We start from the raw sequence: 69,569 nt of genomic DNA, 5'->3' as shown, positions 1-69,569 counted from the left end.
AGCCCATCGCGTCCTGAAAGGCATCCTCGAGTTCCAGCTAGGCAGCACATCGACGCACACTTCCTGGAAACTGCTGTATGCCCCCACATGCCCGTTGGCGAAAGTGGAACTTACGGGGAGCCCAGTGATCACCCTGCGGTTTCCCCGAACGAACGAGGGCCGCGGCATTAGTGCCCCCCCAAGGATTGCAAGCACCCAGTTCCTCTGTGGAAATGAGTCCTTTACTCCCAAGGCGTTGCTGCAGTGAAGAGACGCAGGGCCTTTTCAGGGTTTGGCCGAGAGCTCCGTGGTTGCGAGGATGCAGCTTTCCAAACGGTAAAAGACTGCTTTTCTAAACAGGGCCCCCTATGGTAGCTAACACGCAGCGTAAGTACCTGCAGTATTTGAGGGGCGAAGGCAGACAAACGCGACACACTGGGCCCTTCGCTGAATCCGTTTGAATGAGCGGGTGTCGAAGTGTGGCAAGCTCCCTAACCGAGTGAAGGCCTGAGGAAGGCCTTGCTGGCACTGCATCTCCCAGAGGCCTACCAGTGTAAAGTGGTGAATTGTGGTCTTCTTTGAGCAGGTTGGATGTCACGTCGAGTGCCTGCATGAGGTAGAGGCCCGGCAGGTGTGAGTTCCCAGAAGGAACGTGGAGCCGAGGGTGTCTCTTATGGCACGTCACTGCTCTGCACTGAGTCAAAGTTGCCCAGCCCATTAGACCGGCTAGGAATATGTTCCCGAGGTGTTCGTACGCTGTGTCAACCTGGTTCTCCAAGGAAGGGAGCCGTGTGTCGCCCTGGATTCTGCACGCCCAGAAGTGTTCCGAAGGGCCTACACGGCTGTCTGTCGATCAGCAGGCAGACAGGACACTTGGGGTACTCAGTGTATTTGCACGGGAAGCGGTGCCGACGCGAGAGCCCTAGGAGACCCGAAAGGCCTCCTCGCCTTCCTTTTAAGCGGAACAACGACCGAGACCTCATGGAAACTGCTGCACGCAGAGCTTGCCAGGGGGACAAGTGGGTCCTTACCATGAGACTAGTGGTCACCTTGTGGCTTCCCAGAACGCACGAGGGCTGTGGGATTAGCTCCCCCTAAGAATTGAGAGCACCTGACTTCTCTGGGCAAAGTACTCGTTCCCCTCACATGCGTGCCTTCAGTGAAAAGCAGCTGGGCAATTCCACACTTCTGCACACAGGTTCTAGGCCGCCAAGAATCCAGCTTTCGAAAAGGGAAAAAAGACTGCTTTGGTGCGCTGATGCTAGGGGTCACCTTGCGATTGCCCAGAACGAACGTGGGCCGCAGCTTAGCTCTCCTCTGAAAGGGCAGGCAACCCGTTTGTCTGGGGGACATACCGGTTTCCTCCCCAGCTGTGCCTGCAGTGAGTAGAAGCTGGACATAGTGAGCGTTTCAGAAACAGCTCCGAGGCTACCTGTATCCAGCTTTCCAAAGGGGGAAAACACTGGTTTTCTAAGCAGTGCCACCTACCCTCGTTAACACCCGCCAGAAGTACGTGCAGAACTGGAAGTGCAAAGGGAGACCGTCGCGACACACTGGGCCCTTGGCTAAATAGTTTTCACTGCGCAGGCGTCTGCGTGTGGCAAGCTCCCTAACCGAGTGAAGGCCTGAGGAAGACCTAGTTGGCACTGCGTCTTCCAAGGGCCTGCCAGTGTAAAGTGAGGAATTGTGCTCTTGGCTCAGGTTGGATCTCACGTCGACTTCCTGCTTGAGGCAGAGAGCGGGGAGGTATGAGTTCCAAGAAGGAATGAGGGGGAGAAGTTTCTCTCCGGGTAAGTCCCTTTTCCGCACTGAGTCCAAGTGGCCCAGACCAGGAGACCGTGTAGGACTGTGTTCCAGGGCTCTTTGCAAGCTGTGTCCACCTAGGTTTCTAAGGAAGAGAACGGTGTGTCGCCTTGGACTCTGCATGCCAAGGAGTGCTCCGAAGGGCCTACGCGGCTGTCTGTTGCTCAGCAGGCAGAGAGGAGGCCCGGCGGACTCAGTGTAGTTGCCCGGGAAACGGTGCGGACGCGAGAGCCCATCGCGTCCTGAAAGGCATCCTCGAGTTCCAGCTAGGCAGCACATCGACGCACACTTCCTGGAAACTGCTGTATGCCCCCACATGCCCGTTGGCGAAAGTGGAACTTACGGGGAGCCCAGTGATCACCCTGCGGTTTCCCCGAACGAACGAGGGCCGCGGCATTAGTGCCCCCCCAAGGATTGCAAGCACCCAGTTCCTCTGTGGAAATGAGTCCTTTACTCCCAAGGCGTTGCTGCAGTGAAGAGACGCAGGGCCTTTTCAGGGTTTGGCCGAGAGCTCCGTGGTTGCGAGGATGCAGCTTTCCAAACGGTAAAAGACTGCTTTTCTAAACAGGGCCCCCTATGGTAGCTAACACGCAGCGTAAGTACCTGCAGTATTTGAGGGGCGAAGGCAGACAAACGCGACACACTGGGCCCTTCGCTGAATCCGTTTGAATGAGCGGGTGTCGAAGTGTGGCAAGCTCCCTAACCGAGTGAAGGCCTGAGGAAGGCCTTGCTGGCACTGCATCTCCCAGAGGCCTACCAGTGTAAAGTGGTGAATTGTGGTCTTCTTTGAGCAGGTTGGATGTCACGTCGAGTGCCTGCATGAGGTAGAGGCCCGGCAGGTGTGAGTTCCCAGAAGGAACGTGGAGCCGAGGGTGTCTCTTATGGCACGTCACTGCTCTGCACTGAGTCAAAGTTGCCCAGCCCATTAGACCGGCTAGGAATATGTTCCCGAGGTGTTCGTACGCTGTGTCAACCTGGTTCTCCAAGGAAGGGAGCCGTGTGTCGCCCTGGATTCTGCACGCCCAGAAGTGTTCCGAAGGGCCTACACGGCTGTCTGTCGATCAGCAGGCAGACAGGACACTTGGGGTACTCAGTGTATTTGCACGGGAAGCGGTGCCGACGCGAGAGCCCTAGGAGACCCGAAAGGCCTCCTCGCCTTCCTTTTAAGCGGAACAACGACCGAGACCTCATGGAAACTGCTGCACGCAGAGCTTGCCAGGGGGACAAGTGGGTCCTTACCATGAGACTAGTGGTCACCTTGTGGCTTCCCAGAACGCACGAGGGCTGTGGGATTAGCTCCCCCTAAGAATTGAGAGCACCTGACTTCTCTGGGCAAAGTACTCGTTCCCCTCACAGGCGTGCCTGCAGTGAAAAGCAGCTGGGCAATTCCACACTTCTGCACACAGGTTCTAGGCCGCCAAGAATCCAGCTTTCGAAAAGGGAAAAAAGACTGCTTTGGTGCGCTGATGCTAGGGGTCACCTTGCGATTGCCCAGAACGAACGTGGGCCGCAGCTTAGCTCTCCTCTGAAAGGGCAGGCAACCCGTTTGTCTGGGGGACATACCGGTTTCCTCCCCAGCTGTGCCTGCAGTGAGTAGAAGCTGGACATAGTGAGCGTTTCAGAAACAGCTCGGAGGCTACCTGTATCCAGCTTTCCAAAGGGGGAAAACACTGGTTTTCTAAGCAGTGCCACCTACCCTCGTTAACACCCGCCAGAAGTACGTGCAGAACTGGAAGTGCAAAGGGAGACCGTCGCGACACACTGGGCCCTTGGCTAAATAGTTTTCACTGCGCAGGCGTCTGCGTGTGGCAAGCTCCCTAACCGAGTGAAGGCCTGAGGAAGACCTAGTTGGCACTGCGTCTTCCAAGGGCCTGCCAGTGTAAAGTGAGGAATTGTGCTCTTGGCTCAGGTTGGATCTCACCTCGACTTCCTGCTTGAGGCAGAGAGCGGGGAGGTATGAGTTCCAAGAAGGAACGCGGGGGAGACGTTTCTCTCCGGGTAAGTCCCTTTTCCGCACTGAGTCCAAGTGGCCCAGCGTAGGAGACCGTGTAGGACTGTGTTCCAGGGCTCTTTGCAAGCTGTGTCCACCTAGGTTTCTAAGGAAGAGAACGGTGTGTCGCCTTGGACTCTGCATGCCAAGGAGTGTTCCGAAGGGCCTACGCGGCTGTCTGTTGCTCAGCAGGCAGAGAGGAGGCCCGGCGGACTCAGTGTAGTTGCCCGGGAAACGGTGCGGACGCGAGAGCCCATCGCGTCCTGAAAGGCATCCTCGAGTTCCAGCTAGGCAGCACATCGACGCACACTTCCTGGAAACTGCTGTATGCCCCCACATGCCCGTTGGCGAAAGTGGAACTTACGGGGAGCCCAGTGATCACCCTGCGGTTTCCCCGAACGCACGAGGGCCGCGGCATTAGTGCCCCCCCAAGGATTGCAAGCACCCAGTTTCTCTGTGGAAATGAGTCCTTTACTCCCAAGGCGTTGCTGCAGTGAAGAGACGCAGGGCCTTTTCAGGGTTTGGCCGAGAGCTCCGTGGTTGCGAGGATGCAGCTTTCCAAACGGTAAAAGACTGCTTTTCTAAACAGGGCCCCCTATGGTAGCTAACACGCAGCGTAAGTACCTGCAGTATTTGAGGGGCGAAGGCAGACAAACGCGGCACACTGGGCCCTTCGCTGAATCCGTTTGAATGAGCGGGTGTCGAAGTGTGGCAAGCTCCCTAACCGAGTGAAGGCCTGAGGAACGCCTTGCTGGCCCTGCATCTCCCAGAGGCCTACCAGTGTAAAGTGGTGAATTGAGGTCTTCTTTGAGCAGGTTAGATGTCACGTCGAGTGCCTGCATGAGGTAGAGGCCCGGCAGGTGTGAGTTCCCAGAAGGAACGCGGAGCCGAGGGTGTCTCTTATGGCACGTCACTGCTCTGCACTGAGTCAAAGTTGCCCAGCCCATTAGACCGGCTAGGAATATGTTCCCGAGGTGTTCGTACGCTGTGTCAACCCGGTTCTCCAAGGAAGGGAGCCGTGTGTGGCCCTGGATTCTGCACGCCCAGAAGTGTTCCGAAGGGCCTACACGGCTGTCTGTCGATCAGCAGGCAGACAGGACACTTGGGGTACTCAGTGTATTTGCACGGGAAGCGGTGCCGACGCGAGAGCCCTAGGAGACCCGAAAGGCCTCCTCGCCTTCCTTTTAAGCGGAACAACGACCAAGACCTCATGGAAACTGCTGCACGCAGAGCTTGCCAGGGGGACAAGTGGGTCCTTACCATGAGACTAGTGGTCACCTTGTGGCTTCACAGAACGCACGAGGGCTGTGGGATTAGCTCCCCCTAAGAATTGAGAGCACCTGACTTCTCTGGGCAAAGTACTCGTTCCCCTCACAGGCTTGCCTGCAGTGAAAAGCAGCTGGGCAATTCCACACTTCTGCACACAGGTTCTAGGCCGCCAAGAATCCAGCTTTCGAAAAGGGAAAAAAGACTGCTTTGGTGCGCTGATGCTAGGGGTCACCTTGCGATTGCCCAGAACGAACGTGGGCCGCAGCTTAGCTCTCCTCTGAAAGGGCAGGCACCCCGTTTGTCTGGGGGACATACTGGTTTCCTCCCCAGCTGTGCCTGCAGTGAGTAGAAGCTGGACATAGTGAGCGTTTCAGAAACAGCTCCGAGGCTACCTGTATCCAGCTTTCCAAAGGGGGAAAACACTGGTTTTCTAAGCAGTGCCACCTACCCTCGTTAACACCCGACAGAAGTACGTGCAGAACTGGAAGTGCAAAGGGAGAGCGTCGCGACACACTGGGCCCTTGGCTAAATAGTTTTCACTGCGCAGGCGCCTGCGTGTGGCAAGCTCCCTAACCGAGTGAAGGCCTGAGGAAGACCTAGTTGGCACTGTGTCTTCCAAGGGCCTGCCAGTGTAAAGTGAGGAATTGTGCTCTTGGCTCAGGTTGGATCTCACCTCGACTTCCTGCTTGAGGCAGAGAGCGGGGAGGTATGAGTTCCAAGAAGGAACGCGGGGGAGACGTTTCTCTCCGGGTAAGTCCCTTTTCCGCACTGAGTCCAAGTGGCCCAGCGTAGGAGACCGTGTAGGACTGTGTTCCAGGGCTCTTTGCAAGCTGTGTCCACCTAGGTTTCTAAGGAAGAGAACGGTGTGTCGCCTTGGACTCTGCATGCCAAGGAGTGTTCCGAAGGGCCTACGCGGCTGTCTGTTGCTCAGCAGGCAGAGAGGAGGCCCGGCGGACTCAGTGTAGTTGCCCGGGAAACGGTGCGGACGCGAGAGCCCATCGCGTCCTGAAAGGCATCCTCGAGTTCCAGCTAGGCAGCACATCGACGCACACTTCCTGGAAACTGCTGTATGCCCCCACATGCCCGTTGGCGAAAGTGGAACTTACGGGGAGCCCAGTGATCACCCTGCGGTTTCCCCGAACGCACGAGGGCCGCGGCATTAGTGCCCCCCCAAGGATTGCAAGCACCCAGTTTCTCTGTGGAAATGAGTCCTTTACTCCCAAGGCGTTGCTGCAGTGAAGAGACGCAGGGCCTTTTCAGGGTTTGGCCGAGAGCTCCGTGGTTGCGAGGATGCAGCTTTCCAAACGGTAAAAGACTGCTTTTCTAAACAGGGACCCCTATGGTAGCTAACACGCAGCGTAAGTACCTGCAGTATTTGAGGGGCGAAGGCAGACAAACGCGGCACACTGGGCCCTTCGCTGAATCCGTTTGAATGAGCGGGTGTCGAAGTGTGGCAAGCTCCCTAACCGAGTGAAGGCCTGAGGAACGCCTTGCTGGCCCTGCATCTCCCAGAGGCCTACCAGTGTAAAGTGGTGAATTGAGGTCTTCTTTGAGCAGGTTAGATGTCACGTCGAGTGCCTGCATGAGGTAGAGGCCCGGCAGGTGTGAGTTCCCAGAAGGAACGCGGAGCCGAGGGTGTCTCTTATGGCACGTCACTGCTCTGCACTGAGTCAAAGTTGCCCAGCCCATTAGACCAGCTAGGAATATGTTCCCGAGGTGTTCGTACGCTGTGTCAACCCGGTTCTCCAAGGAAGGGAGCCGTGTGTGGCCCTGGATTCTGCACGCCCAGAAGTGTTCCGAAGGGCCTACACGGCTGTCTGTCGATCAGCAGGCAGACAGGACACTTGGGGTACTCAGTGTATTTGCACGGGAAGCGGTGCCGACGCGAGAGCCCTAGGAGACCCGAAAGGCCTCCTCGCCTTCCTTTTAAGCGGAACAACGACCAAGACCTCATGGAAACTGCTGCACGCAGAGCTTGCCAGGGGGACAAGTGGGTCCTTACCATGAGACTAGTGGTCACCTTGTGGCTTCCCAGAACGCACGAGGGCTGGGGGATTAGCTCCCCCTAAGAATTGAGAGCACTTGACTTCTCTGGGCAAAGTACTCGTTCCCCTCACAGGCTTGCCTGCAGTGAAAAGCAGCTGGGCAATTCCACACTTCTGCACAGAGGTTCTAGGCCGCCAAGAATCCAGCTTTCGAAAAGGGAAAAAAGACTGCTTTGGTGCGCTGATGCTAGGGGTCACCTTGCGATTGCCCAGAACGAACGTGGGCCGCAGCTTAGCTCTCCTCTGAAAGGGCAGGCACCCCGTTTGTCTGGGGGACATACTGGTTTCCTCCCCAGCTGTGCCTGCAGTGAGTAGAAGCTGGACATAGTGAGCGTTTCAGAAACAGCTCCGAGGCTACCTGTATCCAGCTTTCCAAAGGGGGAAAACACTGGTTTTCTAAGCAGTGCCACCTACCCTCGTTAACACCCGCCAGAAGTACGTGCAGAACTGGAAGTGCAAAGGGAGAGCGTCGCGACACACTGGGCCCTTGGCTAAATAGTTTTCACTGCGCAGGCGCCTGCGTGTGGCAAGCTCCCTAACCGAGTGAAGGCCTGAGGAAGACCTAGTTGGCACTGTGTCTTCCAAGGGCCTGCCAGTGTAAAGTGAGGAATTGTGCTCTTGGCTCAGGTTGGATCTCACCTCGACTTCCTGCTTGAGGCAGAGAGCGGGGAGGTATGAGTTCCAAGAAGGAACGCGGGGGAGACGTTTCTCTCCGGGTAAGTCCCTTTTCCGCACTGAGTCCAAGTGGCCCAGACCAGGAGACCGTGTAGGACTGTGTTCCAGGGCTCTTTGCAAGCTGTGTCCACCTAGGTTTCTAAGGAAGAGAACGGTGTGTCGCCTTGGACTCTGCATGCCAAGGAGTGCTCCGAAGGGCCTACGCGGCTGTCTGTTGCTCAGCAGGCAGAGAGGAGGCCCGGCGGACTCAGTGTAGTTGCCCGGGAAACGGTGCGGACGCGAGAGCCCATCGCGTCCTGAAAGGCATCCTCGAGTTCCAGCTAGGCAGCACATCGACGCACACTTCCTGGAAACTGCTGTATGCCCCCACATGCCCGTTGGCGAAAGTGGAACTTACGGGGAGCCCAGTGATCACCCTGCGGTTTCCCCGAACGAACGAGGGCCGCGGCATTAGTGCCCCCCCAAGGATTGCAAGCACCCAGTTCCTCTGTGGAAATGAGTCCTTTACTCCCAAGGCGTTGCTGCAGTGAAGAGACGCAGGGCCTTTTCAGGGTTTGGCCGAGAGCTCCGTGGTTGCGAGGATGCAGCTTTCCAAACGGTAAAAGACTGCTTTTCTAAACAGGGCCCCCTATGGTAGCTAACACGCAGCGTAAGTACCTGCAGTATTTGAGGGGCGAAGGCAGACAAACGCGACACACTGGGCCCTTCGCTGAATCCGTTTGAATGAGCGGGTGTCGAAGTGTGGCAAGCTCCCTAACCGAGTGAAGGCCTGAGGAAGGCCTTGCTGGCACTGCATCTCCCAGAGGCCTACCAGTGTAAAGTGGTGAATTGTGGTCTTCTTTGAGCAGGTTGGATGTCACGTCGAGTGCCTGCATGAGGTAGAGGCCCGGCAGGTGTGAGTTCCCAGAAGGAACGTGGAGCCGAGGGTGTCTCTTATGGCACGTCACTGCTCTGCACTGAGTCAAAGTTGCCCAGCCCATTAGACCGGCTAGGAATATGTTCCCGAGGTGTTCGTACGCTGTGTCAACCTGGTTCTCCAAGGAAGGGAGCCGTGTGTCGCCCTGGATTCTGCACGCCCAGAAGTGTTCCGAAGGGCCTACACGGCTGTCTGTCGATCAGCAGGCAGACAGGACACTTGGGGTACTCAGTGTATTTGCACGGGAAGCGGTGCCGACGCGAGAGCCCTAGGAGACCCGAAAGGCCTCCTCGCCTTCCTTTTAAGCGGAACAACGACCGAGACCTCATGGAAACTGCTGCACGCAGAGCTTGCCAGGGGGACAAGTGGGTCCTTACCATGAGACTAGTGGTCACCTTGTGGCTTCCCAGAACGCACGAGGGCTGTGGGATTAGCTCCCCCTAAGAATTGAGAGCACCTGACTTCTCTGGGCAAAGTACTCGTTCCCCTCACAGGCGTGCCTTCAGTGAAAAGCAGCTGGGCAATTCCACACTTCTGCACACAGGTTCTAGGCCGCCAAGAATCCAGCTTTCGAAAAGGGAAAAAAGACTGCTTTGGTGCGCTGATGCTAGGGGTCACCTTGCGATTGCCCAGAACGAACGTGGGCCGCAGCTTAGCTCTCCTCTGAAAGGGCAGGCAACCCGTTTGTCTGGGGGACATACCGGTTTCCTCCCCAGCTGTGCCTGCAGTGAGTAGAAGCTGGACATAGTGAGCGTTTCAGAAACAGCTCCGAGGCTACCTGTATCCAGCTTTCCAAAGGGGGAAAACACTGGTTTTCTAAGCAGTGCCACCTACCCTCGTTAACACCCGCCAGAAGTACGTGCAGAACTGGAAGTGCAAAGGGAGACCGTCGCGACACACTGGGCCCTTGGCTAAATAGTTTTCACTGCGCAGGCGTCTGCGTGTGGCAAGCTCCCTAACCGAGTGAAGGCCTGAGGAAGACCTAGTTGGCACTGCGTCTTCCAAGGGCCTGCCAGTGTAAAGTGAGGAATTGTGCTCTTGGCTCAGGTTGGATCTCACGTCGACTTCCTGCTTGAGGCAGAGAGCGGGGAGGTATGAGTTCCAAGAAGGAATGAGGGGGAGAAGTTTCTCTCCGGGTAAGTCCCTTTTCCGCACTGAGTCCAAGTGGCCCAGACCAGGAGACCGTGTAGGACTGTGTTCCAGGGCTCTTTGCAAGCTGTGTCCACCTAGGTTTCTAAGGAAGAGAACGGTGTGTCGCCTTGGACTCTGCATGCCAAGGAGTGCTCCGAAGGGCCTACGCGGCTGTCTGTTGCTCAGCAGGCAGAGAGGAGGCCCGGCGGACTCAGTGTAGTTGCCCGGGAAACGGTGCGGACGCGAGAGCCCATCGCGTCCTGAAAGGCATCCTCGAGTTCCAGCTAGGCAGCACATCGACGCACACTTCCTGGAAACTGCTGTATGCCCCCACATGCCCGTTGGCGAAAGTGGAACTTACGGGGAGCCCAGTGATCACCCTGCGGTTTCCCCGAACGAACGAGGGCCGCGGCATTAGTGCCCCCCCAAGGATTGCAAGCACCCAGTTCCTCTGTGGAAATGAGTCCTTTACTCCCAAGGCGTTGCTGCAGTGAAGAGACGCAGGGCCTTTTCAGGGTTTGGCCGAGAGCTCCGTGGTTGCGAGGATGCAGCTTTCCAAACGGTAAAAGACTGCTTTTCTAAACAGGGCCCCCTATGGTAGCTAACACGCAGCGTAAGTACCTGCAGTATTTGAGGGGCGAAGGCAGACAAACGCGACACACTGGGCCCTTCGCTGAATCCGTTTGAATGAGCGGGTGTCGAAGTGTGGCAAGCTCCCTAACCGAGTGAAGGCCTGAGGAAGGCCTTGCTGGCACTGCATCTCCCAGAGGCCTACCAGTGTAAAGTGGTGAATTGTGGTCTTCTTTGAGCAGGTTGGATGTCACGTCGAGTGCCTGCATGAGGTAGAGGCCCGGCAGGTGTGAGTTCCCAGAAGGAACGTGGAGCCGAGGGTGTCTCTTATGGCACGTCACTGCTCTGCACTGAGTCAAAGTTGCCCAGCCCATTAGACCGGCTAGGAATATGTTCCCGAGGTGTTCGTACGCTGTGTCAACCTGGTTCTCCAAGGAAGGGAGCCGTGTGTCGCCCTGGATTCTGCACGCCCAGAAGTGTTCCGAAGGGCCTACACGGCTGTCTGTCGATCAGCAGGCAGACAGGACACTTGGGGTACTCAGTGTATTTGCACGGGAAGCGGTGCCGACGCGAGAGCCCTAGGAGACCCGAAAGGCCTCCTCGCCTTCCTTTTAAGCGGAACAACGACCGAGACCTCATGGAAACTGCTGCACGCAGAGCTTGCCAGGGGGACAAGTGGGTCCTTACCATGAGACTAGTGGTCACCTTGTGGCTTCCCAGAACGCACGAGGGCTGTGGGATTAGCTCCCCCTAAGAATTGAGAGCACCTGACTTCTCTGGGCAAAGTACTCGTTCCCCTCACAGGCGTGCCTTCAGTGAAAAGCAGCTGGGCAATTCCACACTTCTGCACACAGGTTCTAGGCCGCCAAGAATCCAGCTTTCGAAAAGGGAAAAAAGACTGCTTTGGTGCGCTGATGCTAGGGGTCACCTTGCGATTGCCCAGAACGAACGTGGGCCGCAGCTTAGCTCTCCTCTGAAAGGGCAGGCAACCCGTTTGTCTGGGGGACATACCGGTTTCCTCCCCAGCTGTGCCTGCAGTGAGTAGAAGCTGGACATAGTGAGCGTTTCAGAAACAGCTCGGAGGCTACCTGTATCCAGCTTTCCAAAGGGGGAAAACACTGGTTTTCTAAGCAGTGCCACCTACCCTCGTTAACACCCGCCAGAAGTACGTGCAGAACTGGAAGTGCAAAGGGAGACCGTCGCGACACACTGGGCCCTTGGCTAAATAGTTTTCACTGCGCAGGCGTCTGCGTGTGGCAAGCTCCCTAACCGAGTGAAGGCCTGAGGAAGACCTAGTTGGCACTGCGTCTTCCAAGGGCCTGCCAGTGTAAAGTGAGGAATTGTGCTCTTGGCTCAGGTTGGATCTCACCTCGACTTCCTGCTTGAGGCAGAGAGCGGGGAGGTATGAGTTCCAAGAAGGAATGAGGGGGAGAAGTTTCTCTCCGGGTAAGTCCCTTTTCCACACTGAGTCCAAGTGGCCCAGCCCATGAGACCGTGTAGGACTGTGTTCCAGGGCTCTTTGCAAGCTGTGTCCACCTAGGTTTCTAAGGAAGAGAACGGTGTGTCGCCTTGGACTCTGCATGCCAAGGAGTGCTCCGAAGGGCCTACGCGGCTGTCTGTTGCTCAGCAGGCAGAGAGGAGGCCCGGCGGACTCAGTGTAGTTGCCCGGGAAACGGTGCAGACGCGAGAGCCCATCGCGTCCTGAAAGGCATCCTCGAGTTCCAGCTAGGCAGCACATCGACGCACACTTCCTGGAAACTGCTGTATGCCCCCACATGCCCGTTGGCGAAAGTGGAACTTACGGGGAGCCCAGTGATCACCCTGCGGTTTCCCCGAACGAACGAGGGCCGCGGCATTAGTGCCCCCCCAAGGATTGCAAGCACCCAGTTCCTCTGTGGAAATGAGTCCTTTACTCCCAAGGCGTTGCTGCAGTGAAGAGACGCAGGGCCTTTTCCGGGTTTGGCCGAGAGCTCCGTGGTTGCGAGGATGCAGCTTTCCAAACGGTAAAAGACTGCTTTTCTAAACAGGGCCCCCTATGGTAGCTAACACGCAGCGTAAGTACCTGCAGTATTTGAGGGGCGAAGGCAGACAAACGCGACACACTGGGCCCTTCGCTGAATCCGTTTGAATGAGCGGGTGTTGAAGTGTGGCAAGCTCCCTAACCGAGTGAAGGCCTGAGGAAGGCCTTGCTGGCACTGCATCTCCCAGAGGCCTACCAGTGTAAAGTGGTGAATTGTGGTCTTCTTTGAGCAGGTTGGATGTCACGTCGAGTGCCTGCATGAGGTAGAGGCCCGGCAGGTGTGAGTTCCCAGAAGGAACGTGGAGCCGAGGGTGTCTCTTATGGCACGTCACTGCTCTGCACTGAGTCAAAGTTGCCCAGCCCATTAGACCGGCTAGGAATATGTTCCCGAGGTGTTCGTACGCTGTGTCAACCTGGTTCTCCAAGGAAGGGAGCCGTGTGTCGCCCTGGATTCTGCACGCCCAGAAGTGTTCCGAAGGGCCTACACGGCTGTCTGTCGATCAGCAGGCAGACAGGACACTTGGGGTACTCAGTGTATTTGCACGGGAAGCGGTGCCGACGCGAGAGCCCTAGGAGACCCGAAAGGCCTCCTCGCCTTCCTTTTAAGCGGAACAACGACCGAGACCTCATGGAAACTGCTGCACGCAGAGCTTGCCAGGGGGACAAGTGGGTCCTTACCATGAGACTAGTGGTCACCTTGTGGCTTCCCAGAACGCACGAGGGCTGTGGGATTAGCTCCCCCTAAGAATTGAGAGCACCTGACTTCTCTGGGCAAAGTACTCGTTCCCCTCACAGGCGTGCCTGCAGTGAAAAGCAGCTGGGCAATTCCACACTTCTGCACACAGGTTCTAGGCCGCCAAGAATCCAGCTTTCGAAAAGGGAAAAAAGACTGCTTTGGTGCGCTGATGCTAGGGGTCACCTTGCGATTGCCCAGAACGAACGTGGGCCGCAGCTTAGCTCTCCTCTGAAAGGGCAGGCACCCCGTTTGTCTGGGGGACATACTGGTTTCCTCCCCAGCTGTGCCTGCAGTGAGTAGAAGCTGGACATAGTGAGCGTTTCAGAAACAGCTCGGAGGCTACCTGTATCCAGCTTTCCAAAGGGGGAAAACACTGGTTTTCTAAGCAGTGCCACCTACCCGCGTTAACACCCGCCAGAAGTACGTGCAGAACTGGAAGTGCAAAGGGAGAGCGTCGCGACACACTGGGCCCTTGGCTAAATAGTTTTCACTGCGCAGGCGCCTGCGTGTGGCAAGCTCCCTAACCGAGTGAAGGCCTGAGGAAGACCTAGTTGGCACTGTGTCTTCCAAGGGCCTGCCAGTGTAAAGTGAGGAATTGTGCTCTTGGCTCAGGTTGGATCTCACCTCGACTTCCTGCTTGAGGCAGAGAGCGGGGAGGTATGAGTTCCAAGAAGGAACGCGGGGGAGACGTTTCTCTCCGGGTAAGTCCCTTTTCCGCACTGAGTCCAAGTGGCCCAGCCCAGGAGACCGTGTAGGACTGTGTTCCAGGGCTCTTTGCAAGCTGTGTCCACCTAGGTTTCTAAGGAAGAGAACGGTGTGTCGCCTTGGACTCTGCATGCCAAGGAGTGTTCCGAAGGGCCTACGCGGCTGTCTGTTGCTCAGCAGGCAGAGAGGAGGCCCGGCGGACTCAGTGTAGTTGCCCGGGAAACGGTGCGGACGCGAGAGCCCATCGCGTCCTGAAAGGCATCCTCGAGTTCCAGCTAGGCAGCACATCGACGCACACTTCCTGGAAACTGCTGTATGCCCCCACATGCCCGTTGGCGAAAGTGGAACTTACGGGGAGCCCAGTGATCACCCTGCGGTTTCCCCGAACGAACGAGGGCCGCGGCATTAGTGCCCCCCCAAGGATTGCAAGCACCCAGTTCCTCTGTGGAAATGAGTCCTTTACTCCCAAGGCGTTGCTGCAGTGAAGAGACGCAGGGCCTTTTCAGGGTTTGGCCGAGAGCTCCGTGGTTGCGAGGATGCAGCTTTCCAAACGGTAAAAGACTGCTTTTCTAAACAGGGCCCCCTATGGTAGCTAACACGCAGCGTAAGTACCTGCAGTATTTGAGGGGCGAAGGCAGACAAACGCGACACACTGGGCCCTTCGCTGAATCCGTTTGAATGAGCGGGTGTCGAAGTGTGGCAAGCTCCCTAACCGAGTGAAGGCCTGAGGAAGGCCTTGCTGGCACTGCATCTCCCAGAGGCCTACCAGTGTAAAGTGGTGAATTGTGGTCTTCTTTGAGCAGGTTGGATGTCACGTCGAGTGCCTGCATGAGGTAGAGGCCCGGCAGGTGTGAGTTCCCAGAAGGAACGTGGAGCCGAGGGTGTCTCTTATGGCACGTCACTGCTCTGCACTGAGTCAAAGTTGCCCAGCCCATTAGACCGGCTAGGAATATGTTCCCGAGGTGTTCGTACGCTGTGTCAACCTGGTTCTCCAAGGAAGGGAGCCGTGTGTCGCCCTGGATTCTGCACGCCCAGAAGTGTTCCGAAGGGCCTACACGGCTGTCTGTCGATCAGCAGGCAGACAGGACACTTGGGGTACTCAGTGTATTTGCACGGGAAGCGGTGCCGACGCGAGAGCCCTAGGAGACCCGAAAGGCCTCCTCGCCTTCCTTTTAAGCGGAACAACGACCGAGACCTCATGGAAACTGCTGCACGCAGAGCTTGCCAGGGGGACAAGTGGGTCCTTACCATGAGACTAGTGGTCACCTTGTGGCTTCCCAGAACGCACGAGGGCTGTGGGATTAGCTCCCCCTAAGAATTGAGAGCACCTGACTTCTCTGGGCAAAGTACTCGTTCCCCTCACAGGCGTGCCTGCAGTGAAAAGCAGCTGGGCAATTCCACACTTCTGCACACAGGTTCTAGGCCGCCAAGAATCCAGCTTTCGAAAAGGGAAAAAAGACTGCTTTGGTGCGCTGATGCTAGGGGTCACCTTGCGATTGCCCAGAACGAACGTGGGCCGCAGCTTAGCTCTCCTCTGAAAGGGCAGGCAACCCGTTTGTCTGGGGGACATACCGGTTTCCTCCCCAGCTGTGCCTGCAGTGAGTAGAAGCTGGACATAGTGAGCGTTTCAGAAACAGCTCCGAGGCTACCTGTATCCAGCTTTCCAAAGGGGGAAAACACTGGTTTTCTAAGCAGTGCCACCTACCCTCGTTAACACCCGCCAGAAGTACGTGCAGAACTGGAAGTGCAAAGGGAGACCGTCGCGACACACTGGGCCCTTGGCTAAATAGTTTTCACTGCGCAGGCGTCTGCGTGTGGCAAGCTCCCTAACCGAGTGAAGGCCTGAGGAAGACCTAGTTGGCACTGCGTCTTCCAAGGGCCTGCCAGTGTAAAGTGAGGAATTGTGCTCTTGGCTCAGGTTGGATCTCACCTCGACTTCCTGCTTGAGGCAGAGAGCGCGGAGGTATGAGTTCCAAGAAGGAACGCGGGGGAGACGTTTCTCTCCGGGTAAGTCCCTTTTCCGCACTGAGTCCAAGTGGCCCAGCCCAGGAGACCGTGTAGGACTGTGTTCCAGGGCTCTTTGCAAGCTGTGTCCACCTAGGTTTCTAAGGAAGAGAACGGTGTGTCGCCTTGGACTCTGCATGCCAAGGAGTGCTCCGAAGGGCCTACGCGGCTGTCTGTTGCTCAGCAGGCAGAGAGGAGGCCCGGCGGACTCAGTGTAGTTGCCCGGGAAACGGTGCGGACGCGAGAGCCCATCGCGTCCTGAAAGGCATCCTCGAGTTCCAGCTAGGCAGCACATCGACGCACACTTCCTGGAAACTGCTGTATGCCCCCACATGCCCGTTGGCGAAAGTGGAACTTACGGGGAGCCCAGTGATCACCCTGCGGTTTCCCCGAACGAACGAGGGCCGCGGCATTAGTGCCCCCCCAAGGATTGCAAGCACCCAGTTCCTCTGTGGAAATGAGTCCTTTACTCCCAAGGCGTTGCTGCAGTGAAGAGACGCAGGGCCTTTTCCGGGTTTGGCCGAGAGCTCCGTGGTTGCGAGGATGCAGCTTTCCAAACGGTAAAAGACTGCTTTTCTAAACAGGGCCCCCTATGGTAGCTAACACGCAGCGTAAGTACCTGCAGTATTTGAGGGGCGAAGGCAGACAAACGCGACACACTGGGCCCTTCGCTGAATCCGTTTGAATGAGCGGGTGTCGAAGTGTGGCAAGCTCCCTAACCGAGTGAAGGCCTGAGGAAGGCCTTGCTGGCACTGCATCTCCCAGAGGCCTACCAGTGTAAAGTGGTGAATTGTGGTCTTCTTTGAGCAGGTTGGATGTCACGTCGAGTGCCTGCATGAGGTAGAGGCCCGGCAGGTGTGAGTTCCCAGAAGGAACGTGGAGCCGAGGGTGTCTCTTATGGCACGTCACTGCTCTGCACTGAGTCAAAGTTGCCCAGCCCATTAGACCGGCTAGGAATATGTTCCCGAGGTGTTCGTACGCTGTGTCAACCTGGTTCTCCAAGGAAGGGAGCCGTGTGTGGCCCTGGATTCTGCACGCCCAGAAGTGTTCCGAAGGGCCTACACGGCTGTCTGTCGATCAGCAGGCAGACAGGACACTTGGGGTACTCAGTGTATTTGCACGGGAAGCGGTGCCGACGCGAGAGCCCTAGGAGACCCGAAAGGCCTCCTCGCCTTCCTTTTAAGCGGAACAACGACCAAGACCTCATGGAAACTGCTGCACGCAGAGCTTGCCAGGGGGACAAGTGGGTCCTTACCATGAGACTAGTGGTCACCTTGTGGCTTCCCAGAACGCACGAGGGCTGTGGGATTAGCTCCCCCTAAGAATTGAGAGCACTTGACTTCTCTGGGCAAAGTACTCGTTCCCCTCACAGGCTTGCCTGCAGTGAAAAGCAGCTGGGCAATTCCACACTTCTGCACACAGGTTCTAGGCCGCCAAGAATCCAGCTTTCGAAAAGGGAAAAAAGACTGCTTTGGTGCGCTGATGCTAGGGGTCACCTTGCGATTGCCCAGAACGAACGTGGGCCGCAGCTTAGCTCTCCTCTGAAAGGGCAGGCACCCCGTTTGTCTGGGGGACATACTGGTTTCCTCCCCAGCTGTGCCTGCAGTGAGTAGAAGCTGGACATAGTGAGCGTTTCAGAAACAGCTCCGAGGCTACCTGTATCCAGCTTTCCAAAGGGGGAAAACACTGGTTTTCTAAGCAGTGCCACCTACCCTCGTTAACACCCGCCAGAAGTACGTGCAGAACTGGAAGTGCAAAGGGAGAGCGTCGCGACACACTGGGCCCTTGGCTAAATAGTTTTCACTGCGCAGGCGCCTGCGTGTGGCAAGCTCCCTAACCGAGTGAAGGCCTGAGGAAGACCTAGTTGGCACTGCGTCTTCCAAGGGCCTGCCAGTGTAAAGTGAGGAATTGTGCTCTTGGCTCAGGTTGGATCTCACCTCGACTTCCTGCTTGAGGCAGAGAGCGGGGAGGTATGTGTTCCAAGAAGGAACGCGGGGGAGAAGTTTCTCTCCGGGTAAGTCCCTTTTCCGCACTGAGTCCAAGTGGCCCAGCCCAGGAGACCGTGTAGGACTGTGTTCCAGGGCTCTTTGCAAGCTGTGTCCACCTAGGTTTCTAAGGAAGAGAACGGTGTGTCGCCTTGGACTCTGCATGCCAAGGAGTGTTCCAAAGGGCCTACGCGGCTGTCTGTTGCTCAGCAGGCAGAGAGGAGGCCCGGCGGACTCAGTGTAGTTGCCCGGGAAACGGTGCGGCCGCGAGAGCCCATCGCGTCCTGAAAGGCATCCTCGAGTTCCAGCTAGGCAGCACATCGACGCACACTTCCTGGAAACTGCTGTATGCCCCCACATGCCCGTTGGCGAAAGTGGAACTTACGGGGAGCCCAGTGATCACCCTGCGGTTTCCCCGAACGAACGAGGGCCGCGGCATTAGTGCCCCCCCAAGGATTGCAAGCACCCAGTTCCTCTGTGGAAATGAGTCCTTTACTCCCAAGGCGTTGCTGCAGTGAAGAGACGCAGGGCCTTTTCAGGGTTTGGCCGAGAGCTCCGTGGTTGCGAGGATGCAGCTTTCCAAACGGTAAAAGACTGCTTTTCTAAACAGGGCCCCCTATAGTAGCTAACACGCAGCGTAAGTACCTGCAGTATTTGAGGGGCGAAGGCAGACAAACGCGACACACTGGGCCCTTCGCTGAATCCGTTTGAATGAGCGGGTGTCGAAGTGTGGCAAGCTCCCTAACCGAGTGAAGGCCTGAGGAAGGCCTTGCTGGCACTGCATCTCCCAGAGGCCTACCAGTGTAAAGTGGTGAATTGTGGTCTTCTTTGAGCAGGTTGGATGTCACGTCGAGTGCCTGCATGAGGTAGAGGCCCGGCAGGTGTGAGTTCCCAGAAGGAACGTGGAGCCGAGGGTGTCTCTTATGGCACGTCACTGCTCTGCACTGAGTCAAAGTTGCCCAGCCCATTAGACCGGCTAGGAATATGTTCCCGAGGTGTTCGTACGCTGTGTCAACCTGGTGCTCCAAGGAAGGGAGCCGTGTGTCGCCCTGGATTCTGCACGCCCAGAAGTGTTCCGAAGGGCCTACACGGCTGTCTGTCGATCAGCAGGCAGACAGGACACTTGGGGTACTCAGTGTATTTGCACGGGAAGCGGTGCCGACGCGAGAGCCCTAGGAGACCCGAAAGGCCTCCTCGCCTTCCTTTTAAGCGGAACAACGACCGAGACCTCATGGAAACTGCTGCACGCAGAGCTTGCCAGGGGGACAACTGGGTCCTTACCATGAGACTAGTGGTCACCTTGTGGCTTCCCAGAACGCACGAGGGCTGTGGGATTAGCTCCCCCTAAGAATTGAGAGGACCTGACTTCTCTGGGCAAAGTACTCGTTCCCCTCACAGGCGTGCCTGCAGTGAAAAGCAGCTGGGCAATTCCACACTTCTGCACACAGGTTCTAGGCCGCCAAGAATCCAGCTTTCGAAAAGGGAAAAAAGACTGCTTTGGTGCGCTGATGCTAGGGGTCACCTTGCGATTGCCCAGAACGAACGTGGGCCGCAGCTTAGCTCTCCTCTGAAAGGGCAGGCACCCCGTTTGTCTGGGGGACATACTGGTTTCCTCCCCAGCTGTGCCTGCAGTGAGTAGAAGCTGGACATAGTGAGCGTTGCAGAAACAGCTCCGAGGCTACCTGTATCCAGCTTTCCAAAGGGGGAAAACACTGGTTTTCTAAGCAGTGCCACCTACCCTCATTAACACCCGCCAGAAGTACGTGCAGAACTGGAAGTGCAAAGGGAGAGCGTCGCGACACACTGGGCCCTTGGCTAAATAGTTTTCACTGCGCAGGCGTCTGCGTGTGGCAAGCTCCCTTACCGAGTGAAGGCCTGAGGAAGACCTAGTTGGCACTGCGTCTTCCAAGGTCCTGCCAGTGTAAAGTGAGAAATTGTGCTCTTGGCTCAGGTTGGATCTCACCTCGACTTCCTGCTTGAGGCAGAGAGCGGGGAGGTATGAGTTCCAAGAAGGAACGCGGGGGAGACGTTTCTCTCCGGGTAAGTCCCTTTTCCGCACTGAGTCCAAGTGGCCCAGCCCAGGAGACCGTGTAGGACTGTGTTCCAGGGCTCTTTGCAAGCTGTGTCCACCTAGGTTTCTAAGGAAGAGAACGGTGTGTCGCCTTGGACTCTGCATGCCAAGGAGTGTTCCGAAGGGCCTACGCGGCTGTCTCTTGCTCAGCAGGCAGAGAGGAGGCCCGGCGGACTCAGTGTAGTTGCCCGGGAAACGGTGCGGACGCGAGAGCCCATCGCGTCCTGAAAGGCATCCTCGAGTTCCAGCTAGGCAGCACATCGACGCACACTTCCTGGAAACTGCTGTATGCCCCCACATGCCCGTTGGCGAAAGTGGAACTTACGGGGAGCCCAGTGATCACCCTGCGGTTTCCCCGAACGAACGAGGGCCGCGGCATTAGTGCCCCCCCAAGGATTGCAAGCACCCAGTTCCTCTGTGGAAATGAGTCCTTTACTCCCAAGGCGTTGCTGCAGTGAAGAGACGCAGGGCCTTTTCAGGGTTTGGCCGAGAGCTCCGTGGTTGCGAGGATGCAGCTTTCCAAACGGTAAAAGACTGCTTTTCTAAACAGGGCCCCCTCTGGTAGCTAACACGCAGCATAAGTACCTGCAGTATTTGAGGGGCGAAGGCAGACAAACGCGACACACTGGGCCCTTCGCTGAATCCGTTTGAATGAGCGGGTGTCGAAGTGTGGCAAGCTCCCTAACCGAGTGAAGGCCTGAGGAAGGCCTTGCTGGCACTGCATCTCCCAGAGGCCTACCAGTGTAAAGTGGTGAATTGTGGTCTTCTTTGAGCAGGTTGGATGTCACGTCGAGTGCCTGCATGAGGTAGAGGCCCGGCAGGTGTGAGTTCCCAGAAGGAACGCGGAGCCGAGGGTGTCTCTTATGGCACGTCACTGCTCTGCACTGAGTCAAAGTTGCCCAGCCCATTAGACCGGCTAGGAATATGTTCCCGAGGTGTTCGTACGCTGTGTCAACCTGGTTCTCCAAGGAAGGGAGCCGTGTGTCGCCCTGGATTCTGCACGCCCAGAAGTGTTCCGAAGGGCCTACACGGCTGTCTGTCGATCAGCAGGCAGACAGGACACTTGGGGTACTCAGTGTATTTGCACGGGAAGCGGTGCCGACGCGAGAGCCCTAGGAGACCCGAAAGGCCTCCTCGCCTTCCTTTTAAGCGGAACAACGACCGAGACCTCATGGAAACTGCTGCACGCAGAGCTTGCCAGGGGGACAAGTGGGTCCTTACCATGAGACTAGTGGTCACCGTGTGGCTTCCCAGAACGCACGAGGGCTGTGGGATTAGCTCCGCCTAAGAATTGAGAGCACCTGACTTCTCTGGGCAAAGTACTCGTTCCCCTCACAGGCGTGCCTGCAGTGAAAAGCAGCTGGGCAATTCCACACTTCTGCACACAGGTTCTAGGCCGCCAAGAATCCAGCTTTCGAAAAGGGAAAAAAGACTGCTTTGGTGCGCTGATGCTAGGGCTCACCTTGCGATTGCCCAGAACGAACGTGGGCCGCAGCTTAGCTCTCCTCTGAAAGGGCAGGCACCCCGTTTGTCTGGGGGACATACTGGTTTCCTCCCCAGCTTTGCCTGCAGTGAGTAGGAGCTGGACATAGTGAGCGTTTCAGAAACAGCTCCGAGGCTACCTGTATCCAGCTTTCCAAAGGGGGAAAACACTGGTTTTCTAAGCAGTGCCACCTACCCTCGTTAACACCCACCCGAAGTACGTGCAGAACTGGACGTGCAAAGGGAGACCGTCGCGACACACTGGGCCCTTGGCTAAATAGTTTTCACTGCGCAGGCGTCTGCGTGTGGCAAGATCCCTAACCGAGTGAAGCCCTGAGGAAGACCTAGTTGGCACTGCACCTTCCAAGGGCCTGCCAGTGTAAAGTGAGGAATTGTGCTCTTGGCTCAGGTTGGATCTCACCTCGACTTCCTGCTTGAGGCAGAGAGCGGGGAGGTATGAGTTCCAAGAAGGAACGCGGGGGAGACTTTTCTCTCCGGGTAAGTCCCTTTTCCGCACTGAGTCCAAGTGGCCCAGCCCAGGAGACCGTGTAGGACTGTGTTCCAGGGCTCTTTGCAAGCTGTGTCCACCTAGGTTTCTAAGGAAGAGAACGGTGTGTCGCCTTGGACTCTGCATGCCAAGGAGTGTTCCGAAGGGCCTACGCGGCTGTCTGTTGCTCAGCAGGCAGAGAGGAGGCCCGGCGGACTCAGTGTAGTTGCCCGGGAAACGGTGCGGACGCGAGAGCCCATCGCGTCCTGAAAGGCATCCTCGAGTTCCAGCTAGGCAGCACATCGACGCACACTTCCTGGAAACTGCTGTATGCCCCCACATGCCCGTTGGCGAAAGTGGAACTTACGGGGAGCCCAGTGATCACCCTGCGGTTTCCCCGAACGCACGAGGGCCGCGGCATTAGTGCCCCCCCAAGGATTGCAAGCACCCAGTTCCTCTGTGGAAATGAGTCCTTTACTCCCAAGGCGTTGCTGCAGTGAAGAGACGCAGGGCCTTTTCAGGGTTTGGCCGAGAGCTCCGTGGTTGCGAGGATGCAGCTTTCCAAACGGTAAAAGACTGCTTTTCTGAACAGGGCCCCCTATGGTAGCTACCACGCAGCGTAAGTACCTGCAGTATTTGAGGGGCGAAGGCAGACAAACGCGGCACACTGGGCCCTTCGCTGAATCCGTTTGAATGAGCGGGTGTCGAAGTGTGGCAAGCTCCCTAACCGAGTGAAGGCCTGAGGAAGGCCTTGCTGGCACTGCATCTCCCAGAGGCCTACCAGTGTAAAGTGGTGAATTGTGGTCTTCTTTGAGCAGGTTGGATGTCACGTCGAGTGCCTGCATGAGGTAGAGGCCCGGCAGGTGTGAGTTCCCAGAAGGAACGTGGAGCCGAGGGTGTCTCTTATGGCACGTCACTGCTCTGCACTGAGTCAAAGTTGCCCAGCCCATTAGACCGGCTAGGAATATGTTCCCGAGGTGTTCGTACGCTGTGTCAACCTGGTGCTCCAAGGAAGGGAGCCGTGTGTCGCCCTGGATTCTGCACGCCCAGAAGTGTTCCGAAGGGCCTACACGGCTGTCTGTCGATCAGCAGGCAGACAGGACACTTGGGGTACTCAGTGTATTTGCACGGGAAGCGGTGCCGACGCGAGAGCCCTAGGAGACCCGAAAGGCCTCCTCGCCTTCCTTTTAAGCGGAACAACGACCGAGACCTCATGGAAACTGCTGCACGCAGAGCTTGCCAGGGGGACAACTGGGTCCTTACCATGAGACTAGTGGTCACCTTGTGGCTTCCCAGAACGCACGAGGGCTGTGGGATTAGCTCCCCCTAAGAATTGAGAGGACCTGACTTCTCTGGGCAAAGTACTCGTTCCCCTCACAGGCGTGCCTGCAGTGAAAAGCAGCTGGGCAATTCCACACTTCTGCACACAGGTTCTAGGCCGCCAAGAATCCAGCTTTCGAAAAGGGAAAAAAGACTGCTTTGGTGCGCTGATGCTAGGGGTCACCTTGCGATTGCCCAGAACGAACGTGGGCCGCAGCTTAGCTCTCCTCTGAAAGGGCAGGCACCCCGTTTGTCTGGGGGACATACTGGTTTCCTCCCCAGCTGTGCCTGCAGTGAGTAGAAGCTGGACATAGTGAGCGTTGCAGAAACAGCTCCGAGGCTACCTGTATCCAGCTTTCCAAAGGGGGAAAACACTGGTTTTCTAAGCAGTGCCACCTACCCTCATTAACACCCGCCAGAAGTACGTGCAGAACTGGAAGTGCAAAGGGAGAGCGTCGCGACACACTGGGCCCTTGGCTAAATAGTTTTCACTGCGCAGGCGTCTGCGTGTGGCAAGCTCCCTAACCGAGTGAAGGCCTGAGGAAGACCTAGTTGGCACTGCGTCTTCCAAGGGCCTGCCAGTGTAAAGTGAGAAATTGTGCTCTTGGCTCAGGTTGGATCTCACCTCGACTTCCTGCTTGAGGCAGAGAGCGGGGAGGTATGAGTTCCAAGAAGGAACGCGGGGGAGACGTTTCTCTCCGGGTAAGTCCCTTTTCCGCACTGAGTCCAAGTGGCCCAGCCCAGGAGACCGTGTAGGACTGTGTTCCAGGGCTCTTTGCAAGCTGTGTCCACCTAGGTTTCTAAGGAAGAGAACGGTGTGTCGCCTTGGACTCTGCATGCCAAGGAGTGTTCCGAAGGGCCTACGCGGCTGTCTCTTGCTCAGCAGGCAGAGAGGAGGCCCGGCGGACTCAGTGTAGTTGCCCGGGAAACGGTGCGGACGCGAGAGCCCATCGCGTCCTGAAAGGCATCCTCGAGTTCCAGCTAGGCAGCACATCGACGCACACTTCCTGGAAACTGCTGTATGCCCCCACATGCCCGTTGGCAAAAGTGGAACTTACGGGGAGCCCAGTGATCACCCTGCGGTTTCCCCGAACGAACGAGGGCCGCGGCATTAGTGCCCCCCCAAGGATTGCAAGCACCCAGTTCCTCTGTGGAAATGAGTCCTTTACTCCCAAGGCGTTGCTGCAGTGAAGAGACGCAGGGCCTTTTCAGGGTTTGGCCGAGAGCTCCGTGGTTGCGAGGATGCAGCTTTCCAAACGGTAAAAGACTGCTTTTCTAAACAGGGCCCCCTCTGGTAGCTAACACGCAGCATAAGTACCTGCAGTATTTGAGGGGCGAAGGCAGACAAACGCGACACACTGGGCCCTTCGCTGAATCCGTTTGAATGAGCGGGTGTCGAAGTGTGGCAAGCTCCCTAACCGAGTGAAGGCCTGAGGAAGGCCTTGCTGGCACTGCATCTCCCAGAGGCCTACCAGTGTAAAGTGGTGAATTGTGGTCTTCTTTGAGCAGGTTGGATGTCACGTCGAGTGCCTGCATGAGGTAGAGGCCCGGCAGGTGTGAGTTCCCAGAAGGAACGCGGAGCCGAGGGTGTCTCTTATGGCACGTCACTGCTCTGCACTGAGTCAAAGTTGCCCAGCCCATTAGACCGGCTAGGAATATGTTCCCGAGGTGTTCGTACGCTGTGTCAACCTGGTTCTCCAAGGAAGGGAGCCGTGTGTCGCCCTGGATTCTGCACGCCCAGAAGTGTTCCGAAGGGCCTACACGGCTGTCTGTCGATCAGCAGGCAGACAGGACACTTGGGGTACTCAGTGTATTTGCACGGGAAGCGGTGCCGACGCGAGAGCCCTAGGAGACCCGAAAGGCCTCCTCGCCTTCCTTTTAAGCGGAACAACGACCGAGACCTCATGGAAACTGCTGCACGCAGAGCTTGCCAGGGGGACAAGTGGGTCCTTACCATGAGACTAGTGGTCACCGTGTGGCTTCCCAGAACGCACGAGGGCTGTGGGATTAGCTCCGCCTAAGAATTGAGAGCACCTGACTTCTCTGGGCAAAGTACTCGTTCCCCTCACAGGCGTGCCTGCAGTGAAAAGCAGCTGGGCAATTCCACACTTCTGCACACAGGTTCTAGGCCGCCAAGAATCCAGCTTTCGAAAAGGGAAAAAAGACTGCTTTGGTGCGCTGATGCTAGGGCTCACCTTGCGATTGCCCAGAACGAACGTGGGCCGCAGCTTAGCTCTCCTCTGAAAGGGCAGGCACCCCGTTTGTCTGGGGGACATACTGGTTTCCTCCCCAGCTTTGCCTGCAGTGAGTAGGAGCTGGACATAGTGAGCGTTTCAGAAACAGCTCCGAGGCTACCTGTATCCAGCTTTCCAAAGGGGGAAAACACTGGTTTTCTAAGCAGTGCCACCTACCCTCGTTAACACCCACCCGAAGTACGTGCAGAACTGGACGTGCAAAGGGAGACCGTCGCGACACACTGGGCCCTTGGCTAAATAGTTTTCACTGCGCAGGCGTCTGCGTGTGGCAAGATCCCTAACCGAGTGAAGCCCTGAGGAAGACCTAGTTGGCACTGCACCTTCCAAGGGCCTGCCAGTGTAAAGTGAGGAATTGTGCTCTTGGCTCAGGTTGGATCTCACCTCGACTTCCTGCTTGAGGCAGAGAGCGGGGAGGTATGAGTTCCAAGAAGGAACGCGGGGGAGACTTTTCTCTCCGGGTAAGTCCCTTTTCCGCACTGAGTCCAAGTGGCCCAGCCCAGGAGACCGTGTAAGACTGTGTTCCAGGGCTCTTTGCAAGCTGTGTCCACCTAGGTTTCTAAGGAAGAGAACGGTGTGTCGCCTTGGACTCTGCATGCCAAGGAGTGTTCCGAAGGGCCTACGCGGCTGTCTGTTGCTCAGCAGGCAGAGAGGAGGCCCGGCGGACTCAGTGTAGTTGCCCGGGAAACGGTGCGGACGCGAGAGCCCATCGCGTCCTGAAAGGCATCCTCGAGTTCCAGCTAGGCAGCACATCGACGCACACTTCCTGGAAACTGCTGTATGCCCCCACATGCCCGTTGGCGAAAGTGGAACTTACGGGGAGCCCAGTGATCACCCTGCGGTTTCCCCGAACGCACGAGGGCCGCGGCATTAGTGCCCCCCCAAGGATTGCAAGCACCCAGTTCCTCTGTGGAAATGAGTCCTTTACTCCCAAGGCGTTGCTGCAGTGAAGAGACGCAGGGCCTTTTCAGGGTTTGGCCGAGAGCTCCGTGGTTGCGAGGATGCAGCTTTCCAAACGGTAAAAGACTGCTTTTCTGAACAGGGCCCCCTATGGTAGCTACCACGCAGCGTAAGTACCTGCAGTATTTGAGGGGCGAAGGCAGACAAACGCGGCACACTGGGCCCTTCGCTGAATCCGTTTGAATGAGCGGGTGTCGAAGTGTGGCAAGCTCCCTAACCGAGTGAAGGCCTGAGGAAGGCCTTGCTGGCACTGCATCTCCCAGAGGCCTACCAGTGTAAAGTGGTGAATTGTGGTCTTCTTTGAGCAGGTTGGATGTCACGTCGAGTGCCTGCATGAGGTAGAGGCCCGGCAGGTGTGAGTTCCCAGAAGGAACGCGGAGCCGAGGGTGTCTCTTATGGCACGTCACTGCTCTGCACTGAGTCAAAGTTGCCCAGCCCATTAGACCGGCTAGGAATATGTTCCCGAGGTGTTCGTACGCTGTGTCAACCTGGTTCTCCAAGGAAGGGAGCCGTGTGTCGCCCTGGATTCTGCACGCCCAGAAGTGTTCCGAAGGGCCTACACGGCTGTCTGTCGATCAGCAGGCAGACAGGACACTTGGGGTACTCAGTGTATTTGCACGGGAAGCGGTGCCGACGCGAGAGCCCTAGGAGACCCGAAAGGCCTCCTCGCCTTCCTTTTAAGCGGAACAACGACCGAGACCTCATGGAAACTGCTGCACGCAGAGCTTGCCAGGGGGACAAGTGGGTCCTTACCATGAGACTAGTGGTCACCGTGTGGCTTCCCAGAACGCACGAGGGCTGTGGGATTAGCTCCGCCTAAGAATTGAGAGCACCTGACTTCTCTGGGCAAAGTACTCGTTCCCCTCACAGGCGTGCCTGCAGTGAAAAGCAGCTGGGCAATTCCACACTTCTGCACACAGGTTCTAGGCCGCCAAGAATCCAGCTTTCGAAAAGGGAAAAAAGACTGCTTTGGTGCGCTGATGCTAGGGCTCACCTTGCGATTGCCCAGAACGAACGTGGGCCGCAGCTTAGCTCTCCTCTGAAAGGGCAGGCACCCCGTTTGTCTGGGGGACATACTGGTTTCCTCCCCAGCTTTGCCTGCAGTGAGTAGGAGCTGGACATAGTGAGCGTTTCAGAAACAGCTCCGAGGCTACCTGTATCCAGCTTTCCAAAGGGGGAAAACACTGGTTTTCTAAGCAGTGCCACCTACCCTCGTTAACACCCACCCGAAGTACGTGCAGAACTGGACGTGCAAAGGGAGACCGTCGCGACACACTGGGCCCTTGGCTAAATAGTTTTCACTGCGCAGGCGTCTGCGTGTGGCAAGATCCCTAACCGAGTGAAGCCCTGAGGAAGACCTAGTTGGCACTGCACCTTCCAAGGGCCTGCCAGTGTAAAGTGAGGAATTGTGCTCTTGGCTCAGGTTGGATCTCACCTCGACTTCCTGCTTGAGGCAGAGAGCGGGGAGGTATGAGTTCCAAGAAGGAACGCGGGGGAGACGTTTCTCTCCGGGTAAGTCCCTTTTCCGCACTGAGTCCAAGTGGCCCAGCCCAGGAGACCGTGTAGGACTGTGTTCCAGGGCTCTTTGCAAGCTGTGTCCACCTAGGTTTCTAAGGAAGAGAACGGTGTGTCGCCTTGGACTCTGCATGCCAAGGAGTGTTCCGAAGGGCCTACGCGGCTGTCTGTTGCTCAGCAGGCAGAGAGGAGGCCCGGCGGACTCAGTGTAGTTGCCTGGGAAACGGTGCGGACGCGAGAGCCCATCGCGTCCTGAAAGGCATCCTCGAGTTCCAGCTAGGCAGCACATCGACGCACACTTCCTGGAAACTGCTGTATGCCCCCACATGCCCGTTGGCGAAAGTGGAACTTACGGGGAGCCCAGTGATCACCCTGCGGTTTCCCCGAACGCACGAGGGCCGCGGCATTAGTGCCCCCCCAAGGATTGCAAGCACCCAGTTCCTCTGTGGAAATGAGTCCTTTACTCCCAAGGCGTTGCTGCAGTGAAGAGACGCAGGGCCTTTTCAGGGTTTGGCCGAGAGCTCCGTGGTTGCGAGGATGCAGCTTTCCAAACGGTAAAAGACTGCTTTTCTGAACAGGGCCCCCTATGGTAGCTACCACGCAGCGTAAGTACCTGCAGTATTTGAGGGGCGAAGGCAGACAAACGCGGCACACTGGGCCCTTCGCTGAATCCGTTTGAATGAGCGGGTGTCGAAGTGTGGCAAGCTCCCTAACCGAGTGAAGGCCTGAGGAAGGCCTTGCTGGCACTGCATCTCCCAGAGGCCTACCAGTGTAAAGTGGTGAATTGTGGTCTTCTTTGAGCAGGTTGGATGTCACGTCGAGTGCCTGCATGAGGTAGAGGCCCGGCAGGTGTGAGTTCCCAGAAGGAACGCGGAGCCGAGGGTGTCTCTTATGGCACGTCACTGCTCTGCACTGAGTCAAAGTTGCCCAGCCCATTAGACCGGCTAGGAATATGTTCCCGAGGTGTTCGTACGCTGTGTCAACCTGGTTCTCCAAGGAAGGGAGCCGTGTGTCGCCCTGGATTCTGCACGCCCAGAAGTGTTCCGAAGGGCCTACACGGCTGTCTGTCGATCAGCAGGCAGACAGGACACTTGGGGTACTCAGTGTATTTGCACGGGAAGCGGTGCCGACGCGAGAGCCCTAGGAGACCCGAAAGGCCTCCTCGCCTTCCTTTTAAGCGGAACAACGACCGAAACCTCATGGAAACTGCTGCACGCAGAGCTTGCCAGGGGGACAAGTGGGTCCTTACCATGAGACTAGTGGTCACCGTGTGGCTTCCCAGAACGCACGAGGGCTGTGGGATTAGCTCCGCCTAAGAATTGAGAGCACCTGACTTCTCTGGGCAAAGTACTCGTTCCCCTCACAGGCGTGCCTGCAGTGAAAAGCAGCTGGGCAATTCCACACTTCTGCACACAGGTTCTAGGCCGCCAAGAATCCAGCTTTCGAAAAGGGAAAAAAGACTGCTTTGGTGCGCTGATGCTAGGGCTCACCTTGCGATTGCCCAGAACGAACGTGGGCCGCAGCTTAGCTCTCCTCTGAAAGGGCAGGCACCCCGTTTGTCTGGGGGACATACTGGTTTCCTCCCCAGCTTTGCCTGCAGTGAGTAGGAGCTGGACATAGTGAGCGTTTCAGAAACAGCTCCGAGGCTACCTGTATCCAGCTTTCCAAAGGGGGAAAACACTGGTTTTCTAAGCAGTGCCACCTACCCTCGTTAACACCCGCCAGAAGTACGTGCAGAACTGGAAGTGCAAAGGGAGAGCGTCGCGACACACTGGGCCCTTGGCTAAATAGGTTTAACTGCGCAGGCGTCTGCGTGTGGCAAGCTCCCTAACCGAGTGAAGGCCTGAGGAAGACCTAGTTGGCACTGCACCTTCCAAGGGCCTGCCAGTGTAAAGTGAGGAATTGTGCTCTTGGCTCAGGTTGGATCTCACCTCGACTTCCTGCTTGAGGCAGAGAGCGGGGAGGTATGAGTTCCAAGAAGGAACGCGGGGGAGACGTTTCTCTCCGGGTAAGTCCCTTTTCCGCACTGAGTCCAAGTGGCCCAGCCCAGGAGACCGTGTAGGACTGTGTTCCAGGGCTCTTTGCAAGCTGTGTCCACCTAGGTTTCTAAGGAAGAGAACGGTGTGTCGCCTTGGACTCTGCATGCCAAGGAGTGTTCCGAAGGGCCTACGCGGCTGTCTGTTGCTCAGCAGGCAGAGAGGAGGCCCGGCGGACTCAGTGTAGTTGCCCGGGAAACGGTGCGGACGCGAGAGCCCATCGCGTCCTGAAAGGCATCCTCGAGTTCCAGCTAGGCAGCACATCGACGCACACTTCCTGGAAACTGCTGTATGCCCCCACATGCCCGTTGGCGAAAGTGGAACTTACGGGGAGCCCAGTGATCACCCTGCGGTTTCCCCGAACGAACGAGGGCCGCGGCATTAGTGCCTCCCCAAGGATTGCAAGCACCCAGTTTCTCTGTGGAAATGAGTCCTTTACTCCCAAGGCGTTGCTGCAGTGAAGAGACGCAGGGCCTTTTCAGGGTTTGGCCGAGAGCTCCGTGGTTGCGAGGATGCAGCTTTCCAAACGGTAAAAGACTGCTTTTCTAAACAGGGCCCCCTATGGTAGCTAACACGCAGCGTAAGTACCTGCAGTATTTGAGGGGCGAAGGCAGACAAACGCGGCACACTGGGCCCTTCGCTGAATCTGTTTGAATGAGCGGGTGTCGAAGTGTGGCAAGCTCCCTAACCGAGTGAAGGCCTGAGGAACGCCTTGCTGGCCCTGCATCTCCCAGAGGCCTACCAGTGTAAAGTGGTGAATTGAGGTCTTCTTTGAGCAGGTTGGATGTCACGTCGAGTGCCTGCATGAGGTAGAGGCCCGGCAGGTGTGAGTTCCCAGAAGGAACGCGGAGCCGAGGGTGTCTCTTATGGCACGTCACTGCTCTGCACTGAGTCAAAGTTGCCCAGCCCATTAGACCAGCTAGGAATATGTTCCCGAGGTGTTCGTACGCTGTGTCAACCCGGTTCTCCAAGGAAGGGAGCCGTGTGTGGCCCTGGATTCTGCATGCCCAGAAGTGTTCTGAAGGGCCTACACGGCTGTCTGTCGATCAGCAGGCAGACAGGACACTTGGGGTACTCAGTGTATTTGCACGGGAAGCGGTGCCGACGCGAGAGCCCTAGGAGACCCGAAAGGCCTCCTCGCCTTCCTTTTAAGCGGAACAACGACCAAGACCTCATGGAAACTGCTGCACGCAGAGCTTGCCAGGGGGACAAGTGGGTCCTTACCATGAGACTAGTGGTCACCTTGTGGCTTCCCTGAACGCACGAGGGCTGTGGGATTAGCTCCCCCTAAGAATTGAGAGCACCTGACTTCTCTGGGCAAAGTACTCGTTCCCCTCACAGGCTTGCCTGCAGTGAAAAGCAGCTGGGCAATTCCACACTTCTGCACACAGGTTCTAGGCCGCCGAGAATCCAGCTTTCGAAAAGGGAAAAAAGACTGCTTTGGTGCGCTGATGCTAGGGGTCACCTTGCGATTGCCCAGAACGAACGTGGGCCGCAGCTTAGCTCTCCTCTGAAAGGGCAGGCACCCCGTTTGTCTGGGGGACATACTGGTTTCCTCCCCAGCTGTGCCTGCAGTGAGTAGAAGCTGGACATAGTGAGCGTTTCAGAAACAGCTCCGAGGCTACCTGTATCCAGCTTTCCAAAGGGGGAAAACACTGGTTTTCTAAGCAGTGCCACCTACCCTCGTTAACACCCGCCAGAAGTACGTGCAGAACTGGAAGTGCAAAGGGAGAGCGTCGCGACACACTGGGCCCTTGGCTAAATAGTTTTCACTGCGCAGGCGCCTGCGTGTGGCAAGCTCCCTAACCGAGTGAAGGCCTGAGGAAGACCTAGTTGGCACTGCGTCTTCCAAGGGCCTGCCAGTGTAAAGTGAGGAATTGTGCTCTTGGCTCAGGTTGGATCTCACCTCGACTTCCTGCTTGAGGCAGAGAGCGGGGAGGTATGAGTTCCAAGAAGGAACGCGGGGGAGACGTTTCTCTCCGGGTAAGTCCCTTTTCCGCACTGAGTCCAAGTGGCCCAGCCCAGGAGACCGTGTAGGACTGTGTTCCAGGGCTCTTTGCAAGCTGTGTCCACCTAGGTTTCTAAGGAAGAGAACGGTGTGTCGCCTTGGACTCTGCATGCCAAGGAGTGTTCCGAAGGGCCTACGCGGCTGTCTGTTGCTCAGCAGGCAGAGAGGAGGCCCGGCGGACTCAGTGTAGTTGCCCGGGAAACGGTGCGGACGCGAGAGCCCATCGCGTCCTGAAAGGCATCCTCGAGTTCCAGCTAGGCAGCACATCGACGCACACTTCCTGGAAACTGCTGTATGCCCCCACATGCCCGTTGGCGAAAGTGGAACTTACGGGGAGCCCAGTGATCACCCTGCGGTTTCCCCGAACGAACGAGGGCCGCGGCATTAGTGCCCCCCCAAGGATTGCAAGCACCCAGTTCCTCTGTGGAAATGAGTCCTTTACTCCCAAGGCGTTGCTGCAGTGAAGAGACGCGGGGCCTTTTCCGGGTTTGGCCGAGAGCTCCGTGGTTGCGAGGATGCAGCTTTCCAAACGGTAAAAGACTGCTTTTCTAAACAGGGCCCCCTATGGTAGCTAACACGCAGCGTAAGTACCTGCAGTATTTGAGGGGCGAAGGCAGACAAACGCGACACACTGGGCCCTTCGCTGAATCCGTTTGAATGAGCGGGTGTCGAAGTGTGGCAAGCTCCCTAACCGAGTGAAGGCCTGAGGAAGGCCTTGCTGGCACTGCATCTCCCAGAGGCCTACCAGTGTAAAGTGGTGAATTGTGGTCTTCTTTGAGCAGGTTGGATGTCACGTCGAGTGCCTGCATGAGGTAGAGGCCCGGCAGGTGTGAGTTCCCAGAAGGAACGCGGAGCCGAGGGTGTCTCTTATGGCACGTCACTGCTCTGCACTGAGTCAAAGTTGCCCAGCCCATTAGACCGGCTAGGAATATGTTCCCGAGGTGTTCGTACGCTGTGTCAACCTGGTTCTCCAAGGAAGGGAGCCGTGTGTCGCCCTGGATTCTGCACGCCCAGAAGTGTTCCGAAGGGCCTACACGGCTGTCTGTCGATCAGCAGGCAGACAGGACACTTGGGGTACTCAGTGTATTTGCACGGGAAGCGGTGCCGACGCGAGAGCCCTAGGAGACCCGAAAGGCCTCCTCGCCTTCCTTTTAAGCGGAACAACGACCGAGACCTCATGGAAACTGCTGCACGCAGAGCTTGCCAGGGGGACAAGTGGGTCCTTACCATGAGACTAGTGGTCACCGTGTGGCTTCCCAGAACGCACGAGGGCTGTGGGATTAGCTCCGCCTAAGAATTGAGAGCACCTGACTTCTCTGGGCAAAGTACTCGTTCCCCTCACAGGCGTGCCTGCAGTGAAAAGCAGCTGGGCAATTCCACACTTCTGCACACAGGTTCTAGGCCGCCAAGAATCCAGCTTTCGAAAAGGGAAAAAAGACTGCTTTGGTGCGCTGATGCTAGGGCTCACCTTGCGATTGCCCAGAACGAACGTGGGCCGCAGCTTAGCTCTCCTCTGAAAGGGCAGGCACCCCGTTTGTCTGGGGGACATACTGGTTTCCTCCCCAGCTTTGCCTGCAGTGAGTAGGAGCTGGACATAGTGAGCGTTTCAGAAACAGCTCCGAGGCTACCTGTATCCAGCTTTCCAAAGGGGGAAAACACTGGTTTTCTAAGCAGTGCCACCTACCCTCGTTAACACCCGCCAGAAGTACGTGCAGAAATGGAAGTGCAAAGGGAGACCGTCGCGACACACTGGGCCCTTGGCTAAATAGGTTTAACTGCGCAGACGTCTGCGTGTGGCAAGCTCCCTAACCGAGTGAAGGCCTGAGGAAGACCTAGTTGGCACTGCGTCTTCCAAGGGCCTGCCAGTGTAAAGTGAGGAATTGTGCTCTTGGCTCAGGTTGGATCTCACCTGACTTCCTGCTTGAGGCAGAGAGCGGGGAGGTATGAGTTCCAAGAAGGAACGCGGGGGAGACGTTTCTCTCCGGGTAAGTCCCTTTTCCGCACTGAGTCCAAGTGGCCCAGCCCAGGAGACCGTGTAGGACTGTGTTCCAGGGCTCTTTGCAAGCTGTGTCCACCTAGGTTTCTAAGGAAGAGAACGGTGTGTCGCCTTGGACTCTGCATGCCAAGGAGTGTTCCGAAGGGCCTACGCGGCTGTCTGTTGCTCAGCCGGCAGAGAGGAGGCCCGGCGGACTCAGTGTAGTTGCCCGGGAAACGGTGCGGACGCGAGAGCCCATCGCGTCCTGAAAGGCATCCTCGAGTTCCAGCTAGGCAGCACATCGACGCACACTTCCTGGAAACTGCTGTATGCCCCCACATGCCCGTTGGCGAAAGTGGAACTTACGGGGAGCCCAGTGATCACCGTGCGGTTTCCGCGAACGAACGAGGGCCGCGGCATTAGTGCCCCCCCAAGGATTGCAAGCACCCAGTTTCTCTGTGGAAATGAGTCCTTTACTCCCAAGGCGTTGCTGCAGTGAAGAGACGCAGGGCCTTTTCAGGGTTTGGCCGAGAGCTCCGTGGTTGCGAGGATGCAGCTTTCCAAACGGTAAAAGACTGCTTTTCTAAACAGGGCCCCCTATGGTAGCTAACACGCAGCGTAAGTACCTGCAGTATTTGAGGGGCGAAGGCAGACAAACGCGGCACACTGGGCCCTTCGCTGAATCCGTTTGAATGAGCGGGTGTCGAAGTGTGGCAAGCTCCCTAACCGAGTGAAGGCCTGAGGAACGCCTTGCTGGCCCTGCATCTCCCAGAGGCCTACCAGTGTAAAGTGGTGAATTGAGGTCTTCTTTGAGCAGGTTGGATGTCACGTCGAGTGCCTGCATGAGGTAGAGGCCCGGCAGGTGTGAGTTCCCAGAAGGAACGCGGAGCCGAGGGTGTCTCTTATGGCACGTCACTGCTCTGCACTGAGTCAAAGTTGCCCAGCCCATTAGACCAGCTAGGAATATGTTCCCGAGGTGTTCGTACGCTGTGTCAACCCGGTTCTCCAAGGAAGGGAGCCGTGTGTGGCCCTGGATTCTGCACGCCCAGAAGTGTTCCGAAGGGCCTACACGGTTGTCTGTCGATCAGCAGGCAGACAGGACACTTGGGGTACTCAGTGTATTTGCACGGGAAGCGGTGCCGACGCGAGAGCCCTAGGAGACCCGAAAGGCCTCCTCGCCTTCCTTTTAAGCGGAACAACGACCAAGACCTCATGGAAACTGCTGCACGCAGAGCTTGCCAGGGGGACAAGTGGGTCCTTACCATGAGACTAGTGGTCACCTTGTGGCTTCCCAGAACGCACGAGGGCTGTGGGATTAGCTCCCCCTAAGAATTGAGAGCACCTGACTTCTCTGGGCAAAGTACTCGTTCCCCTCACAGGCTTGCCTGCAGTGAAAAGCAGCTGGGCAATTCCACACTTCTGCACACAGGTTCTAGGCCGCCAAGAATCCAGCTTTCGAAAAGGGAAAAAAGACTGCTTTGGTGCGCTGATGCTAGGGGTCACCTTGCGATTGCCCAGAACGAACGTGGGCCGCAGCTTAGCTCTCCTCTGAAAGGGCAGGCACCCCGTTTGTCTGGGGGACATACTGGTTTCCTCCCCAGCTGTGCCTGCAGTGAGTAGAAGCTGGACATAGTGAGCGTTTCAGAAACAGCTCCGAGGCTACCTGTATCCAGCTTTCCAAAGGGGGAAAACACTGGTTTTCTAAGCAGTGCCACCTACCCTCGTTAACACCCGCCAGAAGTACGTGCAGAACTGGAAGTGCAAAGGGAGAGCGTCGCGACACACTGGGCCCTTGGCTAAATAGTTTTCACTGCGCAGACGTCTGCGTGTGGCAAGCTCCCTAACCGAGTGAAGGCCTGAGGAAGACCTAGTTGGCACTGCGTCTTCCAAGGGCCTGCCAGTGTAAAGTGAGGAATTGTGCTCTTGGCTCAGGTTGGATCTCACCTCGACTTCCTGCTTGAGGCAGAGAGCGGGGAGGTATGAGTTCCAAGAAGGAACGCGGGGGAGACGTTTCTCTCCGGGTAAGTCCCTTTTCCGCACTGAGTCCAAGTGGCCCAGCCCAGGAGACCGTGTAGGACTGTGTTCCAGGGCTCTTTGCAAGCTGTGTCCACCTAGGTTTCTAAGGAAGAGAACGGTGTGTCGCCTTGGACTCTGCATGCCAAGGAGTGTTCCGAAGGGCCTACGCGGCTGTCTCTTGCTCAGCAGGCAGAGAGGAGGCCCGGCGGACTCAGTGTAGTTGCCCGGGAAACGGTGCGGACGCGAGAGCCCATCGCGTCCTGAAAGGCATCCTCGAGTTCCAGCTAGGCAGCACATCGACGCACACTTCCTGGAAACTGCTGTATGCCCCCACATGCCCGTTGGCGAAAGTGGAACTTACGGGGAGCCCAGTGATCACCCTGCGGTTTCCCCGAACGAACGAGGGCCGCGGCATTAGTGCCCCCCCAAGGATTGCAAGCACCCAGTTCCTCTGTGGAAATGAGTCCTTTACTCCCAAGGCGTTGCTGCAGTGAAGAGACGCAGGGCCTTTTCAGGGTTTGGCCGAGAGCTCCGTGGTTGCGAGGATGCAGCTTTCCAAACGGTAAAAGACTGCTTTTCTAAACAGGGCCCCCTATGGTAGCTAACACGCAGCGTAAGTACCTGCAGTATTTGAGGGGCGAAGGCAGACAAACGCGGCACACTGGGCCCTTCGCTGAATCCGTTTGAATGAGCGGGTGTCGAAGTGTGGCAAGCTCCCTAACCGAGTGAAGGCCTGAGGAACGCCTTGCTGGCCCTGCATCTCCCAGAGGCCTACCAGTGTAAAGTGGTGAATTGAGGTCTTCTTTGAGCAGGTTGGATGTCACGTCGAGTGCCTGCATGAGGTAGAGGCCCGGCAGGTGTGAGTTCCCAGAAGGAACGCGGAGCCGAGGGTGTCTCTTATGGCACGTCACTGCTCTGCACTGAGTCAAAGTTGCCCAGCCCATTAGACCAGCTAGGAATATGTTCCCGAGGTGTTCGTACGCTGTGTCAACCCGGTTCTCCAAGGAAGGGAGCCGTGTGTGGCCCTGGATTCTGCACGCCCAGAAGTGTTCCGAAGGGCCTACACGGTTGTCTGTCGATCAGCAGGCAGACAGGACACTTGGGGTACTCAGTGTATTTGCACGGGAAGCGGTGCCGACGCGAGAGCCCTAGGAGACCCGAAAGGCCTCCTCGCCTTCCTTTTAAGCGGAACAACGACCAAGACCTCATGGAAACTGCTGCACGCAGAGCTTGCCAGGGGGACAAGTGGGTCCTTACCATGAGACTAGTGGTCACCTTGTGGCTTCCCAGAACGCACGAGGGCTGTGGGATTAGCTCCCCCTAAGAATTGAGAGCACCTGACTTCTCTGGGCAAAGTACTCGTTCCCCTCACAGGCTTGCCTGCAGTGAAAAGCAGCTGGGCAATTCCACACTTCTGCACACAGGTTCTAGGCCGCCAAGAATCCAGCTTTCGAAAAGGGAAAAAAGACTGCTTTGGTGCGCTGATGCTAGGGGTCACCTTGCGATTGCCCAGAACGAACGTGGGCCGCAGCTTAGCTCTCCTCTGAAAGGGCAGGCACCCCGTTTGTCTGGGGGACATACTGGTTTCCTCCCCAGCTGTGCCTGCAGTGAGTAGAAGCTGGACATAGTGAGCGTTTCAGAAACAGCTCCGAGGCTACCTGTATCCAGCTTTCCAAAGGGGGAAAACACTGGTTTTCTAAGCAGTGCCACCTACCCTCGTTAACACCCGCCAGAAGTACGTGCAGAACTGGAAGTGCAAAGGGAGAGCGTCGCGACACACTGGGCCCTTGGCTAAATAGTTTTCACTGCGCAGACGTCTGCGTGTGGCAAGCTCCCTAACCGAGTGAAGGCCTGAGGAAGACCTAGTTGGCACTGCGTCTTCCAAGGGCCTGCCAGTGTAAAGTGAGGAATTGTGCTCTTGGCTCAGGTTGGATCTCACCTCGACTTCCTGCTTGAGGCAGAGAGCGGGGAGGTATGAGTTCCAAGAAGGAACGCGGGGGAGACGTTTCTCTCCGGGTAAGTCCCTTTTCCGCACTGAGTCCAAGTGGCCCAGCCCAGGAGACCGTGTAGGACTGTGTTCCAGGGCTCTTTGCAAGCTGTGTCCACCTAGGTTTCTAAGGAAGAGAACGGTGTGTCGCCTTGGACTCTGCATGCCAAGGAGTGTTCCGAAGGGCCTACGCGGCTGTCTCTTGCTCAGCAGGCAGAGAGGAGGCCCGGCGGACTCAGTGTAGTTGCCCGGGAAACGGTGCGGACGCGAGAGCCCATCGCGTCCTGAAAGGCATCCTCGAGTTCCAGCTAGGCAGCACATCGACGCACACTTCCTGGAAACTGCTGTATGCCCCCACATGCCCGTTGGCGAAAGTGGAACTTACGGGGAGCCCAGTGATCACCCTGCGGTTTCCCCGAACGCACGAGGGCCGCGGCATTAGTGCCCCCCCAAGGATTGCAAGCACCCAGTTTCTCTGTGGAAATGAGTCCTTTACTCCCAAGGCGTTGCTGCAGTGAAGAGACGCAGGGCCTTTTCAGGGTTTGGCCGAGAGCTCCGTGGTTGCGAGGATGCAGCTTTCCAAACGGTAAAAGACTGCTTTTCTAAACAGGGCCCCCTATGGTAGCTAACACGCAGCGTAAGTACCTGCAGTATTTGAGGGGCGAAGGCAGACAAACGCGACACACTGGGCCCTTCGCTGAATCCGTTTGAATGAGCGGGTGTCGAAGTGTGGCAAGCTCCCTAACCGAGTGAAGGCCTGAGGAAGGCCTTGCTGGCACTGCATCTCCCAGAGGCCTACCAGTGTAAAGTGGTGAATTGTGGTCTTCTTTGAGCAGGTTGGATGTCACGTCGAGTGCCTGCATGAGGTAGAGGCCCGGCAGGTGTGAGTTCCCAGAAGGAACGCGGAGCCGAGGGTGTCTCTTATGGCACGTCACTGCTCTGCACTGAGTCAAAGTTGCCCAGCCCATTAGACCGGCTAGGAATATGTTCCCGAGGTGTTCGTACGCTGTGTCAACCTGGTTCTCCAAGGAAGGGAGCCGTGTGTCGCCCTGGATTCTGCACGCCCAGAAGTGTTCCGAAGGGCCTACACGGCTGTCTGTCGATCAGCAGGCAGACAGGACACTTGGGGTACTCAGTGTATTTGCACGGGAAGCGGTGCCGACGCGAGAGCCCTAGGAGACCCGAAAGGCCTCCTCGCCTTCCTTTTAAGCGGAACAACGACCGAGACCTCATGGAAACTGCTGCACGCAGAGCTTGCCAGGGGGACAAGTGGGTCCTTACCATGAGACTAGTGGTCACCGTGTGGCTTCCCAGAACGCACGAGGGCTGTGGGATTAGCTCCGCCTAAGAATTGAGAGCACCTGACTTCTCTGGGCAAAGTACTCGTTCCCCTCACAGGCGTGCCTGCAGTGAAAAGCAGCTGGGCAATTCCACACTTCTGCACACAGGTTCTAGGCCGCCAAGAATCCAGCTTTCGAAAAGGGAAAAAAGACTGCTTTGGTGCGCTGATGCTAGGGCTCACCTTGCGATTGCCCAGAACGAACGTGGGCCGCAGCTTAGCTCTCCTCTGAAAGGGCAGGCACCCCGTTTTTCTGGGGGACATACTGGTTTCCTCCCCAGCTTTGCCTGCAGTGAGTAGGAGCTGGACATAGTGAGCGTTTCAGAAACAGCTCCGAGGCTACCTGTATCCAGCTTTCCAAAGGGGGAAAACACTGGTTTTCTAAGCAGTGCCACCTACCCTCGTTAACACCCGCCAGAAGTACGTGCAGAACTGGAAGTGCAAAGGGAGAGCGTCGCGACACACTGGGCCCTTGGCTAAATAGGTTTAACTGCGCAGACGTCTGCGTGTGGCAAGATCCCTAACCGAGTGAAGGCCTGAGGAAGACCTAGTTGGCACTGCGTCTTCCAAGGGCCTGCCAGTGTAAAGTGAGGAATTGTGCTCTTGGCTCAGGTTGGATCTCACCTCGACTTCCTGCTTGAGGCAGAGAGCGGGGAGGTATGAGTTCCAAGAAGGAACGCGGGGGAGACGTTTCTCTCCGGGTAAGTCCCTTTTCCGCACTGAGTCCAAGTGGCCCAGCCCAGGAGACCGTGTAGGACTGTGTTCCAGGGCTCTTTGCAAGCTGTGTCCACCTAGGTTTCTAAGGAAGAGAACGGTGTGTCGCCTTGGACTCTGCATGCCAAGGAGTGTTCCGAAGGGCCTACGCGGCTGTCTGTTGCTCAGCAGGCAGAGAGGAGGCCCGGCGGACTCAGTGTAGTTGCCCGGGAAACGGTGCGGACGCGAGAGCCCATCGCGTCCTGAAAGGCATCCTCGAGTTCCAGCTAGGCAGCACATCGACGCACACTTCCTGGAAACTGCTGTATGCCCCCACATGCCCGTTGGCGAAAGTGGAACTTACGGGGAGCCCAGTGATCACCCTGCGGTTTCCCCGAACGAACGAGGGCCGCGGCATTAGTGCCCCCCCAAGGATTGCAAGCACCCAGTTCCTCTGTGGAAATGAGTCCTTTACTCCCAAGGCGTTGCTGCAGTGAAGAGACGCAGGGCCTTTTCAGGGTTTGGCCGAGAGCTCCGTGGTTGCGAGGATGCAGCTTTCCAAACGGTAAAAGACTGCTTTTCTAAACAGGGCCCCCTATGGTAGCTAACACGCAGCGTAAGTACCTGCAGTATTTGAGGGGCGAAGGCAGACAAACGCGACACACTGGGCCCTTCGCTGAATCCGTTTGAATGAGCGGGTGTCGAAGTGTGGCAAGCTCCCTAACCGAGTGAAGGCCTGAGGAAGGCCTTGCTGGCACTGCATCTCCCAGAGGCCTACCAGTGTAAAGTGGTGAATTGTGGTCTTCTTTGAGCAGGTTGGATGTCACGTCGAGTGCCTGCATGAGGTAGAGGCCCGGCAGGTGTGAGTTCCCAGAAGGAACGCGGAGCCGAGGGTGTCTCTTATGGCACGTCACTGCTCTGCACTGAGTCAAAGTTGCCCAGCCCATTAGACCGGCTAGGAATATGTTCCCGAGGTGTTCGTACGCTGTGTCAACCTGGTTCTCCAAGGAAGGGAGCCGTGTGTCGCCCTGGATTCTGCACGCCCAGAAGTGTTCCGAAGGGCCTACACGGCTGTCTGTCGATCAGCAGGCAGACAGGACACTTGGGGTACTCAGTGTATTTGCACGGGAAGCGGTGCCGACGCGAGAGCCCTAGGAGACCCGAAAGGCCTCCTCGCCTTCCTTTTAAGCGGAACAACGACCGAGACCTCATGGAAACTGCTGCACGCAGAGCTTGCCAGGGGGACAAGTGGGTCCTTACCATGAGACTAGTGGTCACCGTGTGGCTTCCCAGAACGCACGAGGGCTGTGGGATTAGCTCCGCCTAAGAATTGAGAGCACCTGACTTCTCTGGGCAAAGTACTCGTTCCCCTCACAGGCGTGCCTGCAGTGAAAAGCAGCTGGGCAATTCCACACTTCTGCACACAGGTTCTAGGCCGCCAAGAATCCAGCTTTCGAAAAGGGAAAAAAGACTGCTTTGGTGCGCTGATGCTAGGGGTCACCTTGCGATTGCCCAGAACGAACGTGGGCCGCAGCTTAGCTCTCCTCTGAAAGGGCAGGCACCCCGTTTTTCTGGGGGACATACTGGTTTCCTCCCCAGCTTTGCCTGCAGTGAGTAGGAGCTGGACATAGTGAGCGTTTCAGAAACAGCTCCGAGGCTACCTGTATCCAGCTTTCCAAAGGGGGAAAACACTGGTTTTCTAAGCAGTGCCACCTACCCTCGTTAACACCCGCCAGAAGTACGTGCAGAACTGGAAGTGCAAAGGGAGAGCGTCGCGACACACTGGGCCCTTGGCTAAATAGGTTTAACTGCGCAGACGTCTGCGTGTGGCAAGCTCCCTAACCGAGTGAAGGCCTGAGGAAGACCTAGTTGGCACTGCACCTTCCAAGGGCCTGCCAGTGTAAAGTGAGGAATTGTGCTCTTGGCTCAGGTTGGATCTCACCTCGACTTCCTGCTTGAGGCAGAGAGCGGGGAGGTATGAGTTCCAAGAAGGAACGCGGGGGAGACGTTTCTCTCCGGGTAAGTCCCTTTTCCGCACTGAGTCCAAGTGGCCCAGCCCAGGAGACCGTGTAGGACTGTGTTCCAGGGCTCTTTGCAAGCTGTGTCCACCTAGGTTTCTAAGGAAGAGAACGGTGTGTCGCCTTAGACTCTGCATGCCAAGGAGTGTTCCGAAGGGCCTACGCGGCTGTCTCTTGCTCAGCAGGCAGAGAGGAGGCCCGGCGGACTCAGGGTAGTTGCCCGGGAAACGGTGCGGACGCGAGAGCCCATCGCGTCCTGAAAGGCATCCTCGAGTTCCAGCTAGGCAGCACATCGACGCACACTTCCTGGAAACTGCTGTATGCCCCCACATGCCCGTTGGCGAAAGTGGAACATACGGGGAGCCCAGTGATCACCCTACGGTTTCCCCGAACAAACGAGGGCCGCGGCATTAGTGCCCCCCCAAGGATTGCAAGCACCCAGTTCCTCTGTGGAAATGAGTCCTTTACTCCCAAGGCGTTGCTGCAGTGAAGAGACGCAGGGCCTTTTCAGGGTTTGGCCGAGAGCTCCGTGGTTGCGAGGATGCAGCTTTCCAAACGGTAAAAGACTGCTTTTCTAAACAGGGCCCCCTCTGGTAGCTAACACGCAGCGTAAGTACCTGCAGTATTTGAGGGGCGAAGGCAGACAAACGCGGCACACTGGGCCCTTCGCTGAATCCGTTTGAATGAGCGGGTGTCGAAGTGTGGCAAGCTCCCTAACCGAGTGAAGGCCTGAGGAACGCCTTGCTGGCCCTGCATCTCCCAGAGGCCTACCAGTGTAAAGTGGTGAATTGAGGTCTTCTTTGAGCAGGTTGGATGTCACGTCGAGTGCCTGCATGAGGTAGAGGCCCGGCAGGTGTGAGTTCCCAGAAGGAACGCGGAGCCGAGGGTGTCTCTTATGGCACGTCACTGCTCTGCACTGAGTCAAAGTTGCCCAGCCCATTAGACCAGCTAGGAATATGTTCCCGAGGTGTTCGTACGCTGTGTCAACCCGGTTCTCCAAGGAAGGGAGCCGTGTGTGGCCCTGGATTCTGCACGCCCAGAAGTGTTCCGAAGGGCCTACACGGTTGTCTGTCGATCAGCAGGCAGACAGGACACTTGGGGTACTCAGTGTATTTGCACGGGAAGCGGTGCCGACGCGAGAGCCCTAGGAGACCCGAAAGGCCTCCTCGCCTTCCTTTTAAGCGGAACAACGACCAAGACCTCATGGAAACTGCTGCACGCAGAGCTTGCCAGGGGGACAAGTGGGTCCTTACCATGAGACTAGTGGTCACCTTGTGGCTTCCCAGAACGCACGAGGGCTGTGGGATTAGCTCCCCCTAAGAATTGAGAGCACCTGACTTCTCTGGGCAAAGTACTCGTTCCCCTCACAGGCTTGCCTGCCGTGAAAAGCAGCTGGGCAATTCCACACTTCTGCACACAGGTTCTAGGCCGCCAAGAATCCAGCTTTCGAAAAGGGAAAAAAGACTGCTTTGGTGCGCTGATGCTAGGGGTCACCTTGCGATTGCCCAGAACGAACGTGGGCCGCAGCTTAGCTCTCCTCTGAAAGGGCAGGCACCCCGTTTGTCTGGGGGACATACTGGTTTCCTCCCCAGCTGTGCCTGCAGTGAGTAGAAGCTGGACATAGTGAGCGTTTCAGAAACAGCTCCGAGGCTACCTGTATCCAGCTTTCCAAAGGGGGAAAACACTGGTTTTCTAAGCAGTGCCACCTACCCTCGTTAACACCCGCCAGAAGTACGTGCAGAACTGGAAGTGCAAAGGGAGAGCGTCGCGACACACTGGGCCCTTGGCTAAATAGTTTTCACTGCGCAGACGTCTGCGTGTGGCAAGCTCCCTAACCGAGTGAAGGCCTGAGGAAGACCTAGTTGGCACTGCGTCTTCCAAGGGCCTGCCAGTGTAAAGTGAGGAATTGTGCTCTTGGCTCAGGTTGGATCTCACCTCGACTTCCTGCTTGAGGCAGAGAGCGGGGAGGTATGAGTTCCAAGAAGGAACGCGGGGGAGACGTTTCTCTCCGGGTAAGTCCCTTTTCCGCACTGAGTCCAAGTGGCCCAGCCCAGGAGACCGTGTAGGACTGTGTTCCAGGGCTCTTTGCAAGCTGTGTCCACCTAGGTTTCTAAGGAAGAGAACGGTGTGTCGCCTTGGACTCTGCATGCCAAGGAGTGTTCCGAAGGGCCTACGCGGCTGTCTCTTGCTCAGCAGGCAGAGAGGAGGCCCGGCGGACTCAGTGTAGTTGCCCGGGAAACGGTGCGGACGCGAGAGCCCATCGCGTCCTGAAAGGCATCCTCGAGTTCCAGCTAGGCAGCACATCGACGCACACTTCCTGGAAACTGCTGTATGCCCCCACATGCCCGTTGGCGAAAGTGGAACTTACGGGGAGCCCAGTGATCACCCTGCGGTTTCCCCGAACGAACGAGGGCCGCGGCATTAGTGCCCCCCCAAGGATTGCAAGCACCCAGTTCCTCTGTGGAAATGAGTCCTTTACTCCCAAGGCGTTGCTGCAGTGAAGAGACGCAGGGCCTTTTCAGGGTTTGGCCGAGAGCTCCGTGGTTGCGAGGATGCAGCTTTCCAAACGGTAAAAGACTGCTTTTCTAAACAGGGCCCCCTATGGTAGCTAACACGCAGCGTAAGTACCTGCAGTATTTGAGGGGCGAAGGCAGACAAACGCGGCACACTGGGCCCTTCGCTGAATCCGTTTGAATGAGCGGGTGTCGAAGTGTGGCAAGCTCCCTAACCGAGTGAAGGCCTGAGGAACGCCTTGCTGGCCCTGCATCTCCCAGAGGCCTACCAGTGTAAAGTGGTGAATTGAGGTCTTCTTTGAGCAGGTTGGATGTCACGTCGAGTGCCTGCATGAGGTAGAGGCCCGGCAGGTGTGAGTTCCCAGAAGGAACGCGGAGCCGAGGGTGTCTCTTATGGCACGTCACTGCTCTGCACTGAGTCAAAGTTGCCCAGCCCATTAGACCAGCTAGGAATATGTTCCCGAGGTGTTCGTACGCTGTGTCAACCCGGTTCTCCAAGTAAGGGAGCCGTGTGTGGCCCTGGATTCTGCACGCCCAGAAGTGTTCCGAAGGGCCTACACGGCTGTCTGTCGATCAGCAGGCAGACAGGACACTTGGGGTACTCAGTGTATTTGCACGGGAAGCGGTGCCGACGCGAGAGCCCTAGGAGACCCGAAAGGCCTCCTCGCCTTCCTTTTAAGCGGAACAACGACCAAGACCTCATGGAAACTGCTGCACGCAGAGCTTGCCAGGGGGACAAGTGGGTCCTTACCATGAGACTAGTGGTCACCTTGTGGCTTCCCAGAACGCACGAGGGCTGGGGGATTAGCTCCCCCTAAGAATTGAGAGCACCTGACTTCTCTGGGCAAAGTACTCGTTCCCCTCACAGGCTTGCCTGCAGTGAAAAGCAGCTGGGCAATTCCACACTTCTGCACACAGGTTCTAGGCCGCCAAGAATCCAGCTTTCGAAAAGGGAAAAAAGACTGCTTTGGTGCGCTGATGCTAGGGGTCACCTTGCGATTGCCCAGAACGAACGTGGGCCGCAGCTTAGCTCTCCTCTGAAAGGGCAGGCACCCCGTTTGTCTGGGGGACATACTGGTTTCCTCCCCAGCTTTGCCTGCAGTGAGTAGGAGCTGGACATAGTGAGCGTTTCAGAAACAGCTCCGAGGCTACCTGTATCCAGCTTTCCAAAGGGGGAAAACACTGGTTTTCTAAGCAGTGCCACCTACCCTCGTTAACACCCGCCAGAAGTACGTGCAGAACTGGAAGTGCAAAGGGAGAGCGTCGCGACACACTGGGCCCTTGGCTAAATAGGTTTAACTGCGCAGACGTCTGCGTGTGGCAAGCTCCCTAACCGAGTGAAGGCCTGAGGAAGACCTAGTTGGCACTGCACCTTCCAAGGGCCTGCCAGTGTAAAGTGAGGAATTGTGCTCTTGGCTCAGGTTGGATCTCACCTCGACTTCCTGCTTGAGGCAGAGAGCGGGGAGGTATGAGTTCCAAGAAGGAACGCGGGGGAGACGTTTCTCTCCGGGTAAGTCCCTTTTCCGCACTGAGTCCAAGTGGCCCAGCCCAGGAGACCGTGTAGGACTGTGTTCCAGGGCTCTTTGCAAGCTGTGTCCACCTAGGTTTCTAAGGAAGAGAACGGTGTGTCGCCTTAGACTCTGCATGCCAAGGAGTGTTCCGAAGGGCCTACGCGGCTCTCTGTTGCTCAGCAGGCAGAGAGGAGGCCCGGCGGACTCAGGGTAGTTGCCCGGGAAACGGTGCGGACGCGAGAGCCCATCGCGTCCTGAAAGGCATCCTCGAGTTCCAGCTAGGCAGCACATCGACGCACACTTCCTGGAAACTGCTGTATGCCCCCACATGCCCGTTGGCGAAAGTGGAACATACGGGGAGCCCAGTGATCACCCTACGGTTTCCCCGAACAAACGAGGGCCGCGGCATTAGTGCCCCCCCAAGGATTGCAAGCACCCAGTTCCTCTGTGGAAATGAGTCCTTTACTCCCAAGGCGTTGCTGCAGTGAAGAGACGCAGGGCCTTTTCAGGGTTTGGCCGAGAGCTCCGTGGTTGCGAGGATGCAGCTTTCCAAACGGTAAAAGACTGCTTTTCTACACAGGGCCCCCTATGGTAGCTAACACGCAGCGTAAGTACCTGCAGTATTTGAGGGGCGAAGGCAGACAAACGCGGCACACTGGGCCCTTCGCTGAATCCGTTTGAATGAGCGGGTGTCGAAGTGTGGCAAGCTCCCTAACCGAGTGAAGGCCTGAGGAACGCCTTGCTGGCACTGCATCTCCCAGAGGCCTACCAGTGTAAAGTGGTGAATTGAGGTCTTCTTTGAGCAGGTTGGATGTCACGTCGAGTGCCTGCATGAGGTAGAGGCCCGGCAGGTGTGAGTTCCCAGAAGGAACGCGGAGCCGAGGGTGTCTCTTATGGCACGTCACTGCTCTGCACTGAGTCAAAGTTGCCCAGCCCATTAGACCAGCTAGGAATATGTTCCCGAGGTGTTCGTACGCTGTGTCAACCCGGTTCTCCAAGTAAGGGAGCCGTGTGTGGCCCTGGATTCTGCACGCCCAGAAGTGTTCCGAAGGGCCTACACGGCTGTCTGTCGATCAGCAGGCAGACAGGACACTTGGGGTACTCAGTGTATTTGCACGGGAAGCGGTGCCGACGCGAGAGCCCTAGGAGACCCGAAAGGCCTCCTCGCCTTCCTTTTAAGCGGAACAACGACCAAGACCTCATGGAAACTGCTGCACGCAGAGCTTGCCAGGGGGACAAGTGGGTCCTTACCATGAGACTAGTGGTCACCTTGTGGCTTCCCAGAACGCACGAGGGCTGGGGGATTAGCTCCCCCTAAGAATTGAGAGCACCTGACTTCTCTGGGCAAAGTACTCGTTCCCCTCACAGGCTTGCCTGCAGTGAAAAGCAGCTGGGCAATTCCACACTTCTGCACACAGGTTCTAGGCCGCCAAGAATCCAGCTTTCGAAAAGGGAAAAAAGACTGCTTTGGTGCGCTGATGCTAGGGGTCACCTTGCGATTGCCCAGAACGAACGTGGGCCGCAGCTTAGCTCTCCTCTGAAAGGGCAGGCACCCCGTTTGTCTGGGGGACATACTGGTTTCCTCCCCAGCTTTGCCTGCAGTGAGTAGGAGCTGGACATAGTGAGCGTTTCAGAAACAGCTCCGAGGCTACCTGTATCCAGCTTTCCAAAGGGGGAAAACACTGGTTTTCTAAGCAGTGCCACCTACCCTCGTTAACACCCGCCAGAAGTACGTGCAGAACTGGAAGTGCAAAGGGAGAGCGTCGCGACACACTGGGCCCTTGGCTAAATAGGTTTAACTGCGCAGACGTCTGCGTGTGGCAAGCTCCCTAACCGAGTGAAGGCCTGAGGAAGACCTAGTTGGCACTGCACCTTCCAAGGGCCTGCCAGTGTAAAGTGAGGAATTGTGCTCTTGGCTCAGGTTGGATCTCACCTCGACTTCCTGCTTGAGGCAGAGAGCGGGGAGGTATGAGTTCCAAGAAGGAACGCGGGGGAGACGTTTCTCTCCGGGTAAGTCCCTTTTCCGCACTGAGTCCAAGTGGCCCAGCCCAGGAGACCGTGTAGGACTGTGTTCCAGGGCTCTTTGCAAGCTGTGTCCACCTAGGTTTCTAAGGAAGAGAACGGTGTGTCGCCTTAGACTCTGCATGCCAAGGAGTGTTCCGAAGGGCCTACGCGGCTCTCTGTTGCTCAGCAGGCAGAGAGGAGGCCCGGCGGACTCAGGGTAGTTGCCCGGGAAACGGTGCGGACGCGAGAGCCCATCGCGTCCTGAAAGGCATCCTCGAGTTCCAGCTAGGCAGCACATCGACGCACACTTCCTGGAAACTGCTGTATGCCCCCACATGCCCGTTGGCGAAAGTGGAACATACGGGGAGCCCAGTGATCACCCTACGGTTTCCCCGAACAAACGAGGGCCGCGGCATTAGTGCCCCCCCAAGGATTGCAAGCACCCAGTTCCTCTGTGGAAATGAGTCCTTTACTCCCAAGGCGTTGCTGCAGTGAAGAGACGCAGGGCCTTTTCAGGGTTTGGCCGAGAGCTCCGTGGTTGCGAGGATGCAGCTTTCCAAACGGTAAAAGACTGCTTTTCTAAACAGGGCCCCCTATGGTAGCTAACACGCAGCGTAAGTACCTGCAGTATTTGAGGGGCGAAGGCAGACAAACGCGGCACACTGGGCCCTTCGCTGAATCCGTTTGAATGAGCGGGTGTCGAAGTGTGGCAAGCTCCCTAACCGAGTGAAGGCCTGAGGAACGCCTTGCTGGCACTGCATCTCCCAGAGGCCTACCAGTGTAAAGTGGTGAATTGAGGTCTTCTTTGAGCAGGTTGGATGTCACGTCGAGTGCCTGCATGAGGTAGAGGCCCGGCAGGTGTGAGTTCCCAGAAGGAACGCGGAGCCGAGGGTGTCTCTTATGGCACGTCACTGCTCTGCACTGAGTCAAAGTTGCCCAGCCCATTAGACCAGCTAGGAATATGTTCCCGAGGTGTTCGTACGCTGTGTCAACCCGGTTCTCCAAGGAAGGGAGCCGTGTGTGGCCCTGGATTCTGCACGCCCAGAAGTGTTCCGAAGGGCCTACACGGCTGTCTGTCGATCAGCAGGCAGACAGGACACTTGGGGTACTCAGTGTATTTGCACGGGAAGCGGTGCCGACGCGAGAGCCCTAGGAGACCTGAAAGGCCTCCTCGCCTTCCTTTTAAGCGGAACAACGACCAAGACCTCATGGAAACTGCTGAACGCAGAGCTTGCCAGGGGGACAAGTGGGTCCTTACCATGAGACTAGTGGTCACCTTGTGGCTTCCCAGAACGCACGAGGGCTGGGGGATTAGCTCCCCCTAAGAATTGAGAGCACCTGACTTCTCTGGGCAAAGTACTCGTTCCCCTCACAGGCTTGCCTGCAGTGAAAAGCAGCTGGGCAATTCCACACTTCTGCACACAGGTTCTAGGCCGCCAAGAATCCAGCTTTCGAAAAGGGAAAAAAGACTGCTTTGGTGCGCTGATGCTAGGGGTCACCTTGCGATTGCCCAGAACGAACGTGGGCCGCAGCTTAGCTCTCCTCTGAAAGGGCAGGCACCCCATTTGTCTGGGGGACATACTGGTTTCCTCCCCAGCTGTGCCTGCAGTGAGTAGAAGCTGGACATAGTGAGCGTTTCAGAAACAGCTCCGAGGCTACCTCTATCCAGCTTTCCAAAGGGGGAAAACACTGGTTTTCTAAGCAGTGCCACCTACCCTCGTTAACACCCGCCAGAAGTACGTGCAGAACTGGAAGTGCAAAGGGAGAGCGTCGCGACACACTGGGCCCTTGGCTAAATAGTTTTCACTGCGCAGGCGCCTGCGTGTGGCAAGCTCCCTAACCGAGTGAAGGCCTGAGGAAGACCTAGTTGGCACTGCGTCTTCCAAGGGCCTGCCAGTGTAAAGTGAGGAATTGTGCTCTTGGCTCAGGTTGGATCTCACCTCGACTTCCTGCTTGAGGCAGAGAGCGGGGAGGTATGAGTTCCAAGAAGGAACGCGGGGGAGAAGTTTCTCTCCGGGTAAGTCCCTTTTCCGCACTGAGTCCAAGTGGCCCAGCCCAGGAGACCGTGTAGGACTGTGTTCCAGGGCTCTTTGCAAGCTGTGTCCACCTAGGTTTCTAAGGAAGAGAACGGTGTGTCGCCTTGGACTCTGCATGCCAAGGAGTGTTCCGAAGGGCCTACGCGGCTGTCTGTTGCTCAGCAGGCAGAGAGGAGGCCCGGCGGACTCAGTGTAGTTGCCCGGGAAACGGTGCGGACGCGAGAGCCCATCGCGTCCTGAAAGGCATCCTCGAGTTCCAGCTAGGCAGCACATCGACGCACACTTCCTGGAAACTGCTGTAGGCCCCCACATGCCCGTTGGCGAAAGTGGAACTTATGGGGAGCCCAGTGATCACCCTGCGGTTTCCCCGAACGAACGAGGGCCGCGGCATTAGTGCCCCCCCAAGGATTGCAAGCACCCAGTTCCTCTGTGGAAATCAGTCCTTTACTCCCAAGGCGTTGCTGCAGTGAAGAGACGCAGGGCCTTTTCAGGGTTTGGCCGAGAGCTCCGTGGTTGCGAGGATGCAGCTTTCTAAACGGTAAAAGACTGCTTTTCTAAACAGGGCCCCCTATGGTAGCTAACACGCAGCGTAAGTACCTGCAGCATTTGAGGGGCGAAGGCAGACAAACGCGACACACTGGGCCCTTCGCTGAATCCGTTTGAATGAGCGGGTGTCGAAGTGTGGCAAGCTCCCTAACCGAGTGAAGGCCTGAGGAAGGCCTTGCTGGCACTGCATCTCCCAGAGGCCTACCAGTGTAAAGTGGTGAATTGTGGTCTTCTTTGAGCAGGTTGGATGTCACGTCGAGTGCCTGCATGAGGTAGAGGCCCGGCAGGTGTGAGTTCCCAGAAGGAACGCGGAGCCGAGGGTGTCTCTTATGGCACGTCACTGCTCTGCACTGAGTCAAAGTTGCCCAGCCCATTAGACCGGCTAGGAATATGTTCCCGAGGTGTTCGTACGCTGTGTCAACCTGGTTCTCCAAGGAAGGGAGCCGTGTGTCGCCCTGGATTCTGCACGCCCAGAAGTGTTCCGAAGGGCCTACACGGCTGTCTGTCGATCAGCAGGCAGACAGGACACTTGGGGTACTCAGTGTATTTGCACGGGAAGCGGTGCCGACGCGAGAGCCCTAGGAGACCCGAAAGGCCTCCTCGCCTTCCTTTTAAGCGGAACAACGACCGAGACCTCATGGAAACTGCTGCACGCAGAGCTTGTCAGGGGGACAAGTGGGTCCTTACCATGAGACTAGTGGTCACCTTGTGGCTTCCCAGAACGCACGAGGGCTGGGGGATTAGCTCCCCCTAAGAATTGAGAGCACCTGACTTCTCTGGGCAAAGTACTCGTTCCCCTCACAGGCTTGCCTGCAGTGAAAAGCAGCTGGGCAATTCCACACTTCTGCACACAGGTTCTAGGCCGCCAAGAATCCAGCTTTCGAAAAGGGAAAAAAGACTGCTTTGGTGCGCTGATGCTAGGGGTCACCTTGCGATTGCCCAGAACGAACGTGGGCCGCAGCTTAGCTCTCCTCTGAAAGGGCAGGCACCCCGTTTGTCTGGGGGGCATACTGGTTTCCTCCCCAGCTGTGCCTGCAGTGAGTAGAAGCTGGACATAGTGAGCGTTTCAGAAACAGCTCCGAGGCTACCTGTATCCAGCTTTCCAAAGGGGGAAAACACTGGTTTTCTAAGCAGTGCCACCTACCCTCGTTAACACCCGCCAGAAGTACGTGCAGAACTGGAAGTGCAAAGGGAGAGCGTCGCGACACACTGGGCCCTTGGCAAAATAGGTTTAACTGCGCAGACGTCTGCGTGTGGCAAGCTCCCTAACCGAGTGAAGGCCTGAGGAAGACCTAGTTGGCACTGCACCTTCCAAGGGCCTGCCAGTGTAAAGTGAGGAATTGTGCTCTTGGCTCAGGTTGGATCTCACCTCGACTTCCTGCTTGAGGCAGAGAGCGGGGAGGTATGAGTTCCAAGAAGGAACGCGGGGGAGACGTTTCTCTCCGGGTAAGTCCCTTTTCCGCACTGAGTCCAAGTGGCCCAGCGTAGGAGACCGTGTAGGACTGTGTTCCAGGGCTCTTTGCAAGCTGTGTCCACCTAGGTTTCTAAGGAAGAGAACGGTGTGTCGCCTTGGACTCTGCATGCCAAGGAGTGTTCCGAAGGGCCTACGCGGCTGTCTGTTGCTCAGCAGGCAGAGAGGAGGCCCGGCGGACTCAGTGTAGTTGCCCGGGAAACGGTGCGGACGCGAGAGCCCATCGCGTCCTGAAAGGCATCCTCGAGTTCCAGCTAGGCAGCACATCGACGCACACTTCCTGGAAACTGCTGTATGCCCCCACATGCCCGTTGGCGAAAGTGGAACTTACGGGGAGCCCAGTGATCACCCTGCGGTTTCCCCGATCGCACGAGGGCCGCGGCATTAGTGCCCCCCCAAGGATTGCAAGCACCCAGTTTCTCTGTGGAAATGAGTCCTTTACTCCCAAGGCGTTGCTGCAGTGAAGAGACGCAGGGCCTTTTCAGGGTTTGGCCGAGAGCTCCGTGGTTGCGAGGATGCAGCTTTCCAAACGGTAAAAGACTGCTTTTCTAAACAGGGCCCCCTATGGTAGCTAACACGCAGCGTAAGTACCTGCAGTATTTGAGGGGCGAAGGCAGACAAACGCGGCACACTGGGCCCTTCGCTGAATCCGTTTGAATGAGCGGGTGTCGAAGTGTGGCAAGCTCCCTAACCGAGTGAAGGCCTGAGGAACGCCTTGCTGGCCCTGCATCTCCCAGAGGCCTACCAGTGTAAAGTGGTGAATTGAGGTCTTCTTTGAGCAGGTTAGATGTCACGTCGAGTGCCTGCATGAGGTAGAGGCCCGGCAGGTGTGAGTTCCCAGAAGGAACGCGGAGCCGAGGGTGTCTCTTATGGCACGTCACTGCTCTGCACTGAGTCAAAGTTGCCCAGCCCATTAGACCAGCTAGGAATATGTTCCCGAGGTGTTCGTACGCTGTGTCAACCCGGTTCTCCAAGGAAGGGAGCCGTGTGTGGCCCTGGATTCTGCACGCCCAGAAGTGTTCCGAAGGGCCTACACGGCTGTCTGTCGATCAGCAGGCAGACAGGACACTTGGGGTACTCAGTGTATTTGCACGGGAAGCGGTGCCGACGCGAGAGCCCTAGGAGACCCGAAAGGCCTCCTCGCCTTCCTTTTAAGCGGAACAACGACCAAGACCTCATGGAAACTGCTGCACGCAGAGCTTGCCAGGGGGACAAGTGGGTCCTTACCATGAGACTAGTGGTCACCTTGTGGCTTCCCAGAACGCACGAGGGCTGGGGGATTAGCTCCCCCTAAGAATTGAGAGCACTTGACTTCTCTGGGCAAAGTACTCGTTCCCCTCACAGGCTTGCCTGCAGTGAAAAGCAGCTGGGCAATTCCACACTTCTGCACACAGGTTCTAGGCCGCCAAGAATCCAGCTTTCGAAAAGGGAAAAAAGACTGCTTTGGTGCGCTGATGCTAGGGGTCACCTTGCGATTGCCCAGAACGAACGTGGGCCGCAGCTTAGCTCTCCTCTGAAAGGGCAGGCACCCCGTTTGTCTGGGGGACATACTGGTTTCCTCCCCAGCTGTGCCTGCAGTGAGTAGAAGCTGGACATAGTGAGCGTTTCAGAAACAGCTCCGAGGCTACCTGTATCCAGCTTTCCAAAGGGGGAAAACACTGGTTTTCTAAGCAGTGCCACCTACCCTCGTTAACACCCGCCAGAAGTACGTGCAGAACTGGAAGTGCAAAGGGAGAGCATCGCGACACACTGGGCCCTTGGCTAAATAGTTTTCACTGCGCAGGCGCCTGCGTGTGGCAAGCTCCCTAACCGAGTGAAGGCCTGAGGAAGACCTAGTTGGCACTGTGTCTTCCAAGGGCCTGCCAGTGTAAAGTGAGGAATTGTGCTCTTGGCTCAGGTTGGATCTCACCTCGACTTCCTGCTTGAGGCAGAGAGCGGGGAGGTATGAGTTCCAAGAAGGAACGCGGGGGAGACGTTTCTCTCCGGGTAAGTCCCTTTTCCGCACTGAGTCCAAGTGGCCCAGACCAGGAGACCGTGTAGGACTGTGTTCCAGGGCTCTTTGCAAGCTGTGTCCACCTAGGTTTCTAAGGAAGAGAACGGTGTGTCGCCTTGGACTCTGCATGCCAAGGAGTGTTCCGAAGGGCCTACGCGGCTGTCTGTTGCTCAGCAGGCAGAGAGGAGGCCCGGCGGACTCAGTGTAGTTGCCCGGGAAACGGTGCGGACGCGAGAGCCCATCGCGTCCTGAAAGGCATCCTCGAGTTCCAGCTAGGCAGCACATCGACGCACACTTCCTGGAAACTGCTGTATGCCCCCACATGCCCGTTGGCGAAAGTGGAACTTACGGGGAGCCCAGTGATCACCCTGCGGTTTCCCCGAACGAACGAGGGCCGCGGCATTAGTGCCCCCCCAAGGATTGCAAGCACCCAGTTCCTCTGTGGAAATGAGTCCTTTACTCCCAAGGCGTTGCTGCAGTGAAGAGACGCAGGGCCTTTTCAGGGTTTGGCCGAGAGCTCCGTGGTTGCGAGGATGCAGCTTTCCAAACGGTAAAAGACTGCTTTTCTAAACAGGGCCCCCTATGGTAGCTAACACGCAGCGTAAGTACCTGCAGTATTTGAGGGGCGAAGGCAGACAAACGCGACACACTGGGCCCTTCGCTGAATCCGTTTGAATGAGCGGGTGTCGAAGTGTGGCAAGCTCCCTAACCGAGTGAAGGCCTGAGGAAGGCCTTGCTGGCACTGCATCTCCCAGAGGCCTACCAGTGTAAAGTGGTGAATTGTGGTCTTCTTTGAGCAGGTTGGATGTCACGTCGAGTGCCTGCATGAGGTAGAGGCCCGGCAGGTGTGAGTTCCCAGAAGGAACACGGAGCCGAGGGTGTCTCTTATGGCACGTCACTGCTCTGCACTGAGTCAAAGTTGCCCAGCCCATTAGACCGGCTAGGAATATGTTCCCGAGGTGTTCGTACGCTGTGTCAACCTGGTTCTCCAAGGAAGGGAGCCGTGTGTCGCCCTGGATTCTGCACGCCCAGAAGTGTTCCGAAGGGCCTACACGGCTGTCTGTCGATCAGCAGGCAGACAGGACACTTGGGGTACTCAGTGTATTTGCACGGGAAGCGGTGCCGACGCGAGAGCCCTAGGAGACCCGAAAGGCCTCCTCGCCTTCCTTTTAAGCGGAACAACGACCGAGACCTCATGGAAACTGCTGCACGCAGAGCTTGTCAGGGGGACAAGTGGGTCCTTACCATGAGACTAGTGGTCACCTTGTGGCTTCCCAGAACGCACGAGGGCTGGGGGATTAGCTCCCCCTAAGAATTGAGAGCACCTGACTTCTCTGGGCAAAGTACTCGTTCCCCTCACAGGCTTGCCTGCAGTGAAAAGCAGCTGGGCTATTCCACACTTCTGCACACAGGTTCTAGGCCGCCAAGAATCCAGCTTTCGAAAAGGGAAAAAAGACTGCTTTGGTGCGCTGATGCTAGGGGTCACCTTGCGATTGCCCAGAACGAACGTGGGCCGCAGCTTAGCTCTCCTCTGAAAGGGCAGGCACCCCGTTTGTCTGGGGGGCATACTGGTTTCCTCCCCAGCTGTGCCTGCAGTGAGTAGAAGCTGGACATAGTGAGCGTTTCAGAAACAGCTCCGAGGCTACCTGTATCCAGCTTTCCAAAGGGGGAAAACACTGGTTTTCTAAGCAGTGCCACCTACCCTCGTTAACACCCGCCAGAAGTACGTGCAGAACTGGAAGTGCAAAGGGAGAGCGTCGCGACACACTGGGCCCTTGGCAAAATAGGTTTAACTGCGCAGACGTCTGCGTGTGGCAAGCTCCCTAACCGAGTGTAGGCCTGAGGAAGACCTAGTTGGCACTGCGTCTTCCAAGGGCCTGCCAGTGTAAAGTGAGGAATTGTGCTCTTGGCTCAGGTTGGATCTCACCTCGACTTCCTGCTTGAGGCAGAGAGCGGGGAGGTATGAGTTCCAAGAAGGAACGCGGGGGAGACGTTTCTCTCCGGGTAAGTCCCTTTTCCGCACTGAGTCCAAGTGGCCCAGCGTAGGAGACCGTGTAGGACTGTGTTCCAGGGCTCTTTGCAAGCTGTGTCCACCTAGGTTTCTAAGGAAGAGAACGGTGTGTCGCCTTGGACTCTGCATGCCAAGGAGTGTTCCGAAGGGCCTACGCGGCTGTCTGTTGCTCAGCAGGCAGAGAGGAGGCCCGGCGGACTCAGTGTAGTTGCCCGGGAAACGGTGCGGACGCGAGAGCCCATCGCGTCCTGAAAGGCATCCTCGAGTTCCAGCTAGGCAGCACATCGACGCACACTTCCTGGAAACTGCTGTATGCCCCCACATGCCCGTTGGCGAAAGTGGAACTTACGGGGAGCCCAGTGATCACCCTGCGGTTTCCCCGAACGCACGAGGGCTGCGGCATTAGTGCCCCCCCAAGGATTGCAAGCACCCAGTTTCTCTGTGGAAATGAGTCCTTTACTCCCAAGGCGTTGCTGCAGTGAAGAGACGCAGGGCCTTTTCAGGGTTTGGCCGAGAGCTCCGTGGTTGCGAGGATGCAGCTTTCCAAACGGTAAAAGACTGCTTTTCTAAACAGGGCCCCCTATGGTAGCTAACACGCAGCGTAAGTACCTGCAGTATTTGAGGGGCGAAGGCAGACAAACGCGGCACACTGGGCCCTTCGCTGAATCCGTTTGAATGAGCGGGTGTCGAAGTGTGGCAAGCTCCCTAACCGAGTGAAGGCCTGAGGAACGCCTTGCTGGCCCTGCATCTCCCAGAGGCCTACCAGTGTAAAGTGGTGAATTGAGGTCTTCTTTGAGCAGGTTAGATGTCACGTCGAGTGCCTGCATGAGGTAGAGGCCCGGCAGGTGTGAGTTCCCAGAAGGAACGCGGAGCCGAGGGTGTCTCTTATGGCACGTCACTGCTCTGCACTGAGTCAAAGTTGCCCAGCCCATTAGACCAGCTAGGAATATGTTCCCGAGGTGTTCGTACGCTGTGTCAACCCGGTTCTCCAAGGAAGGGAGCCGTGTGTGGCCCTGGATTCTGCACGCCCAGAAGTGTTCCGAAGGGCCTACACGGCTGTCTGTCGATCAGCAGGCAGACAGGACACTTGGGGTACTCAGTGTATTTGCACGGGAAGCGGTGCCGACGCGAGAGCCCTAGGAGACCCGAAAGGCCTCCTCGCCTTCCTTTTAAGCGGAACAACGACCAAGACCTCATGGAAACTGCTGCACGCAGAGCTTGCCAGGGGGACAAGTGGGTCCTTACCATGAGACTAGTGGTCACCTTGTGGCTTCCCAGAACGCACGAGGGCTGGGGGATTAGCTCCCCCTAAGAATTGAGAGCACTTGACTTCTCTGGGCAAAGTACTCGTTCCCCTCACAGGCTTGCCTGCAGTGAAAAGCAGCTGGGCAATTCCACACTTCTGCACACAGGTTCTAGGCCGCCAAGAATCCAGCTTTCGAAAAGGGAAAAAAGACTGCTTTGGTGCGCTGATGCTAGGGGTCACCTTGCGATTGCCCAGAACGAACGTGGGCCGCAGCTTAGCTCTCCTCTGAAAGGGCAGGCACCCCGTTTGTCTGGGGGACATACTGGTTTCCTCCCCAGCTGTGCCTGCAGTGAGTAGAAGCTGGACATAGTGAGCGTTTCAGAAACAGCTCCGAGGCTACCTGTATCCAGCTTTCCAAAGGGGGAAAACACTGGTTTTCTAAGCAGTGCCACCTACCCTCGTTAACACCCGCCAGAAGTACGTGCAGAACTGGAAGTGCAAAGGGAGAGCGTCGCGACACACTGGGCCCTTGGCTAAATAGTTTTCACTGCGCAGGCGCCTGCGTGTGGCAAGCTCCCTAACCGAGTGAAGGCCTGAGGAAGACCTAGTTGGCACTGTGTCTTCCAAGGGCCTGCCAGTGTAAAGTGAGGAATTGTGCTCTTGGCTCAGGTTGGATCTCACCTCGACTTCCTGCTTGAGGCAGAGAGCGGGGAGGTATGAGTTCCAAGAAGGAACGCGGGGGAGACGTTTCTCTCCGGGTAAGTCCCTTTTCCGCACTGAGTCCAAGTGGCCCAGACCAGGAGACCGTGTAGGACTGTGTTCCAGGGCTCTTTGCAAGCTGTGTCCACCTAGGTTTCTAAGGAAGAGAACGGTGTGTCGCCTTGGACTCTGCATGCCAAGGAGTGTTCCGAAGGGCCTACGCGGCTGTCTGTTGCTCAGCAGGCAGAGAGGAGGCCCGGCGGACTCAGTGTAGTTGCCCGGGAAACGGTGCGGACGCGAGAGCCCATCGCGTCCTGAAAGGCATCCTCGAGTTCCAGCTAGGCAGCACATCGACGCACACTTCCTGGAAACTGCTGTATGCCCCCACATGCCCGTTGGCGAAAGTGGAACTTACGGGGAGCCCAGTGATCACCCTGCGGTTTCCCCGAACGAACGAGGGCCGCGGCATTAGTGCCCCCCCAAGGATTGCAAGCACCCAGTTCCTCTGTGGAAATGAGTCCTTTACTCCCAAGGCGTTGCTGCAGTGAAGAGACGCAGGGCCTTTTCAGGGTTTGGCCGAGAGCTCCGTGGTTGCGAGGATGCAGCTTTCCAAACGCTAAAAGACTGCTTTTCTAAACAGGGCCCCCTATGGTAGCTAACACGCAGCGTAAGTACCTGCAGTATTTGAGGGGCGAAGGCAGACAAACGCGACACACTGGGCCCTTCGCTGAATCCGTTTGAATGAGCGGGTGTCGAAGTGTGGCAAGCTCCCTAACCGAGTGAAGGCCTGAGGAAGGCCTTGCTGGCACTGCATCTCCCAGAGGCCTACCAGTGTAAAGTGGTGAATTGTGGTCTTCTTTGAGCAGGTTGGATGTCACGTCGAGTGCCTGCATGAGGTAGAGGCCCGGCAGGTGTGAGTTCCCAGAAGGAACGTGGAGCCGAGGGTGTCTCTTATGGCACGTCACTGCTCTGCACTGAGTCAAAGTTGCCCAGCCCATTAGACCGGCTAGGAATATGTTCCCGAGGTGTTCGTACGCTGTGTCAACCTGGTTCTCCAAGGAAGGGAGCCGTGTGTCGCCCTGGATTCTGCACGCCCAGAAGTGTTCCGAAGGGCCTACACGGCTGTCTGTCGATCAGCAGGCAGACAGGACACTTGGGGTACTCAGTGTATTTGCACGGGAAGCGGTGCCGACGCGAGAGCCCTAGGAGACCCGAAAGGCCTCCTCGCCTTCCTTTTAAGCGGAACAACGACCGAGACCTCATGGAAACTGCTGCACGCAGAGCTTGCCAGGGGGACAAGTGGGTCCTTACCATGAGACTAGTGGTCACCTTGTGGCTTCCCAGAACGCACGAGGGCTGTGGGATTAGCTCCCCCTAAGAATTGAGAGCACCTGACTTCTCTGGGCAAAGTAATCGTTCCCCTCACAGGCGTGCCTGCAGTGAAAAGCAGCTGGGCAATTCCACACTTCTGCACACAGGTTCTAGGCCGCCAAGAATCCAGCTTTCGAAAAGGGAAAAAAGACTGCTTTGGTGCGCTGATGCTAGGGGTCACCTTGCGATTGCCCAGAACGAACGTGGGCCGCAGCTTAGCTCTCCTCTGAAAGGGCAGGCAACCCGTTTGTCTGGGGGACATACCGGTTTCCTCCCCAGCTGTGCCTGCAGTGAGTAGAAGCTGGACATAGTGAGCGTTTCAGAAACAGCTCCGAGGCTACCTGTATCCAGCTTTCCAAAGGGGGAAAACACTGGTTTTCTAAGCAGTGCCACCTACCCTCGTTAACACCCGCCAGAAGTACGTGCAGAACTGGAAGTGCAAAGGGAGACCGTCGCGACACACTGGGCCCTTGGCTAAATAGTTTTCACTGCGCAGGCGTCTGCGTGTGGCAAGCTCCCTAACCGAGTGAAGGCCTGAGGAAGACCTAGTTGGCACTGCGTCTTCCAAGGGCCTGCCAGTGTAAAGTGAGGAATTGTGCTCTTGGCTCACGTTGGATCTCACCTCGACTTCCTGCTTGAGGCAGAGAGCGGGGAGGTATGATTTCCAAGAAGGAATGAGGGGGAGAAGTTTCTCTCCGGGTAAGTCCCTTTTCCGCACTGAGTCCAAGTGGCCCAGCCCATGAGACCGTGTAGGACTGTGTTCCAGGGCTCTTTGCAAGCTGTGTCCACCTAGGTTTCTAAGGAAGAGAACGGTGTGTCGCCTTGGACTCTGCATGCCAAGGAGTGCTCCGAAGGGCCTACGCGGCTGTCTGTTGCTCAGCAGGCAGAGAGGAGGCCCGGCGGACTCAGTGTAGTTGCCCGGGAAACGGTGCGGACGCGAGAGCCCATCGCGTCCTGAAAGGCATCCTCGAGTTCCAGCTAGGCAGCACATCGACGCACACTTCCTGGAAACTGCTGTATGCCCCCACATGCCCGTTGGCGAAAGTGGAACTTACGGGGAGCCCAGTGATCACCCTGCGGTTTCCCCGAACGAACGAGGGCCGCGGCATTAGTGCCCCCCCAAGGATTGCAAGCACCCAGTTCCTCTGTGGAAATGAGTCCTTTACTCCCAAGGCGTTGCTGCAGTGAAGAGACGCAGGGCCTTTTCAGGGTTTGGCCGAGAGCTCCGTGGTTGCGAGGATGCAGCTTTCCAAACGGTAAAAGACTGCTTTTCTAAACAGGGCCCCCTATGGTAGCTAACACGCAGCGTAAGTACCTGCAGTATTTGAGGGGCGAAGGCAGACAAACGCGACACACTGGGCCCTTCGCTGAATCCGTTTGAATGAGCGAGTGTCGAAGTGTGGCAAGCTCCCTAACCGAGTGAAGGCCTGAGGAAGGCCTTGCTGGCACTGCATCTCCCAGAGGCCTACCAGTGTAAAGTGGTGAATTGTGGTCTTCTTTGAGCAGGTTGGATGTCACGTCGAGTGCCTGCATGAGGTAGAGGCCCGGCAGGTGTGAGTTCCCAGAAGGAACGTGGAGCCGAGGGTGTCTCTTATGGCACGTCACTGCTCTGCACTGAGTCAAAGTTGCCCAGCCCATTAGACCGGCTAGGAATATGTTCCCGAGGTGTTCGTACGCTGTGCCAACCTGGTTCTCCAAGGAAGGGAGCCGTGTGTCGCCCTGGATTCTGCACGCCCAGAAGTGTTCCGAAGGGCCTACACGGCTGTCTGTCGATCAGCAGGCAGACAGGACACTTGGGGTACTCAGTGTATTTGCACGGGAAGCGGTGCCGACGCGAGAGCCCTAGGAGACCCGAAAGGCCTCCTCGCCTTCCTTTTAAGCGGAACAACGACCGAGACCTCATGGAAACTGCTGCACGCAGAGCTTGCCAGGGGGACAAGTGGGTCCTTACCATGAGACTAGTGGTCACCTTGTGGCTTCCCAGAACGCACGAGGGCTGTGGGATTAGCTCCCCCTAAGAATTGAGAGCACCTGACTTCTCTGGGCAAAGTACTCGTTCCCCTCACAGGCGTGCCTGCAGTGAAAAGCAGCTGGGCAATTCCACACTTCTGCACACAGGTTCTAGGCCGCCAAGAATCCAGCTTTCGAAAAGGGAAAAAAGACTGCTTTGGTGCGCTGATGCTAGGGGTCACCTTGCGATTGCCCAGAACGAACGTGGGCCGCAGCTTAGCTCTCCTCTGAAAGGGCAGGCAACCCGTTTGTCTGGGGGACATACCGGTTTCCTCCCCAGCTGTGCCTGCAGTGAGTAGAAGCTGGACATAGTGAGCGTTTCAGAAACAGCTCGGAGGCTACCTGTATCCAGCTTTCCAAAGGGGGAAAACACTGGTTTTCTAAGCAGTGCCACCTACCCTCGTTAACACCCGCCAGAAGTACGTGCAGAACTGGAAGTGCAAAGGGAGACCGTCGCGACACACTGGGCCCTTGGCTAAATAGTTTTCACTGCGCAGGCGTCTGCGTGTGGCAAGCTCCCTAACCGAGTGAAGGCCTGAGGAAGACCTAGTTGGCACTGCGTCTTCCAAGGGCCTGCCAGTGTAAAGTGAGGAATTGTGCTCTTGGCTCAGGTTGGATCTCACCTCGACTTCCTGCTTGAGGCAGAGAGCGGGGAGGTATGAGTTCCAAGAAGGAACGCGGGGGAGACGTTTCTCTCTGGGTAAGTCCCTTTTCCGCACTGAGTCCAAGTGGCCCAGCCCAGGAGACCGTGTAGGACTGTGTTCCAGGGCTCTTTGCAAGCTGTGTCCACCTAGGTTTCTAAGGAAGAGAACGGTGTGTCGCCTTGGACTCTGCATGCCAAGGAGTGTTCCGAAGGGCCTACGCGGCTGTCTCTTGCTCAGCAGGCAGAGAGGAGGCCCGGCGAACTCAGTGTAGTTGCCCGGGAAACGGTGCGGACGCGAGAGCCCATCGCGTCCTGAAAGGCATCCTCGAGTTCCAGCTAGGCAGCACATCGACGCACACTTCCTGGAAACTGCTGTATGCCCCCACATGCCCGTTGGCGAAAGTGGAACTTACGGGGACCCAGTGATCACCCTGCGGTTACCCCGAACGAACGAGGATCGCGGCATTAGTGCCCCCCCAAGGATTGCAAGCACCCAGTTCCTCTGTGGAAATGAGTCCTTTACTCCCAAGGCGTTGCTGCAGTGAAGAGACGCAGGGCCTTTTCAGGGTTTGGCCGAGAGCTCCGTGGTTGCGAGGATGCAGCTTTCCAAATGGTAAAAGACTGCTTTTCTAAACAGGGCCCCCCATGGTAGCTACCACGCAGCGTAAGTACCTGCAGTATTTGAGGGGCGAAGGCAGACAAACGTGGCACACTGGGCCCTTCGCTGAATCCGTTTGAATGAGCGGGTGTCGAAGTGTGGCAAGCTCCCTAACCGAGTGAAGGCCTGAGGAAGGCCTTGCTGGCACTGCATCTCGCAGAGGCCTACCAGTGTAAAGTGGTGAATTGTGGTCTTCTTTGAGCAGGTTGGATGTCACGTCGAGTGCCTGCATGAGGTAGAGGCCCGGCAGGTGTGAGTTCCCAGAAGGAACACGGAGCCGAGGGTGTCTCTTATGGCACGTCACTGCTCTGCACTGAGCCAAAGTTGCCCAGCCCATTAGACCGGCTAGGAATATGTTCCCGAGGTGTTCGTACGCTGTGTCAACCTGGTTCTCCAAGGAAGGGAGCCGTGTGTCGCCCTGGATTCTGCACGCCCAGAAGTGTTCCGAAGGGCCTACACGGCTGTCTGTCGATCAGCAGGCAGACAGGACACTTGGGGTACTCAGTGTATTTGCACGGGAAGCGGTGCCGACGCGAGAGCCCTAGGAGACCCGAAAGGCCTCCTCGCCTTCCTTTTAAGCGGAACAACGACCGAGACCTCATGGAAACTGCTGCACGCATAGCTTGCCAGGGGGACAAGTAGGTCCTTACCATGAGACTAGTGGTCACCTTGTGGCTTCCCAGAACGCACGAGGGCTGTGGGATTAGCTCCCCCTAAGAATTGAGAGCACCTGACTTCTCTGGGCAAAGTACTCGTTCCCCTCACAGGCTTGCCTGCAGTGAAAAGCAGCTGGGCAATTCCACACTTCTGCACACAGGTTCTAGGCCGCCAAGAATCCAGCTTTCGAAAAGGGAAAAAAGACTGCTTTGGTGCGCTGATGCTAGGGGTCACCTTGCGATTGCCCAGAACGAACGTGGGCCGCAGCTTAGCTCTCCTCTGAAAGGGCAGGCACCCCGTTTGTCTGGGGGACATACTGGTTTCCTCCCCAGCTGTGCCTGCAGTGAGTAGAAGCTGGACATAGTGAGCGTTTCAGAAACAGCTCCGAGGCTACCTGTATCCAGCTTTCCAAAGGGGGAAAACACTGGTTTTCTAAGCAGTGCCACCTACCCTCGTTAACACCCACGAGAAGTACGTGCAGAACTGGAAGTGCAAAGGGAGACCGTCGCGACACACTGGGCCCTTGGCTAAATAGTTTTCACTGCGCAGGCGTCTGCGTGTGGCAAGCTCCCTAACCGAGTGAAGGCCTGAGGAAGACCTAGTTGTCACTGCACCTTCCAAGGGCCTGCCACTGTAAAGTGAGGAATTGTGCTCTTGGCTCAGGTTGGATCTCACCTCGACTTCCTGCTTGAGGCAGAGAGCGGGGAGGTATGAGTTCCAAGAAGGAACGCGGGGGAGACGTTTCTCTCCGGGTAAGTCCCTTTTCCGCACTGAGTCCAAGTGGCCCAGCCCAGGAGACCGTGTAGGACTGTGTTCCAGGGCTCTTTGCAAGCTGTGTCCACCTAGGTTTCTAAGGAAGAGAACGGTGTGTCGCCTTGGACTCTGCATGCCAAGGAGTGTTCCGAAGGGCCTACGCGGCTGTCTGTTGCTCAGCAGGCAGAGAGGAGGCCCGGCGGACTCAGTGTAGTTGCCCGGGAAACGGTGCGGACGCGAGAGCCCATCGCGTCCTGAAAGACATCCTCGAGTTCCAGCTAGGCAGCACATCGACGCACACTTCCTGGAAACTGCTGTATGCCCCCACATGCCCGTTGGCGAAAGTGGAACTTACGGGGAGCCCAGTGATCACCGTGCGGTTTCCGCGAACGAACGAGGGCCGCGGCTTTAGTGCCCCCCCAAGGATTGCAAGCACCCTGTTCCTCTGTGGAAATAAGTCCTTTACTCCCAAGGCATTGCTGCAGTGAAGAGACGCAGGGCCTTTTCCGGGTTTGGCCGAGAGCTCCGTGGTTGCGAGGATGCAGCTTTCCAAACGGTAAAAGACTGCTTTTCTAAACCGGGCCCCCTATGGTAGCTAACACGCAGCGTAAGTACCTGCAGTATTTGAGGGGCGAAGGCAGACAAACGCGACACACTGGGCCCTTCGCTGAATCCGTTTGAATGAGCGGGTGTCGAAGTGTGGCAAGCTCCCTAACCGAGTGAAGGCCTGAGGAAGGCCTTGCTGGCACTGCATCTGCCAGAGGCCTACCAGTGTAAAGTGGTGACTTGTGGTCTTCTTTGAGCAGGTTGGATGTCACGTCGAGTGCCTGCATGAGGTAGAGGCCCGGCAGGTGTGAGTTCCCAGAAGGAACGCGGAGCCGAGGGTGTCTCTTATGGCACGTCACTGCTCTGCACTGAGTCAAAGTTGCCCAGCCCATTAGACCAGCTAGGAATATGTTCCCGAGGTTTTCGTACGCTGTGTCAACCCGGTTCTCCAAGGAAGGGAGCCGTGTGTGGCCCTGGATTCTGCACGCCCAGAAGTGTTCCGAAGGGCCTACACGGCTGTCTGTCGATCAGCAGGCAGACAGGACACTTGGGGTACTCAGTGTATTTGCACGGGAAGCGGTGCCGACGCGAGAGCCCTAGGAGACCCGAAAGGCCTCCTCGCCTTCCTTTTAAGCGGAACAACGACCAAGACCTCATGGAAACTGCTGCACGCAGAGCTTGCCAGGGGGACAAGTGGGTCCTTACCATGAGACTAGTGGTCACCTTGTGGCTTCCCAGAACGCACGAGGGCTGGGGGATTAGCTCCCCCTAACAATTGAGAGCACCTGACTTCTCTGGGCAAAGTACTCGTTCCCCTCACAGGCTTGCCTGCAGTGAAAAGCAGCTGGGCAATTCCACACTTCTGCACACAGGTTCTAGGCCGCCAAGAATCCAGCTTTCGAAAAGGGAAAAAAGACTGCTTTGGTGCGCTGATGCTAGGGGTCACCTTGCGATTGCCCAGAACGAACGTGGGCCGCAGCTTAGCTCTCCTCTGAAAGGGCAGGCACCCCGTTTGTCTGGGGGACATACTGGTTTCCTCCCCAGCTGTGCCTGCAGTGAGTAGAAGCTGGACATAGTGAGCGTTTCAGAAACAGCTCCGAGGCTACCTGTATCCAGCTTTCCAAAGGGGGAAAACACTGGTTTTCTAAGCAGTGCCACCTACCCTCGTTAACACCCGCCAGAAGTACGTGCAGAACTGGAAGTGCAAAGGGAGAGCGTCGCGACACACTGGGCCCTTGGCTAAATAGGTTTAACTGCGCAGACGTCTGCGTGTGGCAAGCTCCCTAACCGAGTGAAGGCCTGAGGAAGACCTAGTTGGCACTGCACCTTCCAAGGGCCTGCCAGTGTAAAGTGAGGAATTGTGCTCTTGGCTCAGGTTGGATCTCACCTCGACTTCCTGCTTGAGGCAGAGAGCGGGGAGGTATGAGTTCCAAGAAGGAATGCGGGGGAGACGTTTCTCTCCGGGTAAGTCCCTTTTCCGCACTGAGTCCAAGTGGCCCAGCCCAGGAGACCGTGTAGGACTGTGTTCCAGGGCTCTTTGCAAGCTGTGTCCACCTAGGTTTCTAAGGAAGAGAACGGTGTGTCGCCTTGGACTCTGCATGCCAAGGAGTGTTCCGAAGGACTTACGCGGCTGTCTGTTGCTCAGCAGGCAGAGAGGAGGCCCGGCGGACTCAGTGTAGTTGCCCGGGAAACGGTGCGGACGCGAGAGCCCATCGCGTCCTGAAAGGCATCCTCGAGTTCCAGCTAGGCAGCACATCGACGCACACTTCCTGGAAACTGCTGTATGCCCCCACATGCCCGTTGGCGAAAGTGGAACTTACGGGGACCCAGTGATCACCCTGCGGTTACCCCGAACGAAAGAGGACCGCGGCATTAGTGCCCCCCCAAGGATTGCAAGCACCCAGTTCCTCTGTGGAAATGAGTCCTTTACTCCCAAGGCGTTGCTGCAGTGAAGAGACGCAGGGCCTTTTCAGGGTTTGGCCGAGAGCTCCGTGGTTGCGAGGATGCAGCTTTCCAAATGGTAAAAGACTGCTTTTCTAAACAGGGCCCCCCATGGTAGCTACCACGCAGCGTAAGTACCTGCAGTATTTGAGGGGCGAAGTCAGAGAAACGTGGCACACTGGGCCCTTCGCTGAATCCGTTTGAATGAGCGGGTGTCGAAGTGTGGCAAGCTCCCTAAACGAGTGAAGGCCTGAGGAAGGCCTTGCTGGCACTGCATCTCCCAGAGGCCTACCAGTGTAAAGTGGTGAATTGTGGTCTTCTTTGAGCAGGTTGGATGTCACGTCGAGTGCCTGCATGAGGTAGAGGCCCGGCAGGTGTGAGTTCCCAGAAGGAACACGGAGCCGAGGGTGTCTCTTATGGCACGTCACTGCTCTGCACTGAGCCAAAGTTGCCCAGCCCATTAGACCGGCTAGGAATATGTTCCCGAGGTGTTCGTACGCTGTGTCAACCTGGTTCTCCAAGGAAGGGAGCCGTGTGTCGCCCTGGATTCTGCACGCCCAGAAGTGTTCCGAAGGGCCTACACGGCTGTCTGTCGATCAGCAGGCAGACAGGACACTTGGGGTACTCAGTGTATTTGCACGGGAAGCGGTGCCGACGCGAGAGCCCTAGGAGACCCGAAAGGCCTCCTCGCCTTCCTTTTAAGCGGAACAACGACCGAGACCTCATGGAAACTGCTGCACGCAGAGCTTGCCAGGGGGACAAGTGGGTCCTTACCATGAGACTAGTGGTCACCTTGTGGCTTCCCAGAACGCACGAGGGCTGTGAGATTAGCTCCCCCTAAGAATTGAGAGCACCTGACTTCTCTGGGCAAAGTACTCGTTCCCCTCACAGGCTTGCCTGCAATGAAAAGCAGCTGGGCAATTCCACACTTCTGCACACAGGTTCTAGGCCGCCAAGAATCCAGCTTTCGAAAAGGGAAAAAAGACTGCTTTGGTGCGCTGATGCTAGGGCTCACCTTGCGATTGCCCAGAACGAACGTGGGCCGCAGCTTAGCTCTCCTGTGAAAGGGAAGGCACCCCGTTTGTCTGGGGGACATACTGGTTTCCTCCCCAGCTTTGCCTGCAGTGAGTAGGAGCTGGACATAGTGAGCGTTTCAGAAACAGCTCCGAGGCTACCTGTATCCAGCTTTCCAAAGGGGGAAAACACTGGTTTTCTAAGCAGTGCCACCTACCCTCGTTAACACCCGCCAGAAGTACGTGCAGAACTGGAAGTGCAAAGGGAGAGCGTCGCGACACACTGGGCCCTTGGCTAAATAGGTTTAACTGCGCAGGCGTCTGCGTGTGGCAAGCTCCCTAACCGAGTGAAGGCCTGAGGAAGACCTAGTTGGCACTGCACCTTCCAAGGGCCTGCCAGTGTAAAGTGAGGAATTGTGCTCTTGGCTCAGGTTGGATCTCACCTCGACTTCCTGCTTGAGGCAGAGAGCGGGGAGGTATGAGTTCCAAGAAGGAACGCGGGGGAGACGTTTCTCTCCGGGTAAGTCCCTTTTCCGCACTGAGTCCAAGTGGCCCAGACCAGGAGACCGTGTAGGACTGTGTTCCAGGGCTCTTTGCAAGCTGTGTCCACCTAGGTTTCTAAGGAAGAGAACGGTGTGTCGCCTTGGACTCTGCATGCCAAGGAGTGTTCCGAAGGGCCTACGCGGCTGTCTGTTGCTCAGCAGGCAGAGAGGAGGCCCGGCGGACTCAGTGTAGTTGCCCGGGAAACGGTGCGGACGCGAGAGCCCATCGCGTCCTGAAAGGCATCCTCGAGTTCCAGCTAGGCAGCACATCGACGCACACTTCCTGGAAACTGCTGTATGCCCCCACATGCCCGTTGGCGAAAGTGGAACTTACGGGGAGCCCAGTGATCACCGTGCGGTTTCCGCGAACGAACGAGGGCCGCGGCATTAGTGCCCCCCCAAGGATTGCAAGCACCCAGTTCCTCTGTGGAAATGAGTCCTTTACTCCCAAGGCATTGCTGCAGTGAAGAGACGCAGGGCCTTTTCAGGGTTTGGCCGAGAGCTCCGTGGTTGCGAGGATGCAGCTTTCCAAACGGTAAAAGACTGCTTTTCTAAACAGGGCCCCCTATGGTAGCTACCACGTAGCGTAAGTACCTGCAGTATTTGAGGGGCGAAGGCAGACAAACGCGGCACACTGGGCCCTTCGCTGAATCCGTTTGAATGAGCGGGTGTCGAAGTGTGGCAAGCTCCCTAACCGAGTGAAGGCCTGAGGAACGCCTTGCTGGCCCTGCATCTCCCAGAGGCCTACCAGTGTAAAGTGGTGAATTGAGGTCTTCTTTGAGCAGGTTGGATGTCACGTCGAGTGCCTGCATGAGGTAGAGGCCCGGCAGGTGTGAGTTCCCAGAAGGAACGCGGAGCTGAGGGTGTCTCTTATGGCACGTCACTGCTCTGCACTGAGTCAAAGTTGCCCAGCCCATTAGACCGGCTAGGAATATGTTCCCGAGGTGTTCGTACGCTGTGTCAACCCGGTTCTCCAAGGAAGGGAGCCGTGTGTGGCCCTGGATTCTGCACGCCCAGAAGTGTTCCGAAGGGCCTACACGGCTGTCTGTCGATCAGCAGGCAGACAGGACACTTGGGGTACTCAGTGTATTTGCACGGGAAGCGGTGCCGACGCGAGAGCCCTAGGAGACCCGAAAGGCCTCCTCGCCTTCCTTTTAAGCGGAACAACGACCAAGACCTCATGGAAACTGCTGCACGCAGAGCTTGCCAGGGGGACAAGTGGGTCCTTACCATGAGACTAGTGGTCACCTTGTGGCTTCCCAGAACGCACGAGGGCTGGGGGATTAGCTCCCCCTAAGAATTGAGAGCACCTGACTTCTCTGGGCAAAGTACTCGTTCCCCTCACAGGCTTGCCTGCAGTGAAAAGCAGCTGGGCAATTCCACACTTCTGCACACAGGTTCTAGGCCGCCAAGAATCC

The sequence above is a fragment of the Eubalaena glacialis genome, chromosome 1 (assembly GCF_028564815.1).
Source record: "Eubalaena glacialis isolate mEubGla1 chromosome 1, mEubGla1.1.hap2.+ XY, whole genome shotgun sequence".
NCBI lineage: Eukaryota > Metazoa > Chordata > Mammalia > Artiodactyla > Balaenidae > Eubalaena > Eubalaena glacialis.
Note: the sequence above shows the minus strand (reverse complement) of the source record.